The sequence below is a fragment of the Sinohyriopsis cumingii genome, chromosome 18 (assembly GCF_028554795.1).
Source record: "Sinohyriopsis cumingii isolate HCF-2022 chromosome 18, ASM2855479v2, whole genome shotgun sequence".
Lineage (NCBI taxonomy): Eukaryota > Metazoa > Mollusca > Bivalvia > Unionida > Unionidae > Sinohyriopsis > Sinohyriopsis cumingii.
In genome coordinates this window covers 94,106,974-94,179,062 of record NC_142978.1, presented here as the reverse complement: position 1 = coordinate 94,179,062, position 72,089 = coordinate 94,106,974, and the positions used below count along the sequence as shown (strand labels likewise).

The following is a 72,089-nucleotide window of genomic DNA, read 5'->3' as shown; positions in this document are numbered from 1 at the left end:
ATTAAAACATAAACCTTTTTGTGTCCTTCTTGCCAGACATCCACCTAATCTGTGTTTGCATATGTATTCATATCCAGTCATGTTATGATACAATTGAATCTTTTTTGCAAATCATATTTCGTGATAGTAACTAGTCATATTCTCAAACGTTTAGCTTATCTGAGGATACATGTTGCGTCTATTTCATCATTCGTGAATTGGATATACTCTTTCAGAGATATTCGGAAATGTATGATCTGTTTCTATTATGACATATTTGTGTCTGCTGTATTTTGCTTATGTTTGCTTGAGTTTATCATTTGCATTTCTATTACCTCAGCGAATGTTTGCAAAATATTTAAATAGATGAGATCTTTTTTTTTTTTTTATGTGAAAATCCTTTTATTTTCTTTCTTTTCTTTCTGAATATATACTTCCATATAAGTCTATTATAACTGCAAAACAATGTAGACCCAGATCTGCCATCACATAATAAATCAGCAGATCTTGGTAAATGCAGTTTGCTAGGAGTAACCTTAAGAACAATCTTCTGACACCTCATGCAAAAGAAGAGCAGGGTCATACAGTAGGACCAATTTTCATGGATTTGTACAGGATCATTCTTTGTCTTTATTGGCACACTATTTCTTCAAAGAGAACCCAAGGAACCCTCCATGTAGATATTCTAAAAGGCAGTTTTCTGACTGGACATTGAAGGGGGGGATTTACTTTTGATCTGAGATGTTGTTTTTTTTCTTCACTTTAAGATAAATATTTTTTTAAGCTATTTGAGAAGTGTAGTTTATTGCCCTGACAGGATCAGTCACTTAACAACCAATAGATAATTTTTTAAAAATAAATCACCCACAGTTTGCACGAACTTCCATATTTCTATGAGTACTAGCTAATCATAGAATCATCACTGTGTTTAAGACCATGTATTATTTAGGCTTCAAGTAACTGGATTTTTTTTGTTCTATAAAAATATTAAGACTTGCGCACTAGTAGCTGGATACATCCTTCAACCAGACATTGGTAGCAGCATCTCTTACTTGCCCAGGTTATCATCTGGACTGAACCCGAGTGATATGCTAGAATTATTCTTGACTCAAAATTAAATTGTCAAAAAAACCCTGAAAGAACATGTAATTAATCTTGTTGTACATGAATAGAGTGAACAACAGTGGTTCCATAAATTATTAGAAATATAGTGAGCCTGGAAAAAGGGGACCTATTTTTTGTCAGTTTACACTTTTTTTTTTTTTATTAACCCCGTAATAGGTTGACCACTGGGTCGGGGAACCATCCCAAGATCACCTTACAATCAAACATTTCTGGTTATCAGATAATCTAGGGATAATAAATATAATCTACAGAGAAAGTAAAAAAGAAAAACACACACACACACACGCATATACACATGCATATGGCCAAAATCTAGGTGACATGGCTTTTGTGATATTACAGTATTTTGTTCCTGTTTACCTTCAAGTCAGAGACAAGTTAAATGTTCATTGTTGAGGTCCATTTTTGAAGAAATTGGTCCTCTTTTTTATTTACCTTGGCAGTGTAATTTTCAATGTTCTTATGCATTGCAACTATTTGCTTAAAAGCAAAAATAGAAGGATTTTTCATATTGCAAGTATAAATATAATATTTTGCCAAAATAAGCAGAAAATTACCCAAACTGTCCAGTTGTTCACTTCCTAAAAATCATTCGTTTTTGGACAGATGTACAATATTTGGGCAAAAAGGTGCAAAAACTTCATTAAAACGGTACCAAAACTGTGAAGTAATACTGCAGTCATAAAAGAGATGCTCAATACTTTCAGTTTCACTCTTACAGAAAGTACATTTGTTGTCATCAAATATGTTAATTCTTTTAAGAAAATCATTAGTAGCGATTATTCTATGGATTAATTTAAAGTTAAAAGAGATCAACTTGGTATCCTTAGTACAGCATTTTGTCCGGCTATATATATCAGACCACTCCTCACTACTTATATTTTTATTTAATACTTGCATCCAAGTTTCTTGCTTTGCAGTGTGTTGCCTTTTAGCTTCCTGTAAAAGATCTTTGTAAATAAACTTGAGTGAATCTTGTTTTCGCAAGTTCGTTATTTTATCCTCCTGCTTATCAAAATTATTATGTACTAGGTGGTTTTTTATGGCATCTTTCCATGCTTTAGGAATTCTGGATATTAAGGAGAAGTATTTCAAGAAATCATCGCTTCCAGTTTTTTGTTTTATTATCTCAAAAGGTATTAAATTACCGTGAACATCTACTAGATCGTTCATAATTTCAAAACCAGCTTCTGTCCAGGATTTGTATTGATAGATCATTTTAGGGGGGACAAAATTTAAAATACTCATGGATAGATACTCGTTAGGATTTTGTGGTTCTTCTTTCCATTTAGATACTGCCAAAATTACATCTCTCCAAAAACTGTTTTTAATGAACTTACAAAATTCTTCTAATTTCCTTCTCCCTAAATTCCAAATATCCTTTTTATTTCTGAGTATAGTTGTATTGACTAAGCTCTGCCACGTTCCATTTTCCTTTTCCAGCAATCTTTTAACCCATCTTATCTTAATATACCTAATGACTGAAAATATGTGTATCATATTTAGTCCTCCCTCGTTTTCTGGGGAAACTAGTATATCACGTTTTATTCTCTCTACTTTTCCACCCCATACAAATTTAAATAACATGCGATTTAGTTCTGCTTCAACTTTTGCTGATGGGTTAGGAAGTGCTGAAAAAAGATGTATGAATATGGGCAGAGCAAGAGTCTTTACAACAATTACTTTACCAACTATTGATAGATGTCTTTGACTCCAGCTTGCCAGTATTCGTTTTGCCTTTGTTAGTTTCTTCATATAATTGATTTCCACCATCTGTTGTAAATCTGGAGAAAATTCTATGCCAAGGAGTGTAAGTTAGAAGAGGGCCAAATTAGGCCCATTTCGGGACATATTCTTTCATTAGAAAATTTCCTGTTTCCAATCCAAATAGCTTTTGTTTTTGTTATGTTACATTTAAGTCCCGATAATAGAGAAAAACCTTGCAAGATATTCATAGTTGCTTCAAGAGAAAAACTAGATCCATCAAGAAGAATAAAAGCGTCATCGGCATACTGACCCAATTTATATTCACTGGCGTCAAAGATTACTCCCCGTACATCCACGTTTTGCTTTAAAGTTATAGCTAAAATCTCAACTCCAATGATAAACAAATAAGGTGCAAGGGGATCTCCTTGACGACATCCTCTTTCAAGTCTGAAAAAAGATGACATCCTCTTTCAAGTCTGAAAAAAGATGACATATGTCCATTATTTATAACACAACTATTAGAGTCATTACAAAACAGTTTAAACCACTTACAAACGGAATCACCAAATATAAAAGATTGTAGAGCTTCTTCTACAAAGATCCAGTTAATTGAGTCAAAGGCTTTTTCGAAATCTATTAACAATAATAAACCATATCTGTTTTCATTCTCAAGTTGGTCCATGATATCATATAATAGTCTGGTGTTTTCTCCAATGAATCTACCCTTCATATATCCTTTCTGAGTATCGCTGATTATTGATGGAAGAACCTTTTTAATCCTAGCTGCAATTGCTCCCGAAGCAATCTTATAATCAGTATTTAAAAGTGATATAGGTCTCCAGTTTTTAAAATATCTTCTGTCTTTTTCCTCCTTTGGTAGACAGGTGATGACTCCTTGAGTCTGAAAATCTGAAAGTTTTCCGACAGTATATCCGTAATTTATTGATCTACATATAAATCCCCCCAGAGACTTCCAAAAGAATTTATAGAACTCTACAGTGAATCCATCCGAGCCAGGACTTTTTCCATTTTCCATCCGTTTTAGAGACATACCAAATTCATTAATTGTAAGCAGACCCTCGCATGATTCTCTTTCCTCTCGACTAAGTTTAATATTGTGATTAAAAAATCTATTTCGAGTTTCATGAATAGCCTCATCATCAAGCTGAGCAATTCTACTTTTGAACAATTCCATATAAAACTGTTTTTGTGCTTCTAAAATATCTATTTGGTCAGATATATTTGTCCCATCATCTAAAATAATTTCCTTTATTGTCTTATTAACATAGTTTCTTTTTTCAAGATTTAAAAAGTACTTTGTGCTTTTTTTCCCCAAATTCATACCATCTAGCTTTAGATCTTAATATAACACCTTCTATGTATTTTTTCCTAGATTCCTCTAATTCTGCTTTTTTTTTCTCTCTAAATTTTCCAGAATTTCCCCATTTATGTTATTCGACAGTCCCCCCTGAATTTCTATTATTTCCTGCTCAATTTTCTTTAATTTTTCCCGATTCTCTTTTGATTTCCTAATAGAATAACCTATAGTTTCAGATCTTATTTTCATTTTCAAAATTTCAAAGAACATTTGGTCGTTACAGGAAAGAGAAACATGGAGAGAGTCATCTTTATTTCCCCCTACATAATATTCATTTACAGTGTCAGTTATACACTTTTTGATCAAATCAGTATACTCAATGTTCCTCAACAGTTGGTTATTAAATTTCCAATATCCTTTTCCCCTTGGAAACGTTGAAAACGCCACACTCAAAACAATAGCTGAATGATCAGTCTTGTACCCTGGTAAGATACATGCATCTGCTGTATTCATATGAATGTCATCTGATACAAGAAAGTAATCTAGTCTACTTTGTTTCAAGGGAGATTTTTGCCTCCAGGTATACATCTTTAAGTCTTGGTTGGAATTTCGCCAGGGATCAATTAATTCCAATTCGTTTTTCAGGTCTTGAATCGCTGCCCTAGACTGTTGGTGTTTGTCATGTAAAATATTATAAGTATCCAAATCTAAGTCTTGAACAGTATTCCAGTCTCCGCACATTATAATTGATGAGTTCTCAAAACATAAAGTCTCCTCCTTTAACTTTCTAAAAAAGCTAGGATTATCATCATTATAACCATACAAATTCACGAGGGTTATTCTGTTGCCATTAATTGTAATATCTAAAATAATAAATCTCCCTTGACTGTCACATCTTTCTCTATGAATTATAAATTCAAAAGTATTTCTAAAAAATATTGCAACCCCAGCACTCTTATTAGAGCAGTGGCTAAATATACATTTGTATCCCCATTCAGCTGCCCAATATATTTCATCGTTCTTTGTACTATGAGTTTCTTGCAAGCATATTATAGATACATTCTTTTGTTTTACCCAGTGAAAAATATCCCTTCGTTTTAAGACTGAACCTTGCAGGCCTCTAACATTAATAGATATAATTTTTAGTTTATTATCCATGAAAACAGCAGAAATTTTACACATACATATTCTTGTACAGGAATGTATGAAGTAATTATCACCTTGAGTTTATCATATGCATGGCTTTCACACTCACACTCACACAGAATACAAACATCCATAATAAAATCATCCATGGTGTTACAGTAAAGGCTGTAGCTTTGGCTGCATTTGACATTGATACAGTAGATCAGATCTTGCCTAATCAAAACAATTTAACACAATAGAGCTGTAAATACGTAAGATAAATCTAAATAAGAACGTTTGAAACGAATCGAAGTGAGGCCTGAATGGAACCGTTTCAGCAGGTATAGATGTTGTAGCAGCTTAATTGTGTCTACCTTGAATAGATAATAATATGACTTTACCTGTTAGCTTTAATGCAGTTTAGTTCGCATTTAACGCATTTGTTTTGAAACCATTGAATAACCACATAATTAAACAAAACATGAAATAATACAGAGTAAACCAATTTTCGAAAGACGTAATGACATGGATTTGCATAAAAATAGAAATGGTTATGGTATTAAAGTTTAAGACTTTTATTCCGAAAATAACGTTTAGTAAAGAATACAAATATTCTATATATATATATATATATATATATATATATATATATATATATATATATATATATATATATATATATATATATATATATATATAGATAGATAGATAGATAGATAGATAGATAGATAGATCTTCATCCGTTGAAAGCTTACCTCCTGTTCCAAATTTCGTGATTTCGTCACTTGAAATCGACCTTCTTTCATTTTTTGCACGTTATAGACGTCAGCGTTTGGATCAATCTCATGATTTCTCTTCAAGTTTAAGTTTAGAGATTGTGATCCGCGACTAAACGTAAATGTCAGGGTATCAGGAAGGTCGAGGTCACTATGTATCCGTTTGTCTTGTTGTAATTCGGTGGTCACATCTTGAATCCAAACAGTTTCCGAGTTGGGTGATACTGTCAAAACAGAGATAACATAAGGTTTATAAATACAAAGTGGACAAAAAAGCATACCAGATAAATACCAGAGTACATTTCTGTCAGTTACTTCCCGTATAAAACATAAAACAAGACATGTTAAAAACTCGCTCATTTCGGTCAGTTGAGTACACGCATAATATCGTATTATAATTTAATATAAATTATTTTCGATATAATAATATCAATAATTTATGTTTGTGTTCAAGTGTGCAAGTATTTATTCGACAAGATTTGGTTAATATAGAAATAAACTCTTACAACGACGTTGGCTAAAAGCATGAAATATTGTTTCAGTAAAACAACCTACATGTAACAAAGTAAGTCCGACTGAAATATAGCAAACTAAATATAACTATTTTTGACATTAATGGTATCTTTCAACCTACTTATATAGAATAGGGGCTTTTTGAGTCCTAAAATAATTATAAAGCCTTGTGTCATAAAATGTTGAATTTGCTTTGAATATTATATATATGGTCTTTTGTTTTCGTTAATGTACCCTTTTCGTTGGTTTCTATTTTTAAAATGATTTGATCAATATAAAGCAATGTGCTTTTCTTTGAACTTTTTCATTAGCTCAGTTTTAACATAAACCTAGAAGCTAACATACCGTTTTTATCAGATGATGAATCCTGCTTTATCGTATTCATGATCTCCTTTGGGGGCCACGGTTTCACAGATAAAGCATATCGTATTTATCTGGTGATGAATTCCTCCTTTATCGTAGGCATAACCACGTGTAGGGGCTACATTTTCTGAGATATTTTACCATTGTGTTATATTTCTTTATAATTTTGCCAACAGCCTCAATGCTGTTACAAGTTGTCAATAATTGAATTTTTTAAGTAGCTTTCAAGTCTGTAAAAATGAAAAATGCAATAGTTCTGCTGGAGACTAAACAGAATGGTCTAATATAATGCACTCACAATATATATATATATATATATATATATATATATATATATATATATATATATATATATATATATATATATATATATATATATATATATATGTGTGTGTGTGTGTGTGTGTGTGTGTGTGTGTGTGTGTGTGTGTGTGTGTACACTCATTAGTGAATAGTCTTACCTGACCGAACATACACCGTTAGACTGACGACAAAATTAAGTACAGCTTTCTTCATTCTCAACTCAACAATCGACTGCTATCTATAAGTGTGCTGATTGACTGTAACTTTAGAATGAAGGTCATATATAAGCTTCATTTGGCAGACCCCGCAGGTGAGGACTGGTTGTAACAGGTTCTAATTTTTGATTGAGCTTTTTCATAAACAAATTAAACGAAATGGTATTGAGTATTGCTATGACGTAATAATTGTTGCGAAAATCACTTTAGGCCTTGTCTATTAGCAGGTGGTGCCTGCTGGGACCATGTGTGACATAATTTGACATGGAAATGTTTACATTAATGTTAACAAATCCGAAATAATAGAATACTAAATGACATATAAAGGAAGAATAATATGTCAAAATAAGTCCAATGAGCATATAGATATATATATATATATATATATATATATATATATATATATATATATATATATATATATATATATATATATATATATTGTTTTTTTCTACCTCTTGTCCATCTACAAGCCACCTATACAAATATTTTTCCATATATCAACCTATTGATATTACTATCGAGCAACATTCGTCTATCAGACTGACTAACAAAAACAACCTTGAATTTATTTTCAAAGGCAATGTGCTAGAGCCACTAGAAAAGTCTGCTTCAGCGTATGATCTGGATATTAGGGTATATTTCAACGAAATTTTCACTACTCAGTATCGATCGGTAACATTGTTAAATTCTAAATAATGAGTTTCCCCTCAGGCAAAAAAGACTTACGCGACTCTGTTCTTTGCTTTGCTCAAGAACACGAGAAGAAAGTTACAAAATGATGGAAGTGAACGAAATATGAGGGGTTAGGAAGGATAATTATGTATAGCGAAAGGAATAAATAATTTCGTGCATTGATATTTGTAAGTGTTCAGATTATCTAAATAATTCAGGCATGGTAAAACTTTTGGAGATATGTTTTTCAGTTAAACAACATTTTTCAACTTTAACAATGTAGTATATTGTTCGAACTGTCACGATCAATATATTGTTGGTACTGCAAGAGATCTACAATTTCAAATGCAGAGGCATATTTCGAATATCCAACTACAGAGGCACGTAATGCCTCCATTTGCAAAATAACATTGTCAAACTTACAGCGTTGTTGGTCTCATTAGCATTCTCAAGTGTTATTCACTCCGAAAAGTATATTTTGCCAATGTGAGATCTGTCAATAAGCAGTTGTATAACTTGTCAAATTGTAAGCTGTCAATAGTCCGTTGTAGGACATGCCACACTGTACGTTTTCAGTAACCCAGATGTAACATGCAAATGTTTGCTCTGTCAAATGCCTGTTTTATAAAATGAGAACTGGCAAGCTGTCAATAGCCCGTTGTAGGACATGCCACATTGTACGTTTTCAGTAACCCAGATGTAACATGCAAATGTTTGCTCTGTCAAATGCCTGTTTTATAAAATGAGAACTGGTAAGCTGTCAATAGCACGTTGTAAATATAGTTAGACCATATTCTTCAATCACTTTAAACTAAAGACTTGGAGACTGAAATATTAAATCTGCAATAAAGTACTAAAATCACTTTGAAATAAATATTAAGAGCGAATTCTTTGTAACTGATGATGACGCAAGCCGACTTAAATAGCATTAAAATCTACCCAGATAGACTACTTGAGCGTGTCCATAGTTTTGGGTATTTCGTGGGTCAGATAGTAAAGAGAGTATTTATTACATTCTATGACCTTTGCATTGTAAAACAATGCTCACGTTCCTCCGTTGGAAACTATCAGTTTGTTCAGGGGATAGTTTTTTTCTTTATCTTCGATTGGATCCAATACATTTTGACTAAAACCAATTTTTGATCTGGAACTAATCTTCCGATAGTGGCACTGTGACTGTGTGAGCACATGATTTTGCCAGCCCTCGAGTGAATTTTAAATATATATCTATATATCTGTCTTTTTCTCTATCGCTTTCCCCATTATGATATTTGACGAAAACATGTTTGTTCCCTGGACATTATAATATGTATTTTCGTAATATGTATTTTGTCATGGTTTAGAGCCATTGAAACTCGTGCCATAGATTATCTGAAACACCTTGTCAAAATGCAGTGATGGCAACACAGGGCCAGCATCGAACAAGGTAGTTTATGCATTTGTCTTATAACATGAAATAGGATTAATAGGTACGTTGTAACTTCACCATGAAAAACCCCAGTTCTAGGTGCGTGTCATCTTTACCATCCTGCCAATCATTTTTAAAATTTTGAAAACCAATACAACTTTACAAACATTAGAACCATTTTTCATCCTGATAACTGAATTCATTGCTGATATAGATTTTATGATCTTTCTAAATATCAGGAAAGCTCCAAAATTAGTAATTATTTCCATGGACACACATCTCGAAAGTTTCAACAAATAAAACCACACAATGAAAATTTAGTTTTAAAATCGCCACCAATGCATTTTCGAACATCACAAATATTATTGAGTTACTTGCCAAAGAACTGAATGACCTTTACGGCATGGAGAAGGATACGTATTCATAACAAAAACTAGCCAATAAATAATTTAATTCATAAGAATTGTAAGCTGTTGGGTTATCTAATTACTTTAGACATGGTATAAATCCTGGTAAGGTATTTTGACATTTAACAAACATAATTCATATGAAGCACACCATTGAAACTACGTAGTGTATTATTTGGACTGCTACAGTTAGGATATAGTTGACAATGAAATACGTTTTCCCTTTCAAATGCAGGTCGGTGTTCATATGTACCAATGCAGATACAATTAACACATCTATTTCCAAAGATATATAGTCATACTTACAACGTTGTAGGTCTCCCTTGTACCCTTCAGTTTCAGTCACCACGAACAGAATATCATGCCAAAGTGCAAGCTGTAATTAGTCCGTTGTTTAACATGCCAAAGTGTAAGCTCTCAATTGACCGTATAGCATGCTAAATTGTTGACTTATTTGAACATATTCTTCCATACTTGAACATCGACCGTACAAAGATTGACGGTACCGAAATAATAAAGCTGCATTAACTACTAAAATCACTTTAAACCTAATATTAAGAGCGAGTTCTTTGTAACTCGTGATCATCCAAGCAGACTGTCATACCATTAAAATCTACCCAGATTGCCCAGTTGAACGTGTGCATGTTTTCTGGATTGTTTGCATCGGTACTAAAGATATTATTCATTACATTCTATGACGTTTGTATTTGTTAAACAAGGCTAACTTTCCTTGTTGGAAACATTTACATGGTTCAGAATAGACACTAAAAAGTGCTGAGAGCAAAATGATACAACTGGAAGGATTATAATTTACCCGGTGTTGGAAAAATGTATTAAATTTAGAAACTGTGTGAAATCTTTGTCAATACAATATCCGGGTCAACACTCATATATTAAAGTCATTGTCAGATATTCCCCGTGAAATAACCTCTTTGATCATTAAATTTCTATGCATTGATAATGTGTTTACATTAATAGACAGTTAATACAAATTACAGGACATGAACGTTTAGCATATATTGACTTGAATGCTGTCATTTGAGTTCTAAGCGCATATTTGTTAACATTTAGACACATACTGTCTATTACGCAATAGTCAGTGTCTACACTTTGTAGAGTGTACCGAAATCGGAGTAATGCAAGCATTTTCTTAACACTTATAAAATGTGTTATTCTATCTGAAGTGTCGCTCTATTATGCAATAAAGTCGCTTACAATAGAAAGCATAACGCCAAATACAGACTAAAGAATGAAATGTACAAAAGCAATAACAGTGATACTGACTAAACACTGTTATGTATAACAAAAATAACAGTAACACAGACTTAATAATTGTATTTACAATTTTCTTAATAATAAAACACGCATTTCTTAAAACGTCCCCTTTCACTCTCTGCTCTATTCTATTTTTGTGATAACACTTTGGCACATTTAGCTCTCATATCACTAGCCTTCATGGATATTTTATTTGAAAAGAGTAAATAAGTCCTTTGTTGTTCTCCTGAAGTAATCAATATAAATGGACATTAAATCTCTGTCGCAAGCTATCATCAACTTCATCAGGTTTAGTAAACTTGTATCACCTAAGGTAGAAATGAATAGATGGTACAACTAAGTATGTTTTACACTTTATTTTGATTTACTAATTGTTCTCAAAAACCGTATCAGTTTAGTTTTTACCTTAGCTCTCTAATGTTTAATGTATTCACTAATATACTTTTTACATTGGTCACCAGTTGTCTTCTTTTAAACTTTATCATTTGATTAAGCGTAAGATATCTATTATTTACTCACTACAACTTTATTGTGAGGCATTTCATTTTTCTAACAAACACTTAAAAAAATAAAATAATTTATTAAAACTAAATGTAGTGCACCTTTTTTGTGGTGCAAATTAAATGCTCTCTTAACAAGGCAAAATCACAAACGAAAAAAGTCTGAATCAAAATTAAAAAGGTATATTCATTACAAATAATGACCCACCTGAAGCAGAACCTGACAGACAACTTGGAAACATACTAACATCACATAAAAAGCCTTACTTTAGATCATCAAAATACACACCAACGGACGATGAAAAATGTTATTTTAAACAAGCATATTCGTTTATTAGTTGGTAATGCCTCAACTGTAAATTTAGTATCAAATTAAAATAAAAGACTATAATAAACAACAACTAGTTCAGGTTACGTGACAAATTATGTTCCTGCAATATTATGAAGTTTTAGCGGATACATACAAGGCAACAAAAAAGTGCTACGATCGATTACTTGAAGATATTGGAGGATTCCTGCAATTACTCATACCATGCTGTATATTCATGAAATGAGTCATTCTCTATAAACCGTATAAGAGGCAGGTGATTGTCTGACTGTCAAGGCTAAGGTTACAACATTGCATAACCTTTCATTTCCACGGGCCATTGGATGTAGGTCGTCGCTATTTATATTGTACAAACATTCCTCAGTTGAAAGTTACTAACAATGGGAAAGTAGATCACAGTAAACATACTACGATTTATTAATCTCTGTATTGCAGTGATCTGGAAATGGATTTGCGTGAGCGGACGTTATCTCAAATATATATGCCGGTATTTATGTTTGGCTTGTATTCTCATCTAATTAGAGATATATTGCCCTCTCCTTTTCACTACATACTTGCCTCAAGTCATTGAAGGTTGATGGCTGACAGTAACCCTGACATGTACTGGTGTACCCGAGGAAATGTAAGCGGCTCTTATCTATGTCTAACTTTGCAATGGCAAAATAGAAGGAAAACTAGAAACGATATACTGCATTAAGCTTTGTATGTGATATAGTATAATAAATAATGATGTGAGTTATCATTCTCGCGCGCATTCTACATGCTCTTGCATTCAGTAACAACCGCCAACGGTCAACAGCAGTGATGCTACACTGTGAAGGTGACGGGTTGTAAACTAATCTGTATCTGCTTGACAGTTGATAATGTACTAACTAATTGTAATTACAATGCCTGGATTTCCATTAAATTCCTGCCATAAATTTATTAAATTATAGATATATTGAAAACTTTTAATCTAACATTTGAATTGTTGCTTGCAACTAACATGCATTTTCTAATGAAGTCAATATTTTCATTTAAAGAATAACATGAAATTTCAAACTAAGTTATTTTTCATGCAATTATTAAGGAATAAACGAGAAATTGTAATGGTAATATCCCAATTTTTATTCTGATAAACAAATGACCCAAATAAGAATGAGGCGCCTCACCTAATATCCTAATGTAAGAGCAATTTGCCAAAATCTCTGGATCAGGAGGAGGATAATAACAATAAAAAACAACAGGTTCATAATGTTGTATAGTTGCACTCTTATCTGACGGCATATTTTCATTTGTCAGATAGTGAAAGGTCTCTGTGACAGAATGTTTGATCTCAGTAGGTCGTAGTCGATCAAATTCTATTCCACTTTTAGATGAAGTTTGGGAAATATTTAACTATTAGTTGTTATTAACAATCGCCAGATGTGAATGTGGATGGTGATCACTTCTGCAATTGTCGAAAATATTTTCAGTTGGAACATTTTTGTGCAAATGTCAGCATCAGTACTGTGGCCTTTTAAAAGAAATTAAGTTTCTATTGTTACTAGTAGCTGTCATATTAGGATGGAGATTGGCATCATTTGTACCAAACATCATGGCAGGCTGCATTCCGTTGATTTTACACAAATTCTTCTCAGTTTGTATTTTTTAAAAATGTATGTTGTGTAAACATGGCCGATATCTTTAGCAACGAAAGCAATAGTTCAAGGTTGAACGGTAGAATGTGTAGAAACGTGAACGATCCTAATGCCAAAAAATACCTCTTGCACAAATTGGATCAAATTAAGTTTAATGGATTTCATCAAAAGTCAGTTAAAGATTAGTATTGGTGACCTTCATAAATGAAAAAATACATTGTGATGTATATTACACTCATACAATTCTGTAGTCATTGCTGAGAGAAAGGGATTTTGTTGAATTTGCATATTAATTTTATGATCACATTGGAACATATCTACCAGTTTGAAAGACCTTCACGTGATGATACATTGGTTCAAATTTAGCGAAATTAGATTTTTGTTGATGTTTTATTTTGTTTTGTTTCTTCTGAAACCCTAATTGCGTTTTACGTAAGGGCGAATAGTCAGATGGAGGCTTGGGATATTTTCCACAGCTTTCTTCATAATGAACTCAATAATTGGCCGGTATCGATGGATGTTTCATTTGGCTAGATTGTGCAGGTGATGGCACGTTTCTAGCCCGTCTTAAGGTATAATTGAGCCTATTCATACACCAAGGAAACAAAATCGTTTTTAGTAATGCTTTGATATAATAATTGTTGTACAAATTCGTATAAGCCTTGCCTATTACCGGGTGGTGCATAATAGGACAATATGTGACGTAATTTGACATGGACATGTTTACATAAATGCTCACAAGGCCGAAATGGTAGAATCCTAACTGACACAAAGTCGATAAGTACTATGTTAAATATGTCGTAATATGAGAGGATGTTATCTTGATATTAGAGTATATTTCAACAAAACTGACACTGATCAATATCGATCAATAGCATTGTTATATTAATAATGAGGTTACTATGAAGAAAAAATACTTACAAGACTGTTATTTGCTTTTCTTAAGAACACGAAGAGGTTACAAGATGAGGGAACTGGAAAAAAATTGAGGAATTATGAAGAATAATTATGCACAGCAAATACAATGAATATTTTTATTCAATAATATTTTCATGAATAATTGTAAGTTTTGAGAGTGACTAATTAATTCAGATATGGTAGAAAGGATATAACATAATTAGGTACAAAGAAATGACGTGTAAACATATGTGGCTATTAGTAGACGTCAGTTTTAAAGATTAACAGTGTTAGAGCATAAAATCCTTGTCTTGCAACCCTGCTTAACGCTCCAGTGAATACACACTTTCCCAAACATTTCCAGACATACAGTATTTGCTCTATTGGTAAAGATTATTTCAAAATTCAAACCATTATACATTTTTGTTTACGGTATTTTTACATCTGACAAATCAAATGATAAGTCTAGAAACACAGATTGATAAAGGTGAGATGACAATTTGGTAGAATCAAATTAATTGGGTCTTATAAACTACTGCAGCTGGATGGGTAATGTCTTATAGACTTTGTACATATAGCAGTGTACTAGTGTGAGCAACATTAAGTGAATAACAGAAAAATCAATGGAAGCAGCCAATAAAAGCAAAATTAATAGAAATAACTGACTCGTGATTGACGAATTTCCTCTATCCAAATATAAAAATTAAGCTAATCTAAATGATTACGTTAGCCGGGACTATTTACTGTTCTGCGTGAGAGTAATGGGTTAACAAAGAAAGGATATTCAAAGTTAAATGAAAACATTAGTTCAAAATGAAATTCGAATATTTGGTGATCATGTTCAGTTTCGACAGAATCAGAGACTTTTGACACATTACAGTGTTATTATATATGGAAACGTATGGTTATTCAGATGCAAATGATGTGGGACAAAGCTATGTATATCATTATTGTGTATTTAACTTTTGTCTATAATTGTAGATTGCTATGGTTATTTGTAAGCTATAAAAAGGTTGTTTACGTTTATTTGTGTTCTAAACCCAGCTTTTATGTGACTTAAGGAGGTTTTTGACATTAACTTGTTTACACGTTTGGGGTAATTTTCAATTCCAATGGTTCAGTTGTGCCGTGCAGGTCAGGTTGGGATACAATGCGACAGAGATCAAAGAGGCTTGTATTGCCACATAGATTTCTGCGGATGTACATATGGGGGAGGAAATACAGATTATTCAGCCGTTTCCTATCTTAATATAGGTCTCTTGCTTTTCCAGTATAATGAAGGATTTCTTTATTCAAACGATTCATTGAAATTATAATTTACCCATTGATATTTGGACTAAAATAATAATTTGGGATTATTATCAATTCAATAAAAACAATACCATTGTGATTCAACAAACGTTTTAGCATATTCAATGCTTTTTTTAGCTCAGCGCATTCATGATAAGAGTTTATTTGGAACACAAGTCGAATATATTCGGAACCCTCTCTACCTTGGACCTGTGATAAACTTTATAGGATTATTGGTGGCGCTCTACAGTTTCGTATTTTGCATAGAGTAAGATTTTAAAGAAAAAGAATTTCCCCGGCTTTCCTCACTGGTTATACTGGCTATTTAAAAAAGTACTCGTATATCTTAGGTATAATTCAAAGAACCTTTAATTCCTTTTATTTGGTATATAATTGATGGGTGTAATATGGGTTATAGAGTATACAGATTGGCCTTACTCCAGATGTGCACCTTTAAAAAAAGTGCCAGCTCCACTTGGTCATTTTCACTTCCTGAAATTCAGAGGTAAATTGTATACAAAATAGCCGATAACTGTTTTTACATTTTATATATTTGGAATTCATTCATTGCCCTTTCAGAAGCTGGCATTTTCTCGTCTGGCAAAATTAATTTTCCCTATTTTAATAGCTGTTATGGATAGTGTTTTTTAGACAAATACAGGCTAATTATTTAGCACAAGGGAGCATTCATTTTAGTTAACAGTGTGTTTAACTCATGTACAGTTTCCAAAAATACAATATCCAAAGAAATATCATCCACATTACATTACTGTAGCATAGATGTATGCCACCATTCTTTCCATTGCGCATGTTTTAAATGCAAACAGCTTCACCTTACATACGTCACTCTCACAAAAGTACATAATAACTTGTGAGCGCCCCCATTTAGGATTTAATTCACAATAATGAAAGTTTCTCTCACATTTTCATTTTAATACTTCGATAACTAAATTATTTGTAGGATTTTACTAAAATTGTATGCTGTTTTTACTGTTACATAGTTTAAGGCCATAAGTCTTAACAAGTGGAGGCTCATCCGGGATAGGAATTTCTTTAAAATAATTCGTAAATATTACATCGTTTTCTGAAAATTCTATTGACTTTGTTTAGGAATTTTCATTGCGCCTGGTGACGATTTTAAATGCAGACATTTAAGAACGTTTTAGGGGAAGAAACAGTCATTTACAATATGATCTGATGTAATGAACGTTATTTTAAATGCTATCAGGAAGGGTTAGGGTACTTAAAAAAGAACGGTATATTATCATGGAAATAAATCAATTCTGGTTAAGCATATAATCAAATCTATTTGGTCCAGTATTTGGTGGAATGTAATTGTTTCCATAAAAGTTCTCTGGGATTGATTAGCAAGTCTATATCTAGCTCTGATTCGAAATTAAAATAATTGCAGTTTTAAAAAAGAGGATTGACCAATGGTTCCTGTGTCAGTTCTAGATAGGTATGTTGCAAATCGAAAACCAAAACGTGATGAAAATGCAAAGTAGAGAGAAGAAATAGAAATACAACTGCAGAAGGAAGAAAGAGAGAGAAAAAGAAGTAAGGCGAACACAGACGGAGAGAGAAGAGAAGGAAATGCAAATTCGAAAGAGGAAAAAGAAAGAGAAAGACAGAAACAGAAATGGGAGAAATATGAAGATCTTAATATAAATCCAGACATACAAAATGGAAGAAACTTTTGAAATACTGCTCCTACAGCTGATGACTATTCACTAATGTTTGATTGAACATTGTCTTCCTCTCAGTAGTCTAATCCGGCAAAAACATCTGAGTCTTCAACATGCAATTTCGAATCTCAATTTGACACTATTAGGAATCAAGCTTCCGATTAGACTCATCCGAATTCCTTATCTCATAACTTGTGCACTTGTTGTGAAAGAAAGGGTAACTTATCTCTCATTGTTTCAGATCAAGAACTAAGCAGCAGAATACATACAGATATTCCAAATGGTCTTATTTCTGAGAGGATATGGTCAAGGTCAGATTTTGAAAGCATTACTTTTGTTGGGTAAAACACACCCCAGTGTGTACCTTCTTTTTACGAATGTTGTCCCCTGATGTGATGACGTTGCTAGGATTGGGAATGATAAAATGTCCCATATTGCTACAATATTTATGTATGGCCGATGAGTTTCTACTAAGGATCCTTGTTTCTAACATTCCACTTGTTGCCCTAATGTAGTCATTCTCACAATCATTACATTTGATATAATAAACCAGATCGCATGCTTCACATTTTCTGTTTTGTCCTTCACACGCGTAAGTCGATGTCTTAGAGAGAGTTGTATGGTCTGTGATATACGTTGATCAGATGTTGTCTAACTACTATATATAGCTTCGATTATGTGACGAAAATGGTACTATTGGTTAACGACAAAGATCCATATCAGAAATTAAGGAACGATACTACAACATCAGTAAAAAAAAAAAAACGGATTAACCTGCTAAAAGAATGTAAGAAAGACAAAATTATATCTGACACACTATACCATCGTCTCTACCCCACTGCTGAACAATTCCCGAACCTATATGGGTTTTCCTAAAATTCACACGGAGGTTGTCCCACTCCGTCCCATAATATCTAGTATGGTCATTGTGTTGTATCGTTTGCCCAAATATCAAACATCTATCACGGAGACTATAGTGGGCTAAACGGAACACCATATAATTAACAACGTTCACTTTGTCCAAAAGATCACGGATCTTGAGGTCCCAACATATGAAAACTGGTCTCTTATGATGTATCAGCACATTTCGAATTGTGATCAGAACAAACTTAAGAGGCAGGCAATACTCTCAAATCTAAAATTCCATGGAAAGTGAAAATATATTACACCCTACCCTCTCAGACGGAATGTCGGTCGCTGTCACACATTTTCATATTGCTATTGTCATATGTTTTTTAGGCACATCTGCCTTCAGTCATTACACATTCATGCCCATACGGATATCTTAACATGCACTGATATACACAAGCAAATGAAGGTAACTTTTACCTATGTATAGCTTTCCAGTGCAGAAATTGAATAGAAAAAAAAATGGAAACGTTACACGACATTTTGTTTGTACATGTAATATATTTAACGAAAAACACGGTGTGAGTTATCATTCGTGCCCTACACCTTCTGATACTCAGCGAAATACTCAAATAGCAAACAACATTGTTGATATGCTGTGAAGACGATTGGTTGTAAACCTTACATGCTTGACAGTTTCTGATGTATTAAATAATTATCACTAAAAAATATAAATATATCAAACTATTTTCATGTATCATTTGTATGGATGCTTTCAATAAACAAACATTATAATGAAGGTAACACTTTCTTTTTAGGAATAACATGTATGTCAAATAAAGTCATTATTTATGTACATTTGCAAAGGATAATAGCGAGATTCTTAATATTCCATTATTTTATTCCGATAAACAGGAGGCCCAAGTGAAAATATGGTGTCTCACCTAACAGCCAAATGTATAGTGTGTTTGACAAAATCTCTGGATAAGGAGTAAGATTTTCGCCAATGCTTTTCATGCGTATGCAAATGAAACAATTGTTAGAAGGTTTTTCTAGGTTAAATGCTTGTATGCATATATGACAACGTATACACATCATTTCGCAAATATTGAAAGGCCTTTATGACATTAATTTATCTTAGAGCCGATCAGAGTCTATAAAGCGTTGAATCTAACACAAAGTTCTGGAACCCTATAACTAGGGATTATTAGCAAGTATGGTGGTGACTCATCATCATTTCTGTAATTTTGGAAGGTATTTTCAGTTGGAATATTTTGTCAAATTTGGTCACATTTAGTACCGTGGCATATTGGAAGAAATTAACGCATGTTTTTCTATTGTTAGTGGCAAAAGGTTACAATTCGTGGAAGATTAGCATTTATTCAACTTATGTCCAGAAAGCATCGAAAGAAGATTTTGTTTTGTAATTGTGGTATATGTTATGGCAGATTGACATGATCTGCGTATATTTGATCGTACTTCACGATAAACTGCTTTTGTCACATAAGTTACATTTTGAAAAAAGTTTCTGAAACGCCATTTAAAGTCTGATTACTGCATTTTTGTTTTGAACACGTAGCGATATTTCACGGTGGATCGACATTATGTGCAGAAAATTTAAAGACTTTTATGACATAATACTTTTTTGCCAAATCAGGTAAAATTCTGCTCAATGGGCTTCGAGAGAATGTCACTTAACGATTTTTCTTTTTTAGTAGTCATGGCCTTATTAGACGGCCGATTGGAGTTATTTTAAAACAAAATACATCATGTTATTACCATATTACTGTTACATTTAGTGATATTTTATTGAGCCGGTATTGAGAGGTCGCTATTACCTTTTCTATTTTTCTAGAAGACGAAGTGAAAATTTAAAACGAACTTATCAGGTTTGTGAATAAATCCTTAATAGGAATATACTGAGGAATTAAATACGAAAAGTAATGTAGGAAATAAATACCTTACTATATGTCCATGTATGGTTATGTTAAATCTAATTCAGCATTATTAAAGGAAACAAGTAAAATAAATTATAGTTGAGCTTATGTTTGATTCAATGTTTAATGTTTGATATGTTAGTCAATTTAAGGTGATATTCCTAGGACTATTTCAAACATTATTTCTGTAGTTTATAAAGATATACAGTCGCATCCAAGAAACAAGAACAAAACATTCTGACATTTATACATGTAGGGAATAAAACGGCAGTTATGGAGAAAAATGAGTTCATTTGAAAAACAGTTTTCAAAACTTACTTGAAAATCGGCAATATTGTTAGAAATCGAATAATTACAAACAAAAATAAAAAGCGATACCTTCTTAAATATTCTTAGGACATTGAAAATTAAGCAAATAAGTTTTGGTGGTAAGATCTTTGCAGACGGTAACTCTCAAAGCGGTATAATATCATTGCACTATCTCAAGAGTATTCTTACGGGATTTCCTATTTATATTTGAAAGACAAAATGTACCAGTATGGGCAATGATTTTAAGATGTTACTTTCAAAATCTTCACCGCCTTCTGATGTATAATTCTGAAGTTTGAAAAATGGAATATATATATATATATATATATATATATATATATATATATATATATATATATATATATATATATATATATATATATTCGTATTAAGTGTTTGAAATTTGATATGTGACTAGATTCTACTTTTTCATAGAGCTATAAATAGGTGTATACTAGTTTTAAACTCAGCCTGAATCGTGAATATGTTTATAAGTTTGGTGACTATTCTGATTGGACAATTGAGTATTACAACATATGTCAGGTGGGGTGTATATGGACATAAGAAAGGTAATGTCAAATAAGTCATGTGAATGATTTGCGACATTTGGTTGTTACATTGTCGTAGAGATTTATGTAATGAAGAATTTAAAAAGTAGTATTAGTATTGCTATTTCCCAATATTGCTCTTGTTTTAATATTAGTCTGCAGATGTATTATCTGATATGATTTGATTTATTTTGAGAAGAATTATTTGTTTGGATTACTCATTGGAATTACGAAGTGCTCTTTGACTTTGGACTACAACTTTATTTCCCATTATGGACGTCCTGTACAATGACATTGTGATAAATCAAGATTGTCATGTAACTAGTCTTTGATGAGTATCAACGATATATTTGTTGCTCAAAATCAGATATATGCAATCATCAACATTCATGCAACACCGAGTATCGTCAGTCATGTGTCTGATTTGATGATGTATTTGTACGTCTGCATCAAGCAGTTCAAATGTTCAACGTAATATAAATATCGAGGTCAACATGTGTGGTTTTTTTCATTACTGTGATACCTTTGCCTATAGGGTTCCTTTAGTGACCTTTGTTTTCATTTCTCTGATTCCTATCATATTCCTTTATTCATTTTTTATTCTTTCGTTATTCATGTGTTCTTCAAAATCCTTTCTTCATGTATTCTTATATAAAATTTTGAAACCTTTTGGCGGGGTATAATGTAGCTAGTGTCTGATGAGTGTTAGTTGCTGCTCTGAATCAAGTTATATATAAAAAAAAACTTATCTGGACGGGTAGTACTTATCCATCTTTGACGTTTGAGTTTAAGAATAATTCATGTTTACTTATTAAATAGTCGATTCTGATGGCGATGGTGAGGAATGATGGTTAGACTGATAGCAATGGGTTCCACTTATGGACGCATCTTTGCCGGGAAACGGTGTGAACAAACGCATTTATACACTGAAATTGAATTCTACTCATAGTTAAATAGAAATACGTAGACTGACCACTCTAATTATGTCAATACCAACCCGAAACTAGCTTGGGATCATTGGTATTAGCACATGAAAACTTTCAATCACATAATTCGCAGCAAGAAAACACTCTGGGCGTGTTTCTGCAACAATTAAGTCGAGTTGACCGAATACTTTATCCCGGTTGCATTCCCCGATGAATAAGTTACACCAACGTTGACTCGACGAATAAAATCAAACTTTCGAATATTATTCACCAAACATTATTGGGCAAAAACGAGAACGATCATTTCAGGCATTTCGCACGGTTGCACTCAATATGGTTCAATATCGACTTGATGTGGCGTAAATCACGACTATGGTAACTATAGGACAATAATGTCGGAGCCATATCAGTGCAAATATGATTCAATGGTGGCGCTGGCAAAATAGCATCGTCACTGCGTGTATACGTTCATATTCACAATTTCTTGCGGCGGCACAAAGCGGTCCGAAAACCAATTACAAAGCTATAATTGATGAAAACGATGGATATAAAGATTACCATGGCAGCGTTCGACACCGTGCTGGCCCAAAATGGTAAACCACGGGAAACTCCGAGAACGTTTAATAGAAACAGCTATTTCCTTATCATACAAGTGGGACAATTTCCAGTTAGAAATACGAAGTATATAAATATATCCCCCCAAAAATTCAACCAAGCAAACCCTCCACCACAGTCTATCATGGAAATACGAATCGTGCATTTCTCCATTTCTGCATAAGAAGTCCAATAAATGTATTACATCAGCTCAACCACATTATCAGATATGGAATGCACATAAATATTCCCCATTTTAAAATCATATAGATTCACCTTCCAGCCTACAATTGATGGTATTAAAAAGATATAAAGCCCTTAAATAATATATTCATTCAGTAATGCTTGGGTTTGATTATATGGAACTAAAATGTCAAATCTGGACAAAACATTAAGATATGGAAATAATAGTACTGAGTAATTAATTATGCTCATAATTCTTGCTACGATTTAAAGGGTATCCAGACGCATTTATTGCGAATCGCATAGAATATTTTACGAAATAATGAAATGACAAAGAAAGCAAATATATGGTCGAAGAAACCTTAAATAAACTCTAGGAAGGACCAGAGTTTAAATAACCGGAGTTTGATTTATTCATTTCCAGAATATTAAAACGGACATTGCGTGAAAGCCGAATGGATACATGATGCATACTTTGCGCATAATGGTTTCTTATAACCCTGGGATAATGAGAGATAACTTAATCAAATAATATGGGTATGAAACTCAAAATGAACAGTCTTAAAAGTATCACTGGTTCCAGTTGTTTGAAGCATCAAAGTTTTATTTGAGTTAATTTCAAAATAATTTCTACTACTCAAGAACGAATAAATTGAACAATGTTGTAAGCTGCGTTTCGATGGCACGATCGTAGCCTTCTTTGCTCGAAACAAATTCGTAAGCTCTCAAGCAATATTCTTTACATTTTCTAAAAAAATTAATTTTTTTAAAACAATGTTTGTGATCATTAACACACCATCCACTACCCATAATTTCGTCATTGCCACCCATCATTATTGTCGTAGCCGAAACAATAACACATCATAAACCATCTAGCACTGGTCATCATCATGTGAATACCGGCGTATATAATGGGCATGCCGTCGCCCTAAAAACCAATCATTCATATATCACATTCCCTCGTAGATAGAAAGGCCTGTCTTGTTGAGCCAAGGAATATGCATCAAAGAAGAAGACGAAAATGAAGGAGATAACGATGGTGACTATGTACAAGAAAGATGAAATCAATGACAAATCTGACAACAATGATGATGATAGGAACAACAGTGATAATGATCATAATGGATAATAGGAAAAAGCGCAATCAAGATCATAAATGATTATTACTATTAGAGAATACAATTGGCAAATATGCAAGATGATCAATGGCGTTAGGACGAAGTCCTTACAGAGCTTGATTGCGTTGTAAAGTATCAACTTTGCGGCGGAGCATGCCATTAGGAAAACTGTAAATCATATTTCCTCGCGTTAACCTAGGTTTAGGCGCCCGGCCATGTCTTAAATATCGTATCGGACTGAAGTCACATATTTTGCCGACCTTGCGGATCTGTTCGCGGATAGATAGATAGATAGATAGATAGATAGATAGATAGACAGATATATAGGTTGATAGATAGATTAAATGGATAGATAGATAGATAGAGATACAGACAGACAGACAGACAAACAAACAAACAAACAGAGAGGCATACAAAAAGACAGAGAGAGAGAGAGATTAAATGGTAATGATTTAATACATAATACTTGTAACGAGTTTAATGATACGTAGTCTTTAATATTAAATGATTACCCACATTCTTATTATCACGTAGGTTTAAGTTCAGTGAAAATTATTTAAAGAGAAACAAGGAATAATTTGATTTATTCTGACTGAGAAGATAACCCTTTATGTTGTTGTGCGTATAATGTAGTCCTAAAAGAAGTTGAACAAATATATTAATATGTAAAAGTAGAATATTTGTCTTGCAAATAATAAATCTACGAACAAGTGTCCTGTTGAATAACCAAAACATGTTACATATACATTTTATTTTCCACACATACTATTCAATGAATGTGATGTCACATTTGTTTATACAGTACAGGTTAGAGTACAGTAGGCGATCGATGCTTACCGTAAATTCTAACCTTTACTATTAAGAATTACCTAGTTGCGATATTTATGTGAAAGGCTTACTACTGGATGCAGAAATGACCATATTTATTGTAATGTGTTAGTTACATGATGTTTTCATTATTTACATGAATACAAAACCGAATCCGTGTTTTCTTCTTAATCAAGGAAAATATCTCGTTTAATATGGCTTGAAATAAATCTCGGTTTAGCGGCCTCGACTTATCTGTACGCTGTATTAAACTTGTCTTTTCCACCGGCTTGGAACAAAACATTTACATACCACGATAATTTTACATGATTGATTCCGCACAACTCACTCAGATTGGAACTAGACAAGTGCCTCCTTTAACGTCCGCACGTCGATAATTTTCTATGCAATGAAACGAATGTTTATAAATCCCAAACCATTTTCAATTTCGTTTCTATAATAATGCAACAAATTGTATGCTGAATGAAGCGTTTCAAAGCTCATAGATTAATGCCAGTGTTGGTTGTATTCTATTTGCATTGCGTCTTGGCTTTTTTAAATGACTGTATGCCGTGTTTATCTGTATATTGTACTTCAAATCAACCGTGCATAAAATGATTACATTTTGAAATGGACACAATAATTTAATAAGTGATGAACAGGAGGTTCAGAAACAAAATTGTACTATAGATAACATATTTATTAAACACACTCATATAAAAAATATGTTCCAATATGCAAAAATATATTATATTGTACTGAGCTATATATACCTTGGGAAAGAACTGAATAGAATAAACACAGAAACGTTTTAACATATTTTTCAGAATCTAAATTTTAGTGATGAAATGTAAAATATGTTTTAAACAATATATACAAGATTTTGTTATGACCACATATGAATGACTATTGCACTGAATTGTCCATATGGTGTAGTTCCAGACTTTATGCTCTCACTGTCAATTTTCCTTTATTTTGCACTGTTCAGTGACTGTTATTAAGCTCATTTTGAACGTATGTTAATACTATTTTCTTAAAATGCTTGTGGTCAAGTTATATTTGTTTACACACCTAATGATATGCAACTCTTACGTTATCGACTGGATTTTTATTGTGGCTACCAACAGATGCAAGTAATTATTTAAATTGCTTTTGCTAGGAAGGGTGTGGATCACATACTAAAAGTGACTTGATCTTATAATACCTAGAGACAGTATTTTCCTCATGTAGGTTTGCAACAAGTCTCCAAAATGTTTTTTCTCAAAACGCTCCAGAGATATTATTCTCAGCTCTATTACTTGATTCATAATCATTTAAAACATCATCCTTGAGATTTTGTGCTTTCATGTAGAGCTCATCAATTTAGTTCCATATTTTGATATGGGATAATTGTTGTATTAAGTCTGTTATATTCATCGAAAATGCATTGTTCTCGACCAGCTTGATGGTTGATGTGTGTTGATTCAAGGATTGGCAGATCTTTCACGATTGTATCACCGATTACATAAAGACAACGTTATTCTCAGCTTCCTTTTATGTATACTTTATATTGATAAATGTTTATAGGACTCGCTGTATTAATAATATATAAAATTGGGATTCATTCTAAATCTGGGTGGACCTAACATGGAGTAGAGATGGGTTTGGCTGGCCAAGATTGGTGGCTGGCCAGGATTGGTTGATAATTAAAGTAAGCTGTTAGTGAAAACCTTTTTGGAGACCTTATCATAGTTGTAACTGAAAATGAGTAGAGACTGAATTTTAGTCCTTTCACGGACGATTTTTGAAAACTCATAACTCATTGCAAAATTAAAAACCCATATTGAAACACATGTAGATCCTGAAAATTCCGCGGTTCATATGGTTTGCACTACACAGAAGCTGCCATTAAAGATATGTCATTGCTGCCAAATTTAGGTTTGATCATGAGGGTTGACATCTTTAAGGTTATTAAATTTTTAATATCACGTTTTCGATCTGTTTATTTTGAGGGCGGTGTTAATACAGACAGTTCTATAACGTTATGTTCACCTTAGCTTTTCAATCATTAAACTGTACACTTTAACGGATGGTATTGTCACCAACCTTAGTTTCTTGCGTCCAATCTTCAGTTTGGGATCTTATTACAGCCACATCGTGATATTTCTGATTGAGCGTATCAGATTGAATTGCCTTTTCCTAAAAGAGCAACAGCTAGATTTGAGATTTTTTAAAATTCCAACATTACTTTAATTTCTGTGAGAATTCTTTTTATCTGGTTAATTATCCTAACACATATGTGACAATACATATCTTTAATTGAGTTATGCAACAACTGTTATCTTTTAAATTTGAGTATATAACGTGGTAGTCGTCGTTAGAAGGATCAGATTCCAAATGTTATTCATCACATGTGATGTCAAACGAAATGTGAAAGAACGAACATCTATTTGTTCATCGCATACGGCGAAGAATCGTTGTCTAACTGACCTACCAGTAAAACGAATTAAAAATTGATCGGTAATGATTCAGTTACTGCGTTCAACTGTCGATTACTGTGAGGTAACATTATAAAGAGAAACCAACACGAACGACTCAGTTATTGAGGATTAATACAAACGATCTATAATGAATATAAGAGAATATCAGAAAATTCTTGAAAAGAATGAAACACTTACAAATTAATGCAATCCGTGACACAGCCGTTATAAGCGGGTCTTAATGTCATTAAATAAAATAAATGTTTAAACCTTCAAAATAGTTGAAATCTAAACGAAACCTGACCAAATAATTAATTAATGTAGACAAACTAATTGTGTTTGCTTACTCAGTTGGAACATAAACGACTTACAGTTTCAGGTTTTGTTAGGTATTAAATTTAGCTAGTGAATATACTATTTTCTTGTCTCTAGAAGACATCAATTCAGTCGATTTACGCTTGGAAAATGTATACCATAAACACTTTCGAATTAGGGTTACACTCAAAGCCAGTATACTCACCAATACTTAAATAAAATGATATTTATATCTTCATTATCATGGTTTGCACAGACCATGCAATATCTTTATTTATATTTATTCCAATGCTTCCATATCTCCAAGTTTTGATTTTCAGATTATGGGAAGACACTTGCGGTTTTGTGAACGTTGATTGATGTTTAAGGTTATCATTTGAAATAGTCTTTGCTAGAATTTTTTTTAATCTATGTTTAAGAAAAGATAGAAAAGCATATGTGTCTTTTTAAAATAATGAATAAACCTTGGTCAGTTTACAGAAGCTGGACACATGCACACTTCACCAATGGGCTAATGTTGTTTATGCCACATTTACGAGTTGGTACATAGTTTCTTTAAATACTAAACAAAAAAGACATTAGGTGTCGACTGAGTTTACTGTGTGAACATTCCTACATGCACTCCAACAAATTTGAAACACAACTATTTTCAAGATATCGCCGTATAACAACGTAAAATACGTATTGCTTCCTTGATCGTTGCATGCTTTAATGTGTCTCGTTAGTTGATTTCGCTACTCAAGGAATGCTCTTGTCCTTATATGCAGTGAACAAGTATTAGACCAGTTTGTTTTGTTATTGAAATAGCACAATGAAAGTTAATGTTATTTCAACCTTTTATTCAAAATGACTGGCGTCGTTATTGCATGAATGTAATCTGAGTACCATTGCGCAGTAATACAAGCTACATCACTGCTTAGGAAGCTTGGTACATGGGGGCATTCTCATTCAGCACTAAAAAAACGAGTTTGCTAATGAAAGCGAAAACTCATACTGCAAAACATGCACATCAGCAAATGACGCAATGCATCATTTAAAATTGACGTTTCATTTGCAATAGGAGTAAGAACAACTCCTCCACATTCGCTCATTGTGGTTGATCATGGTCGATTTTGATGTCATATATGTAGGTAAATTAGACATATGTATGGTGCTTTTTGATTACTGCCAAAACGTGACCCGGTGGTTTTCGATAATATCCAAAATTACGGATATAAATGGATTTTGAAATCAGTTTTGACACATAACATTCCTAGTTTAAGATACGATAATGTTACTCATAGTGGATGCAAATGCACTATAGACGTAATAGGTTTTTCATTGATACATTGTATCAAACGGACATTTTCTCCCTCTCTCATTCCGACAACAGGAACTGCATATCACAAGCAGACCATTTACTTTTATTTTAGAAAATATTTGTTTAATCTTTTTTCAAATTACATTTTTGGATGTATTTAGTTTTCATTTATTTAATTAGAATTAACAATAGTTTCTAAATTTGTTGCATTTTAGGAGCAATGCCAAACATCATTCTGAGGTAAGTCAATTATCCAATACTGCCGTCAGGTAGAAAGGGCTAATGTCCATGTTGACCTATTGTGGATTTCAGACGCATGACGTAGTCAGCCTTTGGCGATTCGTTCGATATTTGTATTTAGCCTTAGCAAGAGGGAATTCATCTAATGCGACACGGGTTTGCCATATAAGAAAACAAGAATAGTTTTTTTATAGCTACGGTCAATTCCATTGCATATATACACCCGTAGCAACAACGATACGTAAATGAAACTTTTTCTAAAGTGTTTAGTAATGCTTGAATTGTTTGAGTGAAAGAAATGGAAAATACGCTGACTGAAATTGTTGCCAAGTGAAAGGACTGACTTTGCAAAGATCTGAGCAGGTTCCATCTTTCCTAGCTGCACAAGCTAGTTAGCTTATTTTGGCATTAATGTGGAAATAAACACGGCACCAAAGAGCATAACAATTCGTAAATTATTTCGAAAGCACTTTCTGCAACCACTAGCACAAAAAAAGTTTATAATTGGAATTTGTTAAGATTCGATTTTGTCTTGTATCATCTGAACATTCGCGTATCAGATTACACTAACGGGACTGATGTTATGACTGCCATCAAGCTATTCATTCACTTTGTCTTTATTCTTTTGTTTGTAATGTTCTAGGACCCGTGTTCCTGCTGTCAAATATTATGTGCTTTTGAAAACGAGTTCGTTTCTACAATGGTGTTAATAGTAAGATTGAAATCAATTGTTTAAAAAGTTAATTGATTTATTGTAGCCGTTCATAGTATTCCATTTTTAAGTCACTAATTCTGCTTTAAAATATTTTGTTTAATCATAATTATTTTTCATCCAAGTAGTCACTTTTCAATCCTTAATATCTCTACGATCTTTTCAACCATGTCGGCACTGTAAATAAACGGCTGTAGAACATTTCCTGTTTTTAACTGGTACATCTTTTCTTGTGTCCAAAGTGGGTATCAATACATAGTTGACATTTACATAACAAGTTTTAATACATTTCTTTAGTTGCCATTGTTCTTCAGCATTAAACATAATAATTCTCATAGTTGCAAAGACATGTATACGGTCTTGCCACTACAGAAGTGTAGACTATACAAAACCTTCGGAGTACAGTGTTATGCCGATTATCAAAGAAGTGTTTCTTTTTCCAATGAGGTATCTCCAATCATGCCTTACTGGATTTTGAAATTGTGGTGAATGCCTTGATACTGTTGATTTTTTAGAAATTCATGACCAGATAAAGTATGTTAGATTCCAGTTGGCATTCCTTTCATCTTTATATTTAGTTTGAATGTTAAACATCGTTGTGCATTAGAAGCCAGTGGGATGATGCCATGATCATCATTGCACAGGTTATCGAATTCAGAAAAAAAACAATATTATCGCACACTGCACTCTGAGTTTGCTCAGAGAACATTCATGCCAAATCTTAAAGTTTATTTATCAAATATTAGATTATTACTTATTACGTAAAAATTTTAAGCAAATAGTTATCCCATTAAAATAAAGAACATTTAGCACTTTTCTTAACCTTTTGGGAGGTTAAAATGTTTAAAAAATAAAGTGTTCGTTATAATTGCATAAACACTTAACTGCTTTTCTTTCCATTCTTCTGACGATTTTCAAGACATGCTTATAGGAATTTAACCAGTACATGGTTTATTTTGATTTTTAAAGACGTGGCTTGCTTCAACATCATGTATTAAACATTATACATTTTTCTTATGTCCAATTAGTTGTTAGCCTGCTATGGCATAGCTTACATTATAGTTCACGTGTAGAGTTCGTCAAGTGTAATATTTTGTTAGTTGACTGTTTTTTGCTATGGCATAGTGTACACAGATGTTGACGGTTTTCGTTTCTAGGGTGTACTATTTTGTTATTTGCCTCTTTTGCTTCTGATGCATTTTCTTTTTTCCATTTAGGTATTTAAAACACAATGCATGTTTGAACGCCTTTTTATTTTCCATTATTTTCCACTTCTTTCACATCTTAAAAGCTGTTTTTTCTCGCAGACACTCAATGTTCCCAAGACCCTGCATTATGGTAATTATGTATTTCGCTTCTGCCGCCTACAATGGTTACATCTTTCATTAAATTGAATAGTACGTTCAGGATGCTAATGATCGTTCGAAACTTCATTATACCATTTCCATTTAACGAGATCCTAAGTTTTATGGTTCACTCGTTTGTTCTTTATGACCTTTTATTTACTGGTTTTGATAAACTTCGCAAATGTCAACTTGTGTGTCGATTAGAGTCAACGTTTGTTAGTAAAACATATCCACTATGTCCTCCTCCGACACGTCTTCCAAGTCGTAAAACACTGAATCATCCAATTTACCTACGTGAAATTGTATTTTAAACGTTTGTGTTTATCCAGTTTTAATTTGAACGCAAGAAATATATCAGTTGTCAAACAACGAAATTGTTTGTTTCAAAATTGAGCGATGCCGACTGATTTAGAATTTCCATAGATTCTTTATGGTAGTACGTCAAAACACTTTCTTGTTTTATCTTGCTAGAAATATTAAAACATTATGACAAGGAATTTTGACACTTGTTTTAGTACTGGCCAACTGAACTATGAAAGCGAAGTCTTTGTTAATTTACCAATTTTTAAAATGGAATACTAGTTGCATTCTTTAAACTCGTAGATTCGGTCGTTAATAATACCATCCAACAAACCAAACGACTGCTACAGCTACACTTTTGATCCCATCGTCCCTTCCAGTTTACATTTATTATATGATTATAGATAAAAAGGTGGGTAGTAAACATGCACCAGTGTACTAATCGACCTTATTAGCAACCTCATTGTCGACTCTTTATTGTATAATGCCTGTCATAAAAGACGATATATTTGAACATTATGGGAAGCAGAACTCGGGATAGATTTTTAGTGTGACTTAAATTGATATTTTACGAAAAATTAATTGATAGATTAAGCTCATGTCATAACTTTAAAATGTGTACGTGACGTCACAATCCCATATCTGCACAGGAACGTAATCGTTTGTGTTTTGATATAGAAGAAACAAAGTCTACATAAATAATTCTTTCTTCGATGAGTCCTATGATAATGATACCATGCGTCATTGTAACTACTAGGATCACCTGCTGGAACTAAAAATGGTTTATAGTTTAACCTGTCTGTTCCTTCTGGCAGATAGCTCTTTATACCTTAGACACAATAATTGATGCTTTGTCCTTGATTTTGTCGATAAGGTGCGAAGGAAGTACAACGGAGCATGCGCTTTGCGGTTCACGATTCCTTATGATTCAGTTAATCTAACTGGTTTCATGTAGTTCATCTCAATACTGCACTCCGTCCAATTTGGTACTAATTTACAGTGCTTATAGTGGCATGGACGACACATCAGGACTTAAAGTAATTTCATTATAAATGCAATATGACTAGGAATGCAGTCAATAAAACAATTTATTTTTATATGAATTTTTATATCCATATTCATATTTTGTTGTGGCAGTTCTTTTTATAGCCCGGCATTTAAAATATGTTCATTATGGAGAGGTCTATCTTCTGCATAGGTGTTCGTTCTAAACAGGTATTCCTATGGCTGTGGCTAAATATTATCTTGACTCCTGAAAATAAAATAAATTAGTTTTAGTTAATACTGTGATGTTTTTATAATCAAACATAACTCAAGGCTGTCAAGCATAAAATTGCTCAGAGTTCTGTCTTCTTATTTGCAAGGAACCAAGTTTTCTTCAAATGAAAACTAGAGCATTTTCCACAATACTGTATGGTGAAGAGGATTATATTGCTTAATCTGGAAGTCATACTCAGCTTTTGTCTACCAGGCGAATATAACTAGAATTCAGATAGAAATTAAATGACTGGACACTATTAAGAATTTTTCCATCATCCTGTGGGGATATAAATTGCACAGAGTAATTAAATCTGCCTTGCATTCTATTAAACGTGACAACACAAATCAAGTCATGACATATACATAATATATTTGCTTAAAGTGCAAATGATAAAACTCGACTGGTTCTAACATATAGTACATACTATTGAAAAGACTGATTATATATACTGACATAAAATGCTATGACATACGCTTAACCAATTAAATGGTGAGCTGGAATTTATATTCATCATCAGAATTTTCGCAGTTTCTTTTTTTCGGTGGGTCAAGGGAGACGCGAAAATGATCAAATTGTTTCAATATGTATGATGTGTTCCAGGTCTATTATATTTCTACTACTACTTGTTTATTTTACAAACATCCGCGTCTTCGAATGCAATGTTTTAAATTCTATACTCTCACAGGGATAATAATCAGCATTTTACATTTTCAGATTCAAGTGGTCAGTAACAAAAATAGGCTGTCCGAACTCAAGAGAGATGACGTTAACCGAATATTCATAGACACGTTGACATCAAGTGGGAACCAACTACATACGTTTGACAAGGATGCAAATATATTCCATTTCCAGACAAACACATATAAAATTCAATTGTTACAATCTTATGTAAACATCTTTGTTCAGATATCAAAATTGTAATCTCGCAATAAACGTGATGACTTATATTTTTGTAAAAGTTATATTATAAATGCTTTAATATATGTAAGCAGAACCGAGCTTAACAGAGACTCGATTCGATCTCGATATCTATGACTAACGTATTATTCATTCCATTGACTGAGCTTATCTGAACATACCACAGAGAGTGGAAAACGGGAAAACACCGTAAAACATTGTATATTCAAGCTGGTTATTTTAACTTTTATGTTGCTTAGAATAGTATATTTACGTTTATTGAACACCCACCATACATCTATGGAATTTATCTTTAAAATAATAATCGTTTTGTATTATACGCTTATGAGTAAATGAAATGGAGATACTTGCTGTTCCTTGATGGTAAATATAAATATTAAGTCAAGAATGTCCTTACAAAAACGAGCTGCTGTTAAAATATATTATATGAATTTCGCTTTGAATCCATATTATGTATTTGGTAAATGTCTAAAATGCAGAAATAATTGATGCAAAATATCTTCATAAATTTGCTATTCTTGAAACTAAAATTTCTGGTATGAAAAACTTGCCTCTTTGGAACAAATTTCCTTAAAGATCGAGATCGTTCGTTTCGATCTCAAAAACGCCACCCTTTGAAACACACTGTCCGTCAATGCACCACTGCAAAAACATACGCAGAAAGAAAAGAAAAAATGAAGAACTATACACCTATAGCTGTCGGCTTATTGATTTGCGAGACAGTATACGAACCTAAATAATTTCTAACATTGCTGTGCGAATCACTGCACAACATACTGAACAGTTTTCTTATCAAGCCTATGTTGAACATACCGATAATTGCCCATAACGATTTAAAGAAATACTTCTTGTTTCTAAGGTGGCATTTATGCAACAAGATCTTAGAATAATTTGTTCTATCCCACCTTGTATCTCGTCTAAATGCAAATACTCTTTTTAGCAATGTACACTCTGCATATCACTCTTGCCACAGTACTGAAACTACTCTTCTGAAACCAGTTAATGGCTTTCCCTAAGCTTTGTATAGCGACAAGAGTACCATCCTCACCCTCCTTGACTTGTCTGCGTCATTTGACACAATAGACCACGATTTATTTATTCCCCATTTACATTGTTTGTTTGGTATTTTAGAATGCAGACGTATTATGGATAAAGTTAGTGTTTCGCAAAGCTCAACCGCTCTCAATCGTCATAGACTGACATCGGGTTTCTCACAAAATGTACGCTGATGACACTCAGATATAGAAACCTAACTGAAGTCTAGTCTACCGTCCAATGCCTACAGAGCTGCATTTCATCTGTGAAGTCATGAGGTGTTTCCTACGTACACGTATGACGGTCAATATATTAAATACAAGACCGATATGGAATGTATCGTCGTTGTTTCACTTCGACGATGTACAACGTGTTAGCCGATTACCATGACAAGGAAGACACAGGTGCCGCGAGCTGAACTGATATCAAATCTATTTGTTCCACAGTTGAAAACGCAAACAGTATATAATTCTGAACAATGACGCCTATGATTTTGGACCTGCATTCGCAACTGTCACTGCTGGCTTCAAAGGCTAAATTGATCTGCGTTGTTGAATAATTCTGACTATGTCACAAACGCACCTAATATCGCAAATATCATCTTTTCTTGCACCTCCTGGTATCCGTATATTTCGCTCACTTGCAAATTGTTTCAGTTGCTGTACCGTTGCTTTTATAATTAGAAATCGGTGGTGGTAAATTAGCCTTCGTTGATGGAGTACGCTTACCTAGAGTAACTATTGATCTCAGTAATTCAAGTACGTCAGCTTTTTGCATACGGTTTGGTATTAGCATTCCATACTGCCGTGCGATCTACTTTAGCTGATATACGGTCGGCACGCATATATAAGGAAAAGCATTTTCTGGCTGAGAAGTACGTCAATAACTTTTCCTAAGTTGTCTACTCTACCAAGATGAGAAACTGTAATCAATTCAATGCTCGTTATTATCTCATTAATTCGGTTTCGGGTGTTTGTGCAAATCACAGGTATTTGTGTAGTCACATGCGTTACTGCTGATCTATGTTTATGCAAGCGATAATATTCGCGAACAAATCCGCGTGATCCATAAAGTTGTTTTCGGCTTTTAGTCCTATGGATCATTGAAGACAGGGCTGAACACCATAAGATGTGATATACAGTAATCAGTATAGCATATTCTGACACAAAATTCAGGATTTTTAAGGCACACAACTTTGCATTCATGACTATCAAATGCCATTGAACTTGTATATCTGCAACATTTATCTAATTGTCTGTAAACACAGTTGATATTTGCTGTAATTGCTGTCGTTATAAGCCTTCACCAGTTGTGATACGAAGTTATAAATGGGACCTTGTCTTTGTCAGAGTCCTCAAAACGAAATTTCTTTGTGACTATAGACAAAATATCTTTCAGAATGGAGATTCAGTATTAGACAACAGTAACAATGTATACGTGGAAACTAAATTTTCACCATAGCTAAGTTCAAAGATATATAAGATCTAACATTTGACATGGACTTGTCTGCGCTTGACACGTCTAGGTTGTTTCATCAATTTGAAATCATCTTGAAAATTGAGGGAAAACTTAAGCGCGCGGACAGAACTTATTATCTAGCCAGCACCACAGTTGGAGTTCTTAACAACAGCATTATATCGTTGCGTAGCTGAAGGACGCTATGATTCCAGACATGGTCCGTCTGTCTGTCGAGTCATTGTACAACACAATTGTATTATTAACAGATGAACTACGATGGACCCCCAGTCTTATCAATTTGAACAAATAATTGAAGCGAAGCAACAGCTGGGAGATAAAATCACATAGAGAATAGCGCAACTTGTAAAATACCCGTGCTAGCAAATTAATCTGGATACGGCCAAATTCACTAGTACGTATCTATTCAGAACATCTTGCAGTGTCACAAAGCAGTCTCAACACGAATAATAAACTAAATTCGGTGATAAAATTATTAGAGGGGCCGAATTTGATACATTTCTGACAGAAATAAAAGAGCATCGCCAACTCCGAGCACAGATACAGAGCCACGCGGTTGTGTATTTACAGAAACTAAGAGCCGAGGAAAATAAAAACAAAAACAATGTGTCCTACGCACTTTACCTCTCTAGCAGCTTCCTTGGGCAACTTTATCTTCGCGGATTATTATTGCTAATAGTTCCAGGGTTGCACAGTATTTGCACACGTGATAGGTGATAGAGGGTGTGAAGCTGATAAAACCAAAACAGATGAAACAGCTATTTGCTACTACTACTTTTATCTGGTTCGTCTCATCATCGTCTACAGAAACATCAAAAGCTCAAAATACAGCTTCTTGGAGTATCCTTAGATTATGGATAACTGGTCATACCACCGCACACCGCTATGTAGCATCCACTAGCTACCCGTTCGATTCAGAATCAAACACAAAATGTGTTCACTATGCGTCATATAGTTGTCTGGCTCCAGTCCAATACATTTATCTGACTCATGCAATCCCTCTATACTCTTCCGCTCCTCTTGTAACACTTGTTTTCTCATTGTTTCTACAGTTAAAACGAAGCCATACGGACAAAGTTATTTTGTGTACCAGGGCCCAGATACGTGGAACTAATTTCTTATGCAACAGTGACAAAATGACTCAACTCAACTACTTCGACTATAAGAACAGAATTCAAGTTTTGATTATCGTGACTTCCTTAATTATTGTCAGCATGTCTTTTTAAATTCATGGTTTTTGTTTTACAAATATTTTTGTCATAAATTTGTAATCTCTTGTCTAATATCGCAAAGCGCTTAAAGCTTCTAAAGATAAAAAGTTGTACTAAGTCCAAGTTAGTAGTAGTAGTAGTAGCAGTAGTAGTAGTAGTAGTAGCATAATACTGCACAACGTTCTGATTGGTTTTCCTATTAAATGTAATAACAACTTATTAAAACTAATAACAAACTGTACTGCTCGTAATGTATCCTTAACGTTAGAAAATAAAATTTGAATAGTGAACTTGCTTCATCATCGAAAGACTGCCATATATTTGCACAAAGAGAGAGAGAAGAGAGAGATTACCTTATTATGTCCACATCTGGTTCCTCTAGCCGCTATGAAACGTTGTCGCAAACATTTACCAGTTCTGGGATTCTTACACTCCATGAAGAGACAAATATCTTCAGACACAACCTAAAAAGGACGCCTAGATATTAATACAAGGCTGTGTTGATGACTTAGACTCTAACGAACCTGGTTTGATTCACGACGGATAAAAGGTTTAGGCCGAGTCCTTTTCATGTCACGTTTTCTTTCTCCAAAGGCATCATAACTGGGTGTGTGTGTGTTTCGGATATGTGAAATCGTTTCAGATATACATATGTGGCATGTGCAAACTAAAGCATCCCATGCTAATTTGGTAACTTATATTTTAATTTCCATGGATCTTGAATAAAATCTAGTGCAATAATTGAAAATCTAATTTGATCAAAACATGTAATTAAACCTGCATACATTAGACAAATGTATTTTATATCTGATGTATCGAATAAAACTACTCGAGATGGCTTGTCCAGATCCGACTGTTTTCTTTGGATCAGACTTTCTAATTTGTTAAACTTCTTTGCTAATGGGATGCAAACATTCACCAGTTTATGTCCTTCAGACACAAACAGCAGCAAAAACAACTGGGTAGCTTATAAGCTTAAAATAAAAATATAAAATTAAAAGAAATATGATATTTTAATGAACAACTAACAGCTGCTAACATCTGAATTGGCATATGGTCTGTGGCATAAACGTACAAATGAGAATTCATTACTAAGCCGATGTGTGGGTGTGTCTCCTACGAACTGATGCCTATACCATCGACATTGTATAATGATGTATGTATGGTCGAGAAGCTATACCGGTCGGAGCTTACAGGGAAGGCGATTGGTGCAGTTTACCCTCAGACCTGTGTTCGAAGCTCAATAGAATTCGAATTAAAATTTCTAACCTATACGATAACGTTCAAGTTTGATAAAATAGCAATATAATAATAGAATACATCAAACAGGGACTCTTGAGAGAACAAGGAATGTAAACAAATAAAACCTACAATAAAGGTAGTTGAAAAGTCGCCGTGGCTTATACAACAGTATACCCTTTCGTGAAGTTGTGAACCGGCCCACGAACAGACACAGGCACACACACACACACACACACACACACACACACATACGTTCAAGCTTACAAGCACAATGTACATACCCCACAGAAATCAGATTTGGGTCCCTTAAATAGCTGACATTGATGACTAGGGGTATACACCTCTCCCGGCAGTCTCATCACATTCTTCGTCCATTCCTCATCGTCATAGATACCACCGATATTGGACAAACACGTTCTGAAATACGAACAGTACCTGCTTACAGTGACAGATGGATATAAATATGTCCTCTCACTCATTTTCTTACTTATCTACGTTTATATCTGCCTAACTACCTATATATCTAAATATCAAGATGCCTACCTACACACATACGCATGCGCACAAAGATAACGACCGAAGTAGATGGATATGTTAGATAAAATGATAACAGACGGACGTCACTGGCAATACATACCTTCGATGACGCCATTGAATTTTTGTTCAGTATTTCGACATAACATGCTAAGAACTGAGGTTCAAGCACAAGTCTTATTCTAAAATCGGCTGCATACTATTGTGCTCCTTATAAGCGACTACTGGTCATGTTAGTAATTCGTATTTAAAAAAAAAAAAACTGAAATAAATGCAAGTTTAAATGTGTATATGTCTCAATTATACATTGAACATACTTGTGCCGTAGTGTCTTCTTGAACGCTTCCACAGAGCAATTAGAGAAAAACCAGGGGTTTCTTGAAAATGGCTTGTATTTCTCAAATAGTGGCATTCTTGGAGACATAATATACAGATCCTCAGCTGGACACGCAATACCGCTCATCTCACCATCGTGGTCTGCACCAAGACTACAAATAGCAAGCAGAAAAGGCGCATAAATATACATGGGACACAGCGTATATTTCATAGTCAGATGTTATATTGGTCTCTTAGTCTAGGGCGATGAGTCTCAGGCAACTTACGAAACTAAATTTATTTTCCATTAGCGTCGTAAAAAATACATTGGATTTTATTCATGAAACTATGTGAGGTCGTACCTAAATAACAATTTACAATCAAATCAATTGCAGAATTTGACATCTGCTACAATATTTTTATTAAAATAATCAAAATGATAAGCATTCCACTGATACTAGTATCACAAATTGATTATTGCTTTTCTTCCAAAGAATTGTTATGTATTTCACAAAGTTCATAAGGTAATTTCTAATTATAACACCTGGAAGTTAATGTTTTAAGATCATTAGCCGGTAATATTAGTTAGATTCTATGGCATCATCATGGTTTGTTATCCTGTACCTCATATATTTAGTAAGACGTGTCGGATTCTCCATTCCATTATTGAAAATATTTGTATTTTAAGAATGCTTTCAATTTTCTTTTTAAACAGTACTTGTTCCATTAAACTAGACTGCTACCATATATCACTTCAAGTCCTCTTTCAGAAAACAAAACTGGAATCCAGTCTAAACAGTCTGCTAGGTGGGAATCTTCACTTAGTTCCTACCGGCCGGTTCAGTGTCTATCAAAGTGTCAGTCCAAAGTCTTGGTTGATCATTTTGTTGCGTGTACTATAAAGCAGATACAGTTTTTAAAACTATTTAACTACAATATATCTCAACCAATTTTCCGTCAACATTTCACAGCTATTCTGTCAATTAACGTTAAATTTTCTCAAGCAATGAAAACAAAGATGACAAGATGAATATAGCTACCCTAAGAGTATGTTGATGATTTCCTTCAAGTCTGGAAGGACAGTTGATTCGGTATCTTATGCTAATTGTATAGTAAGTAGTGTCCACAACCGTGATCTCGTTCCCGAGATATAGGAGGCAAGTAAACCCACAAGAAATCACCTACCATGTATATGCAGCCACTAATAGTTGCACGTGAGCGAATAGGGATCCACCACTGGGTACAAGAAATGTAAAGAATATGAACTCTAAGGGTCAACTAGGGCGGGGCCCCGAGTGGCCAAGTGGTCTAAAGCTCTCGCCTTGGAGTTTTGGATATGCCTATGCTGGTAAGTGAGAAAACTTGCAAGTAGCTTCCCATGAGTTGGTGGTTCTAACCGGGGTTTTCTCGTGTTCTACTTTCTTCATACTTGCCGCCATGTATAGCCTATCGTTTTCTAAAAAATGACGTTAACCCCTAAACAACAACAACTAGGGAGCAAGGAGTTAACTTACTTGTGCCCAAGTTCGTGTGCTGCTGTGCTTACAGTCTGAAAATAATCGCCTATCTGAATAATCGATGTTCTTTTTCCAAGGTCACACACCTTTCCTATGAAGGAACGGCCTAAACGGAGAAAGGAAAAAGTCTAGATTAAACAAATAAATTGGTATCGGATGATATTGCTTTGAGGTGTATGGGCAACTTATACTGACTCAGATAATACACTAATGCATGATTGACTTATATAAACAAGAGTGAATATAACTAAAGCGACTAAACCCAATGCCAATAAATATATTAGCTGGCAAGAGCCTGTGTGACTATAGAGTTAGATTCAATGATTCTGCCCGACGCGATTTATAAAAGCACAAATCAACAAATGGAGTTTAGAAGCCACGAAGTCACAAACCAATTGGCTACTTCATGACGGGTAAATGGAAGATTGTACCAACGACCCCTCTGTATTAGGTCTCACTGGATAGTTTCGTATTTTGACACCCCCCTAATTTTTAAGGTAGAAGGCATGAACCTAATTATCACAAGCCTAGCATTTATAAATTCACACATAAGCTAAATCTATAATGTGGTTCAGATTTACTTTGAGTTAGGCTTGGAAATAGGTTGGCTTGTTGGTGACTGCCTGTCACAGTTAGATTTGCATTGGAGATCAAATGCGTAACTTGGGCTGCAAATGAGCTGTCGACTTGGCTTACGTATTTATGTGTGTCTGCTACAGAGGTAAATATCTAAAAATCTAGATGGTTGAGGGATGATGAAAAGTATGCTAATTTGTTATAGTACTAGTGAACTTTATTCATGCATAAGGCACATACTGATTCTTTTAGCTGCCTTGTCACAGAAAAATATTCAAAATAGCTATTTCTTGTCAAAAATGAATGTAACATTTAGGGGTTGGTGGCAGTGTTGGTTCAGTATAAAAACCACCAGTTGCATCAGGAATTAACCTGATTACTGCAGTCAAAATCTCACATGTATGCTTTCTACAAAAATCATTAGTTTGTTTTTATTTGTATCTTCAGTGTAAAATTATTCTCATTTTTCTGTAATTGGTCATCGTCGGATGAAAATTCACCAGATAAACTGTCCAGTGAGACCTTACGAATCCAGTGCTGTAGCAAATGAGCTACCATGGCACAGTACTTTTAAAGAGACTTATTCTTTTCATGACCATTGCATATATCTATACATATTTATATATACAAGAAGCAGCTAGGGATGCATATATATATATATATATATATATATATATATATATATATATATATATATATATATATATATATATATATATATATATATATATATATATATATATATATATATATATATATATATATATATATATATATAAGATGTAACTTCCAGCTGGGGTATTAATCAATGTAAATACCAAGAAGTTTTCCGTATGTAACACTAGCCACGTACACGTCCTTAAGAGCTGGAGGCAATTCCATGTTGGTTAATAGACGTTGACTTGTTCCGTGTGTAATATATACATAATATTAACAAGCATTCTGTTTTGTTGACACCAAACTGTTGACTTATTAAGATCGACTTGAAGTTTATGTTTAGTGGTGTAAGAAACAGCCAGCAAAACTATTAGTATTGGAGTGCACTGGATATATACCCTAACCACTGGCAAACTGTGTCCGTAATAAGAGTTTTGTGGAAAACCACTTAAAACATGACTTGAACTGAAAGTATATTTACCCATACAAACCACCTGGGATTGTTAATGAGACATGATCTGAACAACGTAAATGGGTTTGAAGAAAATTTATAGGCTGACAAAACGACGAAGGCTGCGCCAGGAAGTTCGCCCGATTCGATCTCAACTAGCCACTGGTATATAAGTATCATCACGGTAATTTGACATAAAACAAAACGTTTTTGTCACGAACCTTACTGGAATAAATAGGCCAGTAAGTGAATGAAAATAAATAACAAAAATAGATTAAAATCCATTCAGTGGTTTTGAAAATATTGTGAATTAAATTCAAATATTTTCTTCGATCGTTTAGGCTTGGAAATACGCCATAATGGACGTAGTTATTATCTATCTCGCACTAGCTCTATAGTGGTCTATAAATCGACGGCTACCATAAAGTTCTTTTTGAAATTTTTAGATAGGTTGCACAGAACAACCGTGTTAAAATACAAACTAAATAATTATAAAAAAACATAGTGCAACACTAGTAAAGAAAGCAATAAATAATGAATTGAAATTCCGGCTATCATGATTAGTGCAACTTTCTGACAGGATGACAGAATCGTGCAGTCCACTCCGATACATATGTTACATCTGTACAGTGTACTCCATACGATGTCAGATCTATGTAGTCTACTGCGAGACTGATGTTAGATTTGTGCTGTCTAATCCGGTAGGTGTGTCACATTTGGTAACACTACTGCGTTACGGATGTCCTACCCGTGCGGTCCACTACGATACCGATGTCATATCTGTACAGTCCAATACGATACGTATGTAAGATTTGTACAGTCCATTCCGAGAACCTAATGATTTTCAACAATAATATAATTATTAATCTTTACGCCAAACATATGTTAAGATATATTGAAATGGTGCTTGGTGTTTAAACAAAATATATATATAAATACAATCCTAAACTTTGTAATAATGATCAAAACTTCCAGTCACTGTCAAACAACTGTGACATTCTCGTACAACCGAAATTTGCTAAACAGATACATACAAATAATGCTGTCAAAGAGATGGACAACTTCCACTGTAACAGGTACGGACACAATTACTGTCTTAGGTGCGAACAATTACTAGTTTGACAGATACGGACAATTACTACTGCTACAGGTACGGACAAATGCTACTGTCACAGACATGGACAATTATTATCGTCTCAGCTAGGGACAATTAGTACTGTTACAGGTATGGACAATTACTACTATCAGTGACACATACGAACAATTACTACTTATTACGAAATGCGTTTCTTATCTGCATGATACGGCCTCTAAAATTGATGATCATTTTATGCGTGTGTTTCTTTAAAGTGTTAAGTAGCATAGGCGAAATTGAATTTCTTAATTAAAGTGGCAGAGTGGTTAGAGCGTCCGTCTCTGTTGCAGGAAGTCGCGGGTTCAGAGCCCGGCCGAGTCATATTAAAGACTTATTAAAATGGCACTAACAGCTGCCTCACTAGGCGCTCAGCATTAAGAGGTTAGTGTTAGGACTTGTCGGCCTGGTTTCAGGATAATGTGACTGGGTGGGACATCATGCTACATGAATGTGGCATGATGTCCCAATGCTAGACATCACTATAAACTGTCACACTGCAGATATTGTAGCGATATGACTGAAAAATGACTGAAAACTTGCTAAAGCTATGCTGAAAATCAAAATCACACACACACTGAATCAATTAAGGTATTACTGTGCAAACTTCTACAAACATTTTCAGATGAAAACCCTCAAATATACTAATAACTCTTATTTCTTACTAGTCTTTTGCTGAGAAGGACAGTTGTAAACGAACATATATTTCAAAGCATGACCGATAAAGTCAATAGAGGTTTGTATAATAGGACAAAGTCCTATTCTTCTTTAAGATCAAGAAAACTGAAGGCATCATAATCCTTGTCCAGATTTGCGACTAATTAATACGATAAAGACTTAAAGGTGCCTTTGATTTGAATGGATACTGACTCCAAATAAACAAAAATGCCTCTGGTACGCATTATAATTCTTACAAATATGTACGGCAAATGTTTTTGGCACGTAATTTCTTATCAGACAGACAGATAGACAAACCAAGACAGACAGACAGATAGACAGATAGAGTGCACTTACCTATTTCAGAGTTATTATAAAGCTCATCCTTAAACAAGTCATGTCTAAAAGTGAAAATAAAAATATTCGTTATGTACTTATACAACATGCAGTTTTTACAAACTGGCAACAATATTTAATCTTCCTTCACGGCCAAGACTATGACATTCACATCGGGTACCAAAGCAACTTGTCAGAGAAGCATGATAAAATATTGACCAGAAAAAGTCATCTAATCACGTGTTTGAAATGTATTCACGGATAATTGGGTCATATTCAGTGTAATGATATATCCAGTTTAAATATACTTACCCCGTAAAGAGCATTGCGTGATCGTATGGTGCAAAAAATTCCGAGTATTCCACATCCCATAGACGTAGATCATCGAGATATTCGGTGATTTCAATATATGTTTTTCCCGCATCTCTCAATACTACAGACACGTTGTGTGGAAAGTCATGTTCCCGCTGTGAGCAAGATATGAAACAAATGAAATGCGAACTATTAACTACAGGAAGTCAATTTCCCTTTATAAGCGAAATGGAAACAATTGCAAAACGATGCAGTAATTATTTCAGTGCAGTTCCTAACTTGGAATCTAAATAAACACGACAGTAGCGACACAGATGAAGGAAAAAGATCATACATCTGTTGTAATGTGTTTTCCATGAGCAGGGGGAGCTATAGAACGGTACGCATTCTCCCAGCATCATTATTAAAGGGTAGACCCACACGCATAAATAAAACAAGAATGAACAGAGGTATAAATTGGGGAAATACAAGACAGAGGGACTGACAACTGATCGCATAAACTTTTTATATATATAGATATATTAAAACCTATCATCGTGTTGCTTGACAAGGAAAACAAATTCAGAATTGTACACTTTGTCTCTGTCTCCCTCTGTATTTACATTTAATATATGTAGATGGGATGTTTTAGTGCGACAAAAAAAATGTTATAAATTGCTGTGCTATGGTTAAAAGCTATGCCTTGTCCTATCCTATACGGCAGGGGTGCACAATCCCCGGCCCGCGAACGTGTTCAGTCCCGCCATCAGGGCAAATTAACACAACATATAAATCTCGCCCGTGAACAGTAATTATATTAAAGATATTAGTGTTTTCGGCTCTAGAGTGATCTTAGAAAATGCAATCCTGTTGTACGGTAATAAACTGACGTGCTATGCTCAAAGGCAATGCCTTGTCCTATCCAATACAGTATCAAATTGAAATAAATACCAAACTGGGTTAATCTAATGCGTTTCAATGTCAAGCAATGTACTAAAGGCTTTTATGTTATATTTGTCTAAAAACTAAAAAAATATAACGCACTTTGAAGTTTTCGCCTCTGAATCCAACATATATGAAGTCTTTATCTCAAAATCCAAGACATATGAAATTTTCACTCGTAAATCCAACACATAAGAAGTCTTTACCTCAAAATCCGAAACATATGAAATTTTCACCTCTAAATCGAACACATATGAAGTCTTTACCTCAAAATCCAACACATATGAAATTTTCACCTCTAAATCGAACACATATGAAGTCTTTATCTCAAAATCCAACTCATATGAAGTCTTTATCTCAAAATCCAACAGATATGAAATTTTCACTTCTAAATCCAACAGATATGAAGCTGTTTTGATCTTAAAAATGTTGCCTAGTTCGTGCTATCAGAAATCAGAGGTATTCCTGACGGAAAATTTATCTTCGCCAGTTAGAAATTATTATATTCTGAATAAGGGAAAATGTTTATTATCTAGGATGGCCACGTTTTATGCTGTTAACGTTGTATTCAGAACTTCATATGGATATTAAAATATAGGTTGCTGCGGATAAGTTTTATCACCATCCCTTTGATACTTAAAGATAAAAGCAATACTGATTAATGTTAATGATATGCAAATGTTTTGTTCAATATTCTTTAATTAAAGCAAAACTAGTTGGCAACTTTTTTATTCATGTATCCTACAGACCTACAGCTGGATTATCTAAAGCAGGGGTCTCCAAACTTTTCAGCCCGAGGGCCGCATTAACTATCAAACAGCAGTTCGGGGGCCGACTACACACTCGAGGTCCAAATAAAAAAGAATCAAAACATGGATGTTGTTTTTAATTATTTATTTAATATTATTTTATTCAGTTATTATTTAATAACACATTGTTACACTACACATGAACACCTGTATTAGTGGGAATGGTGAAATTGTTTCTTGGATGCCAAAATAGCAGACATTTCTGGCTTTAGATTTGATGTCCCTAACATCAACAGTGACCTGAGATTATCATCGGACAAGTTTGTTCTCAAATTGTTCTTCACGTATTTCATTCTTGAAAATGTTTGTTCACACAGGTATGTTGTTCCAAAGATTGAAAGGTACCTTGACGCAAAAGTTTTGACATTAGGAAAGTCTTCCTTGGGCAAAAACTGGTAAAAACCCACCAGTCCTTCTTTGAACTTGTCCCTAAGGAGGTCATTTGCTTGCAACTCAATGACCTCCAGCTGCAGTTCATTTGGGCAACTGGCCACATCTGCTTCAAATGGGTTTTGAAACAGTCTCACTTCTTCTGCCTTTGAATCCAAGTCAGAAAACCGCTGCTGAAACTGCAGCTGGAGGTCTTTGATGATCTCGCATGCAGATGACGTGGGGAACTCAGCTGTTGCTTCAGCCATGAAGACCTTGCACTGCTGAAAGTGCGTCAAGTTGTTGGCCTGTACTTGTTCCAAAAACAAGACAAGTTTGGATCTGAAGGCCTTTAGGTGGGTGTATAGATCGGAAACTAGATTTTCCTCTCCTTGTAGTTTTAGGTTCAGAAAATTAAATGACTAGTTATGTCTGCAGCAAAGGCCAATTTCCATACCCACTCTTCATCAGACAGTAATGGCTGTGGCTTGCCTTTACTTTCCAGGAAGTCACCTATTTCCTTTCTTAACTTAAATACTCTGCTCAGAACTTTCTCACAACTTAGCCATCTTACTGCTGTGTAATATGGTAAATCTTGCGATTCTGTGTCTGTATCTTTCAACATGTCTCTGAACTGTCTGTGGTTGAGCCCATGTGACCTTATTAAATTCACCATCTTCACCACAGGATTCAGTACACTGCTAATGTCCACATATTTAGCACACAAAGCTTGCTGGTGAATAATACAGTGCAGGAACATTGGTTGTAGAATGTTTTTCTCATTACACATCTGCTTCACTTGTCCAACCAAGCCTTTCTTTATGCCACTCATGTTCTTTCCTCCATCAACAGTCAGGCAACTGAGGTTAGTCCAGTCCAAGTTATAATCAGCAAATGTTTTTTTTCAACTCATTGAATATATCCTCTCCGGTAACAGTGCCATACATGCTATGTAGGGAAGCCAGCTCTTGTGTTATGTTCATGTCTTCATCTACACCTCTAATGAACACAAGCAGTTGAGAGGTGGAACAGCTGTCCAGCGATTCATCCATTGCAATTGAAAAATGGCGAAACTTTCTTGTATTTTTCGCTATTTGAGTCACAATGTTTTCACCCATGTCTGCAACACGGCGGGCAATGGTATTTGCACCCAAAGCTACACTTTCAAATTGTTTTGACTTTTCTGGGCAAAGTTCCTCAGCCACCTCCAACAAACATTCCTTTACTACTTCACCATCTGTAAACGGTTTGCCTCTTTTAGCCAGGACGTAGGCAACTTTATAACTGGCCTTAGTTAAGGATTCATTTTCATTTGAGGATTTACTGAACAATGTCCTCTAAGATGTGAGTTGATTTTGTAATTTAGAAAATTTTTCGGCACGGACTTTACCCTCCAACTGTGCATATTTCTCCTGATGTTTGCTTTGATGATGACGGCGCAGGTTGTATTCTTTCATCACAGCCACGGTTTCGTTGCAAATCACACACAATGCTTTCTCGCCGGATTTGATGAAGAAGTATTTCAAACTCCATTCTTCTTGAAATTGCCGACACTCATCGTCTATTTTTCTTTTCCTCTTCTCGGCCATCGCTGGGCACTAAAATAAAGTGAATTCAACATGAATAAATAGTGAAACTGAAAGTATCTTGCACACAATATCGCTCAAATAACCTGATTATGCGAACTAATTTCGTCGCAATTATAGCTGCAAATGACCCGAAACAATTTTTAAAAATTCTTATGATTTCTTAAGTTAAACTTACCTGAATATAGTGTGCAAATATATCCACTTATGGTAGAGAGATTGTTGCTTTTAATGTTTCCTCTTCAGAATATTCGCAATCAGATGCTAACTGACACCAACACCTCCTCATCGCAGCAGTCAACCGCAACTGGCAAACTGTGATCAAAATAATCAAGTCTTGAACAAGCAGCAAACCATTTAAAAACTCCGCCACTAGATGGCTTTATATCATCTCATTGACTGTGAACGGAAGTAGAAAAACTAAGCAGCGAATAAGGTTTTGCAATGTAGTGATCGGTTGGAAAACATAACGCACTACTGCGCGCCTCTATTTTAATTCGGTAAAAACATAACGTCCACGTAAGCGGCGGCTGATCTTGGCAGGATACACGTACATTTCCGTAATTTTTTTCCGTACACAAAAAGGTCTCCACGGGCCGGATGTGAGGGCCTCGCGGGCCGCATCCGGCCCGGGGGCCGTAGTTTGGAGACCCCTGATCTAAAGGATTGTTTATATCAATATAACAAGTTGTACAGACCCTTTTCCTAGCTAAACACGCCATCATTAGCATCAAAGTCCACTCCCCAGATACAATAAAAATAGCACGTTACAGTAATCCCGAATTTGCTTTCTGTCACAAGTACTCAAAATCATACAGGAATCCTGTTTTCATACCCTACCTCAAGTTCTCAAAAGCATACAGGAATCCCGTTCTCGCACTCTATCGCAAATACTCAACGGCATACAGCAATCCCGTTTTCACATTATATCGCAAGTATTGAATGGCATACAGGAGTCCGTTTTCACACTCTACCATAATCACACAAAAGCATACAGGAATCCCGTTTTCTCACTCATTCACATGCACCCAAAGGCATGCTGATAAAAACGAATGAATGCATATAATTACTTACCTTGTACACGAAAAATTCAAGAAGGGTGACAGTGATTGATATACTATCATCTTCCATTCCTTTGTAGAGGAGGCTTACCTATGAAAAAATGAAGATATATTCATATACGAAGATTATAATGCATGCTTATTATATTTATGTGCGTTCCTTTACGATCAGAAAGAATAATAAAGCAAACTTACTTATCAACCTTTCCAAACAAAGGGTTATCAAATATAAATGATGATGCTACCTTTCTAAACCGGACACAGTTATTATCATTACTTTCGCTGCTTTTGTATATCAAAACTACTCTTAGTTTTATAATTGCCCTTTGGGTATATTCATTTTCGTCTTACAGATTTACAGAGAAGGGCGGTTACAGAGGGTACCTATTTGCAGACAATTCCTGGTTACTGAAGAGAAATTCAGACATGAGACTGGGTTGCGGAGGTGCTTTTTATTTACAAAAGATACCGGGTTACATAGGAGACAAGGTGATAGAAGAGCCTTTAACAGAGATTTGGAGGGGAGAATTCATGGAAGTTTTCTTTCTAATTGCATCAATAAACTTATAGAAATGCTTATTCTTGAAGAATTAAGTAGGTGAGATGCATCCATGTAACTTGATGTTAATAATGAATTCCTCTATAAGAAGAGAGTTGTAGGTCCTATTGGAATTTGTATAGCCCCAGTCATAAACCATCAATTTGATTAAAAAAAGTAGCATGCAAATAAAAGAAAATTAATGTGTTCTATAGCTAAGTATTCATTACTTACATAATCAATAATGTGTGAGAAATATTCTCTTATATTTTGTTTCACTTGAACCTCTTTTCATCTTCATCAGTGATTTGTACCAGCCACGTATCAACAAACTCACAAAAATGCTTTCTTTTTCTTCAGAATATAATCAGGGAGATGCTTCCAAGTAGGTTAATAATAATCCTTAATTATGCCATGACGAGAGTTTTGTTGGTCCTACTGCATCATGTATCATTCCATTCATATATCATCTGTTTGATTCACAATTGCAGTATGCAAATTAAAGCAAATTAAAGGAATATAAGTGTTCAACAGTTAAGTATTTATTACTTACACCATTAATAATGTGTGAAAAATATTCTCTTATATTTTGTTTCACTTGAACCTCTTTTTCATCTTCATCCGAGATTTGTACCAGCGATGAATGCCTGCAAGTAGGGATGAAATATATATTTTTTCTGTATCTGTATTTGAATGAGTGAGCCCACGTGTATGTTTCTGTGTGTTAACACAAGATACTTAAACTGTCCCGATATGAAAGAACTAAAATAAGGATCTTACTTGACCAAATTGGATGCACTTTGGCTGTGTTTTGTTTTTTAATGTCGTGACATTTGCTTAGTGATTTAAATCCGCAGAAATATTCGATTTTAATTATCTACATGGATTCAAACTTGATCATATCTTCCAATAGTATGCGAATTAACATGAAAAGACACTTGAAGTTTCCAAAGCCTGAAATGAGCCGAGGTTTGATACACTAGAAATATGTTATCATACGGAATATAAAGAGATTCGAACACGGGACTCTCATTACTAATCGGAATCCATAGTCGGGCCAACCACTCTATAAAGTCATTTACGTCAGATGTTACCAGATGGTGGACGGAAGCTGCTTTCTTGCAGATACTGTGGTCTGTGATTCAGAAAATCAATGTGATACTCTGATAACGGATCAGACGTCAGTCAGCTGTATGTGATATTTCAGGTCATAATAATGATACAAACATTTCTACATTCTTTATTCTGCAGCATTAGCAGCAATCTTTCTCTCTCTCTCTCTCTCAGTCGTGCATAAAGGAAAAAATACGAGTAAATTGTTGCATAGAGACAACAATGTGGGCTTGATGAAACCCTTGAAACTGACCTGTAACCAAATAAGCAACAAGAACTTTGGTCGTAATAGCCTTATGTTTACAGTTTATTTTCTTTTTTTAAAACCGATAATAAGCTTCTACAAGCCGACTTTTTATCAAAATTATAGTGTTCGTAGTCTCCCTTTCTGTCTCACGATGTTGATGGTCAGACATCAGACTAATTTTTCAACTTAAACACGTATGAATTAACCCAAATGCTTTTATGGTAACTCTACCCAAACTACAACATCTCTCTCTCTCTTTCTCTCTCTCTCGTTGGTTTGTCTATCATCATATCAGTATTACCAGTGCGTCTAACACTCATTTGGATGGTATGTCATCATATGAGTTTTACCACATCATCTCTCTCTTTCTTCCTCGACCATCGTAACAAGATACGGTTAAAATACGGCTACAAATGACTATCAAACAACGATGTTTCTGGATCTATAAATGATATTAACATTAAAGTAAAATAGACCAAAGAAAAGGAGAGAGAGAGAGAGATGTCGGATAAAAACAAGTTTTTGATTAATAGCAATTATATTTAAAGCATAATAATGACTTATTTCAACTAAGTAAATTTAAATGTTTGAATTACTCTTGCTGGTTTTTCATTCTGCTTAGTCTATAATTTCCACACGTTTCATGGTGTGTTCGTTGTGCTCTACGTTCTTCATTTAAGCCATCTTTTATGTTTGAACCATAAATATGTCTCATATTTTTTTAATCAATACGAGTGTAAAATGGGAAATCAAAAAAGAAAACATGCAACTTATCTATCTGCAAAGACGACTGTGTTAAGTATGTCTTTATCAAGTATATTATTGGTGTAATATACTTTTATAAAATTCATTTAGTCAATACGATTGTTAAAACCGGAAAAGCCGTTAATGACTTGATGACAGAAAATGTATTTCGCTATCTTAAATGATTTGTTGGAAGAAATTGCGTTGTTAGGTACTGTGTTTATAGTGTGAATTATGCTTTATATAAGCAATAGAACACGGAAAAACTCTCATTCTTAAGAGTTTATATGAGTCTTGTAAGAGATACATTGATAATCGTTTTTTATTCTTTTAAATTGACAACCGTTCCTTGTGATTGCAGTACTCGGAATATTTATTTTAAAAGACAATACCATATAATGATATATTGTGAACTTATCAAAAGACTACCATATACTAAAAGGTTGTAGATTACCAGGAAACATTAAAAGACGTTTTGGGACTTAACATTTTGGATTTACCTTGAACTCGAGCAAAGACATTCGGATTTTAAAACAGTGAGTCATCTGCGGTGTTTGCACATAAGCAATTTAGAGTTTATATGAGGAGTATTTCTGAGCGTATGCTGATTACCTTGAAACTGATAAAACATGTTTAGGAATTGAAGGAATTCATCCAATACTGTAAGTAATTGTTCACATTATTTTAGGGAAATAAATTTTATAACTTAAAACATTGGGACATGTTGTATTTGGTCTTTCTTGTTAAGTAGTTTAATCCCAAGAACATAATAAGCAATTCAGGCTTTTGCGGGATTGAAATTTCGTTTACGTAATTCAGGGATATAAATTTCTTTAATATTTCAGAGATTCTTATTACTTTTAGAAATTTGAATTTCACGTTGAGTTTGAAATTTTTGAATCTTTGGTATTTTTTTTCACGTTTGGGAAATTTGTAAGGATATTAAAAAGCTTGTACAATAACATCCAAAGTGGATTATTGAAGATCCTACACATGAGGGGTTAGAAACCTTAACCAGGACGAGTTACTTGAGTTTGCCGTGCATTATGAAATTGCTGAAGCAAGAGCTTCTTTCATTAAACAGAAGGTCCAAAATCATTAATTGGTAGAAAAGGGTGTCCTTGATAAAAGTTGTTCGGATTTGAAATAAAAGTTGAAGGTTTCGAAATTGTAGAAAGAAACTACAAAGACTGATCTTGAGTTTGCAAGGGAGAAAGAACGATTGTTTGATAGATGGTGTCATGCGAAAATGTTTGACAAACACTATGATAAACTCAGAGAACTCAAACTGATTAATGGGTTCAGTAATTTTTTTAGCAGTGACGTCAAATCTTACCCCGATAATAAAGGACTTGAACCGTTAGAAAAGACAACTAACACAGCTAACGAATATTCTTTGATTTACAAAGTATAATTTGTGAATAAATCTTCCTCCCCACGGGGTTTTATTAAAACACCATTTCAGACTTGTGCGACCATTTACAAGTTTCAAACTGGTATAAGAGCTAAGAATCACATTTATCAAAAGACAGATCTGAAATCCTTATCTCTTTCTACTTGCAATTATTGCTAGACGAAAGCCACTTATATCTGATTGCTGGATTTAGGCCACAATGTAACGACAGAGGTGTTCCAAATATTCTTGTTTCTAAGAAGTCAAGGTCACTGTCATACATTGGAAAAGATACAGTTGTTGGGTCCTAGTAAACACCTGTCTGATTTTATTATGGAGAATTATAAACCATCCATGCTGAATGGTTCAGAATCACTTGTTGGTTATTTTGCCAAATCTACATGTATTAAAATATTGAGAAACACGGGAGCTTCTGAACCTTTTATTGTTAAATATTTTGCCTTTTTCTAAATAGACTTCTAGTGAAATTCTTTGAAGTCACTAATTACAGTGGATATCTGTTAATGTTCCTCTTCAGTGTGCTAATTTTACACTATACTTATTTTCGGGACCAGCAATTAAAAGAGATATAACTTCACTTTCTACTCCGGGAGTTCATTTGTTACAAGGTAATGAACTTGCTGGAGATGAAAGTAGTTATAGGAGATGTTTGAGTGTCATCGTGAAATCCTGTGTTGAAATCGTTCAACGTTTAGAATGTTATAACATAAACTTAACATGGTTAAATTCAGGGTACTGGACACGGGGAAAAAATGGGAAAACTTTTGCAAGTGGCTGTCCTCAATCGAGCTGGACTGAGTAAGTGTTCGAGTTTACCTAAATACACACTACTCCAGAAGGGTCATATTTGTTGACACCTTCATCTCTGAGTTATACTTTTAGCAAAGCTCTGAGCAGCCTGTCGAAAAGTCTTGACTCCTCCATCTTGACTGCTTGAGAACAAAATAGATACTATGACAATATAGCACTATTCCTATACATAGAGACCCATGCGTGTAAAGTGTAGTCGAAAGAAATTTGCAATCAGGATTAAACGATCGATACCATTTCAAGAAGACAAAAGTGTTGGCTCAAATACATGGCAGCGATTTCGAAGAAGAGTAACGCTGAAACATTTCCTTCCGTGTCTGATGCCAGACCAAGATATGTTTCCACCAGCGAAAATAGGCCAGAGAGAGACAGAAAGAGAGCATCATTAAGGCAGATAGATGTATATATAAAGTGAGAGAGCGTATGTAGTATGTGTGTGTTAATGGTCACTGTAAACATTTTACGCCGATTTTTTTTATATTTTTAAGTCGTACAGCCGATAACGTACATTTGTTACGATTTTCTGAAATAATAATACGTTGACTCAGAGGGAAATGCAGTGTGCATTTAGTCATGCACAAGGGTGACATTTAGATAGATAGACAGACAGACAGATAGATAGATAGATAGATAGATAGAGAGATAGATAGATAGATAGATAGATAGATACTCACAAGTCCCATATCCCCGAATCTACCAGTATGCCCATTTCCACATAGTAAATCTTCTTTAGGTTGCGAACATCATCTGTGAATAGGATTTCAAACAAGAAAGCATATTCATTGGCGTTGTTATAGCTGTTAGTAACAATAAATAATTGAAATATGTATTTTATTTGGATGTTTAATATAGAACACATTGATGTAACTGTTCAAAATAGTTTCCGTGTATAATGTTTTTAGTTTTCAATACTAAAGATTATTTTTGTAGTAATGTAATAATAATCCAGCATTAAATTGATATAACATAAATTAACAGAATGGAATAGTGATAGATTTACCAATATTATTTGGGTTTATCTAGACATCCTCTGATAGTTTTACCATCCTTACATGCAGTTGTTGCTGTTGTCATTGTTGCAGTATAACTACTCTCACCTTTTGTGCTTCCATCATGTAAACCTGCTACATTTCGGGATGACAACTTAGCCTCTTGGCGAAGAAAATGACTTTGTTTGTCTTGTCCACGCCTTAACCTTTGAACTGGTTCTATAAATTCTTTCTCTACCTTTCTTCTATTAACGTTTGCTTCGTCTGCAAGAGGAGACAATCGTTATCAGATACAAATATCTAATGTTACATGAGTCTGGTTTTCCTGTATTTCGGAGTTGTTTTATATCCTCAAATAAAACGAAATTCAAATATGGACATAAACGGAGGTTCCTCGTGAGAAGACTAATTTGTTCTTAGTTTATTTTGAACTTGTTGATCACTTAAACCAGGAGATGATAATGCCATTGAACTGTAGTTCGGACAACAAATACAATAATCTTCATCTAATTTTAATTATATCACGTAAACGTTATCGTACAATCGTTATCCAAGAGTCATCTGTATACGTCTTTCTTCATCCGCTTTATTGCCGTAATTGTGTTCAGCAAGGAATTTTACCAGCAAGGTTTTTCAATAAAGATACACAAGGCTGCTGCTGAACATTGTATGTTTAAGATAAAACAGTCTAATTTCAAACCTTCTTTTTCAACTGGAAGTTTTCTTTGTACTTGTCCTTGATCCTGCAGAACATACTTTGTTCCAAGAAGATTAGGACTTTCCAGGAAGTTTCTCAACGCAACGTCAGTCTCCGCTGGTCGAAGATCATAATTACTTCCTTCTATTCGTATGTTTCCGTTCTGGGTCAAAGTTTATATATATATATATATATATATATATATATATATATATATATATATATATATATATATATATATATATATATATATATATGTGCGTGTATATATATATATATATATATATATATATATATATATATATATATATATGTATGTATATATATATAAATACAATATAATATAATATAATATAATATAATATAATATAATATAATATAATATAATAGATAGATAGATATTCCACAAATCAACTGATTTCAATCAGATTTGGTTTCCCCTGTTTATATTTATTTCTTTTTTCTTTATCTTGTCATTTCAAACATCAATGTTGCTGGTACCCAAGGAATATGAACATGTTTATTTCGTTACGTCTGAAAAAATTGGCATACTACTAACAAGTTTAATAATCTTTATATAAAAAGATAGTCAAGGACATAAATGAGGAATGACGATTCCTGATTCACGCAGGAACATAGCGAAGAAATCGTACCAATTGGCTTCTTGTGGCCTTTAATAAATAGTCCCTAGCAGCAATCGCAATCACTAGAAGGGTGAATTCATAAGACATATATTACGGTGTCCTCTAAAGTCTGGGATCTCTCCCTTATCAAAATAGTAACGCAGTTTACGGAGACTCTAGCTTTATCTTCCTATATAGCGCTATTTCGGAAATTTTCTCACAATTATAGGCTATTCGCTTATAAATCCCCAATTAATATGGCAAGGCGTTATAAGTAATTGAACCAATATTTTCCATTTGCTTTAGTACTTTACATCGTTTGCGTGATTCTTGTCAACCGAATATATCTGGTGGAGAAAGAACCCTGGAAAACCCCGGGAAGAACTACTGAACCACGAGACGTTACTAGCAAGCTTTCTCACCTACCTACGTTAGCCGTGCCTAAGACTCAAACACACGCAGACAAAGGTGAGATGGCAGTGATCTGGAACGGTGAGCGCTTTAGACTACTTGACCAAGCGGGGCCCCAACTCTAATTGATGAGCTTTTAGTTGCTAATCTAATTTCTTGATTGTGCATTGACTAGTGGAATGATTACATGCCAGTATATAATGTTTGCCTTACAAACAGAAAATTCAATAAATAACGCCTCGTCGTGTGACCAGCATTTGAAACAATTATTACACAATACATTTTAAAACTATTTAGGTCATTAAAATGTTAAAATGTTTGAGCAAGTAACAACAATTAATTTGTAGGACTGCATTTATTATTTGAGGACATAATTGGGCATTATACAAACAATGACAGCAAAATCGCACTGATAAATAAATTTCTTTGATATCTTTCTGCACTAGCATATTCCCGATCTTGCTGTAATGATGTTAAAATAATTTTATTATAGGATTATATGGAGTTTTTATAGTACTTTTGTATTTATTACATCTTCATAACTAAATAATGTTACACTGTGGAAGCTTGATACGATCCTGGTGAGTTTTCAAAACATAACGACCATGTCAGATTTCCTGTTCTAATAAATAGTGACAGGATACCTAATTTGTTAAATATATTCATATCTCTTTCATGACTAAATAATTAACATACTTATTTCTTGAAACTGGAATCGTGTTCTTACGCGTGATGTCGTTTCAGAACCGCAATCTCGTGTGTGGGGTTATTGAAATTCAATTAATCCTTATCCATAGAAGCATCCTTACTTCTAAACATGTTAATTCCAGTCCTGGATATCAGTCTTAAAGCACATATAGGAAAACAAAGTAAGGAAAATCGCTAACTCTACAATCCACCATAAATGTGTTTTGTGATGTATAAATTATGGTGCAAAGTTCAGTCATTGTAAGCCGCAAATACCCTTCTCCGGTATCTAGTGCATTCAAGTAACCGTAGATGATGTGAAAACAATATGCATGTAAGGTATGATTGGATGTATTGTGGATGTATGTGCTTTTTAATGCTTGTGCGAATAAATATATTACATTTTATTTCTCCTCACTTAGCTATATTTTTTTTAAGTGCTAGGCTTAAACAAGCCATCTTTTATAATAACGTTGACCATATTTGAAAAAGAAAACATCAAAGCGGAAAACTACCGCAAACAGATGGTATATAGTCGTTATAATGACAAAGTCGCCTAACAATAGAATGCACAAGAAAGTCGACACTGTAACGGAATTGTGCTCATTTAACAACAATGCATTATGATATGACATTGATGAATTACATTATGTAGACAAACATCACTGAGCGTGTTTAGTGTCGTAGCTAGATATAATCCCAACACGGTTTCATCAAGTTACATGCACATTCTGAACACCAAATAAGTGTTACTATGCAAGTTCGGTAGCGCATAAAGATTTAAAGATTATCATTAAGAACCATCTCAATGTCTCAGGTCGACAAATCAGTAATTTATATTCCGTAAAACGTGACCTCCAAGGGTTCACAATAATTCATACCTATAATAATTACACTGAACAATAATCACATTTCTAACGTTCCAGAGACTTGAGAAGACTCTATTAAGCGTTAAAATGAAATGTTGGGAAAGCATAGGCTAAATTCATCATAGAATAAAAGTCACACGCTCGTGGTTTTGTGTTACAAAGAAACAATAAGAAACAATTGAGAAACAACCAAACAATAGAAGAAAACAATGATAGTGTTTACATTTGGAACATCAGAATGAGTTCACTGCTAACATCACTAGATCCGTTCTACTCTACCACCACCAGTATTCACTACAGTAAATGAATTAAAGAAATTGTTGATATTTTTATTAAATTTTTTAATGAGCTTTCAGCAATGCTTATCGAGGAAAAATGAATGTTTAGTGTCTTTTGTCATCTTAGTACTTTTAGGCCCGCTTTCACAATGCATAAGTATTAATATGCCTATATTGCAAGTTAATATAAATCTTAATATACTGAGCAGGAATGTTAGATGAATTATATCCTCTGCTCTTAGCTTTAGTGCAATGCTGGATAAATATAGTGTTGACGTAGCTTGCTTGCATGACTGAACATAAACTATTACAGCATATACTTTCATTTTACGATTCTATTCGTTCTGATTATAAATGCACTGCTAAGGCCGATATTTTTTCTGATAGCACGTTAATAAAATGTGGTAAAGGAGGAGTCGCAATCTTCAGAAAAACTTCTCTCATGAGATATATTAATTTCAGATGACGTTAGACGTTAATAGTGACAGAGTTGTTGGCATATTATTCAAATTTCCATATATGCAAAATGTATGTATTTTTTGTGTATATATGCCGACTCTATTGTATGGCACAGATTGTTACAAAGTGAAAACTGAGTTGATTCGAAATCTGTATGATCAGTACTCAAAGCGGGGTGACGTGTATTTTACTGATGATTCCATTGCAGTAGATAAACCAGACACTTTCGGATGTTACAAAGATAGCGTATTTCATGAGTTCATGCGATATAACTATCTCGTAAGTGCTGGACATTTAAAAATATGCACTGGTTCCCGTTATACATTCACCCCAGCAAGAACGATGATTGGTCATTTTGTACTATCGGATCAATGCATAGGTAGATTACGGAGTGTGCACATTGTTTCAGATCACGAAGAGCACGTGATATCAGACCACATCGCTATCCTTCCTTCAGACAGTCTATGAAGAGAAATAACAGCTTGGAATACATTAGACGCTGATATCTTGAAACATTATCGAACTGAGCTGGACCATCGCCTGAAAATCTTTGATATAGATACTATTTCGGAAAATGTTGATAGATTGTACGGGCACAAATGAACTCAAAGAAGCACATAAACTTCAAAGACAAGCTCGATATATTTGGATAAATGATTGAAGGTCGAGGGGTAGTCAATATAATTCTTACAGAGAATATAAAGATAAGACAAGAGACTTTAGAAACGTTCAAAAACTGGCTGTGGAAAAATTATTTGGGGGAGGTATATGAAGAAATTGAAAAAGCACATGAATGCGATGTAAGACACTTTTGGAAAATGATCAATGTTAAGAGAGGGAACAATGTAAATTTTGTCAGGAATTATCAACTGATGGAGTTTGTGTCCGTGATGATGATTCCATCACAAATGGCTTTGCCAGATACTATGAGGACATTCATGCGCCACATTTTGGCCATAGTTTTGACGGAAAAGTTTATGAATTTATAGAGAGAGAATTAAATCGGGGTCATTGGGGTCTACAGGACGGAGTAGGCCATATCCAGGCCTTACAGACCAGTATCAGTGTAAACGAAGTAAGAAAAATCATTAAAAGTCTAAAGAAATCAAAAGTATCGGGCCATGATCAAATTTGCAATGAACACTTGATCTATGGCAGCGACTACCTCATTGAGTGTATGACAATTTATTTACTCAGATGATTGATCAATTTTACATACCTGTAGATTACAAAAAAGGGTTAGTAATACCACTGTATAAATGTAACAGAAAATCAAAGAACTCCCTCGAAAGTTACAGGCCTGTTACTTTACTGCCTGTTATCTACAAAAAATTTGAGAAAAATATTCATGAACGGTTGGTAACTTGGCTCAAAGATATTAATTATAATATACCCAGTTCACAACAACATGGTTACCAAAAAGGTTTATTCTGCACAACAGCGTGTTTTTGCTGTTGCAGTCAGTACAATATAATGCAAACATGGGTTCACGGGATTTTGCTGAAACAAAAAGGCATTTGATACCGTGTGGCACAAAGGACTACTTTTAAAATTATTCATGTTGGGAATTACGGGTAAATCCCTTTTGATATTTTTTTTGCATGTATACAAATTTACAGAGTAAAGTTCTTGTCAATGGGAAATTTTCTCAATTGGTTCTCAATTGGCCAAGGAGTGAGACAACGAGGTGTTTTGTCAACCTTGATGTACACAATATTTATAAATGACTTGCTGCTACAGATAGAGAATAGTGGATTTGGAGCAAAGATTGGATCCTAAGCTATGGGAAATCCATCCCTAGCTGATGAAATTTCACTTTGGGTATATATCCTAGCAATCTACAAAAGCTGTTAGATATAGCATACGCCTACAGTAATAAGTGGCGATTCGAGCTTAGTGTCACAAAGTCATACATTTACATTTTGGTCCTCAATACAAGACTTATGTCAGTATGAAATGGCATCTTGGCCCGTCATGTTTGCTGGTTACTGATTCGGCAACACACCTGCGTCATCGGATTAACTCAAAGCTGACGTCGCTTGACGCAATACTCGATGCATACAAGAAAGGAACAAATCTTTTCACGGTCTGTTTGGTATTGCAATTAAACCGAATGGCTTAAATACTTTGGTTGCTGCAAATGTAATCAAAAAGGTAATTTTTCGCACAGTGTTTTACGGAAGTGAATTATGGTGTAAAATTTCAAAAAGCGACCTCTCTTCATTGGGTAAAAATCTGAGGTATTTCGCCAAACATTTACAAAGCTTCCCAACACATACAAGATCAGATATCGCCCGGCGAATGGTAGGATGGACATCATCGCAGTCCGAAATTGATAGAAGAAGATTGATGTTTTTACACATATTATGTTTGATGCCTAATAACGTATATACTAAACGTGTGTTTAACGTTGGGTTATTTCACTTCGTTTTGAGGGGATGCATGTCAAGCTACGGGTTAATTTCAAATTTATATTATACGTTAAAGACGTTTGACATGCTCGGGTATCTAACTAATTATTTGCATCATTCCGAAATTCCAGGTTAACAAAATTGGAAAGAAATTGTAAGGTCAAAAATTGCTGGTCTTGGAAATAGCCTCTGGAGAGTTCGGATGTCTAATCAAGCAGATTTTAATAGATTCTATTCTATGCACGAATACTTACGACCTGCCGAAATGTGTCGGTTGGCTAAAACCAGACAGCGCACTACGGTATTTACATTTGTAGCTAAACTATGGGCTGCTGTTCTTCAAACACAGCTAGATATGTGCATTAGATGTGGGAATGTTTATACAGACTTGATACTTCATTATTGTGTTATTTGTCCTTATATGTCGACTTTCAGAAAATCTTTCTGGGGTTTCCTTACTGATAAATTTCCACTGAGCCTGCACGTTACGTTATTTAATGCAGAATATGAGCAGCATCTACAATATCTTTTAGGCAAAAGGTTACCAGCAGGTGTAATCGACAAAGAAATCTCCACGCTATTAGCCCTGTATGCAGCATACTTTATCATGCAGTGTGCAGTTATCTTAATCAAATTTGGTACTTAAACTTGTAACTTATGCAGTTGACCAAAACTTTATTGATTGCTATACTGTGAGAATTTGTATTCTAATATTATTATTTTTTGGTACATATTTATTTATCTTTTAAATGTTTGTTTTTTATTTTTTTATTTTACTTATTTATTGATTGTATTCATATGATTTATTCTTATATCATGTAATCGTTTATGGAAGGAAATAAAGACGATGATGAAGTTTCCATAAACAATAATCCCAATAAAAAAGGCCAACTTCAGACTAAACATCACTATTTAAAATCTTTGTCAAGAAAACATTTCTCTAAACTTAGCGTCTCTTGATAGAATGACAATAAGTTTTGGACGATATGTAGTCCTGGTTTAATCATTACCATTCTTGTACAACGGCCCTCCCGAAATAACTAACACTAGGTTAGACGAAACAAAGAAACAAAATAGAAAGATTAGGTTATGTTGATGTCAACATAAAGAAGTGATCGGAGATCACTTATACCATCTCCCAAAGTTAAAAGCATGTAATAAATGCTTGATCACCAAGTTGTTTGAATAAGTTCTTACATTTTGCAAAGAACGCAGTATGTAGGCATAGGCAGCAATACATCTTCATAAGCCTTGTGTTCTACAAGGGTCTGTATTGGGACCATTGATTTTATTAAAAATCTATTAAAATTATATTACGCTGACTACTAAGAAACCAGTACAGACCATTTCAGAATGTCACAATTGAAAATGTTTATAATCATGCTGACAACCGTTTCTTTCCATGTGGAATATACAGTTTAAAACTTTACGTAAATTACTTTATTTTAATAATGCAATTCCTGAATAAATAGGAAACTCCCCTCCTGCTGTCAGAATTGTAATTAATAAAAAATAGTTTATTGTCTTAATGAGCGGGGAAATTGTTACAAATGAGACCAAAATATAAATGTCTCCATAAAACTTTTCGTTCACATCCTAAAACTCTATAAATAATTAAGTTAAATCGAAACTGACAAAACAAAAATATTCTAGCAAAACATCTCCATATGTATCTATAGTGTTGGAGGGTTATCTCCATAACATGTTTAACAATATATAAACTATTTATACAGGTCTCTTTCTATCAGCTTTAACCTTGTGCTACGAAGACGTAAACTACCAATGTCTATGTAAAGCGTTAAATTTGCAAGGGCTCTTGCTTGGAAAAACTTATGTTTTAATGTCAGAAAATAAAGTCCTCTCAAGGTTCCTGAAACTACAAATTGCTATTCTTTTAGCAAGGGTTAAACAGTCTATATATTGGACAGACATGCATTCAGGAGGGGGGGGGGTTCTAGATGTAAAATCGCTGCTTACTAGTTACGTTATCTGCATAAATGAATCATTAGTAGAAGTGATAGTAGTAGTAGTATAATTGTAAGTATTATCCATATAACTGTAAGTATTATAAATATAATTAAAAGCATAGTTAATATTAGTAGAAGTTAGATGCTGTAAACAATAAACAATCGCGGAGTGCCCAAAATAAATGATGAAAGCACATTCAAAGATTTTTAGAGACTTAGGTGGCAATTTTACAAACATTTTTAACAACCAATTAGGCTATGTGAAAGTAAGTCTGGAAGATGTGACAGGCTTTCTAACTCATTTTCTATAATCAGTGTTAAATACACTAAGTGATCATGCATATAAATCATCGAATCAACGTGTAATTGAGGTACATAAAACAATAGGTATAATGGAATTTGTAAATGTATGCAAAGTTCAAAATGATCTTAAATATCTGCAAATATGCATACAATATTGGAATGGTAAATGGAGGCATGGATAAAACTTCATCATTCTGATTGTTCTTACTACGATAGAGAACAGATACATTTGCTTATTGATTAAAATAACTTCAAGCGAAGCTGCTGAAGTTTATTGCTGCGCTACCTAATATTGCACAGAATGCTTTAATTTCCTTCAAGAACAGTTACAGATATGGAAGGTATCATTGCGTTGGAAAAAAAGATTTGTCAACATTACATATCATATAACTGACAGAACATATTTGCATATCTAAAATGCTTGACTAATCTCAGTACATAGGAAAATTATTGGACCGTAAAATACTATATTCGACAAGAGACAATCCGACTGAGGAAAAAAATGCATTTTAAAATGTTGTTGTAAAATTTTACATCATTTGAAGCTATTACAATTTCTTGATCTCTGCGAAACTATATATATATATATATATATATATATATATATATATATATATATATATATATATATATATATATATATATATATATATATATATATATATAATATGTTTTGCCTGCACAGAATCCGCGTCTTAAATCATAATCTGCGCTCAATAAATGCCTTAGAAGAAAAGGTCATAAATATTTGGCGAAACATTGAATGAATGCATCTTTACCCTTCATTATTTTGGTCTTCAAAATCTTTTCATGGGTGTAGCATTAAAACGTTTAAATATGTGTATTGTGTTTGGGTTTGCTATTCTTTTCTTCCCAGATCTAAGCAAGATTCGCTGTATTTCAAAAAATCTAAAGTTCTTCTTATCCGTATTTCTGCTATTTAATCACACCTCTACAGTGGTTTCCAAGAATGAATTGAGTTTAATAAGTTATTTTCAATAAAAGAAACTTTACAGCAGTGGTGTCCAAGGTAGAATTGTGTTTGATACGTTATTTTTTTTTAATAGAAAAAATTAATACCATTGTGTCCAAAGTTGAGTTTTGTTCGACACGTTACTTATTTGAATAGAATAAATTGTATGCAAAGGTGCCTAAAGTTGATTTTTTTATACGTCAATTATTTGTATAGAAGAAACTGCATGCAGTTGCGATCAACGTTGATTGGTCATTTTATACATTATTTATTTGATCAGTTGTTTAAAAATACATTTCTGTCCAAAGCTAAATTGTGTTTGACACGTTACTTATTTGAATAGAAGAATGTGAATGCAGTGCTGCCCGAAAGTTGGTTTGTTTGATACGTTACTTATTTGTATAGAATAAATTGCAAGCAGTTGCGACCAACGTTGATTGGTGTTTTATACGTCATTTATTCGAATAGAAAAGATTGTATGAAGTTGTGTCCTAAGCTGAGTTATGTTTAATGCATTATTGATTTGAATAGAAGAAATTTTATACAATGACGTCAAAGGTTAAGTTATGTTTAATACGTTATTTATTTTAAATAGAAGAAATTATATGCAGTGGGGGCTATGATGGGTTATGTATCTGAATAGACTTAATTGTTCTGCAGACGATCCAATGCAACACATTTCAGAATGTACATTATACCATTATTATTTCTTTTCTTCAAAAGCTTTTGAAATTTATAGGTACCTTCTGGTGTTTTGGATATAAGTAACATTTCTGCGCAAAGCAATTTTCATGCCTAAATTCAATTCAGTTATATAAAATAATGTTTTGCATTCATCGTTGCATTGCGTTTGTATTTTTGCAGGTTAACAATGATTACAAGCATCTGGTCATCCACCTACCCTACATAAAGTCCTTTGTGGAGAAATATTTTTCCAACATGTTTTTTGTTAGAGCACTGAGATTTTTATGTGAATCAGCTTTAATTAAGAATGTGGTTTTTTCATTTAATTCCCTTTATTTGTTTTCACCTTTTATTCATATTAGTGTACGAAACTGATATTTGAGAAATGTTTAAAAGCTATTAAATACTTTCTTATTCGGGAATTTTTTAAAAAATAGGAAATATCAAGAGAATACATCAAGCTGTGCAAATGTATTTTGGTATCATGTAGAAACCACCTGGGAATCCACAGCAAGAATTTTATTTACATTCGTTTGCAATGATTCTTCAATGCCGACAAGATACAAATTATTTTAAATTTATGTTCAATTTTGCCATTCATGGACTTGAACCTAAAACAGCTTGACAATTTTTTAGTCCCCATATGCTAGCTTGAATTTATCGTAGTACACCATACGTTCTTGTCCTTCGTTTAGCAATGCACTACAAATTTTAGCAGCATCCAAGCATTTATATGTATCCACTTAAAATACGTAAGCTATATCTTAATTGTACCTTGTTGTTTGAACAATCCTGCTTTCAGAGTTACTAAAACATGTCGAAAATGTCTTACCAATTATCATGTTTAAGATTAACCTCTTAAAATATATTTGAATTACCTCTCTTATACAACACCAATTGATCAGAATATAGAATTTCGCCACCGCGTACGTTGTCACAACATTATATATTTAAGTTGCGCTCTAGTCATTGGACAATCAAGAAATTGGCATGTGACTAAATAGTATTTTACTTTAGAAATATAACTGGTTCCGAAAGTAAACGGTATTTGCGTTTTATAAACATACAAACACCTTTTACATTAGGCAAGGGAGGAAGTAAAATACATTTTCAAACCCTCCAAGAGACAGGAGATGGCCATCAAGCCGTCATAGCAAACTGACAAATTACCGCTCACAAAAGAAGAACCACGAATTTAATATCTATATATTATCGCAGGAAAAAAGTGGACAATCAACTGATGATTTCCACACCATATTCTAAGCCAGCTTTCAGCAATGTGCCAATTATTCATTGATGCAGATAAAGAAATAAAATCATAGGTAACTCAAGGATGTCTGTCATGCACAAAACGTTGTGAACTTCGTAAAAAAATGGATATAACGCATCTTCGTACAGTTGCCCGTGACAGAAAAGCAATTTAAGAATGTCAATGCCATATCAACGAGAAGGACATCGAGTCGTAGCAAATGCATGACACGTTTCATGGAGAGAGCAAATATCAGCAACAAACAACAATAGAGAAACCAAACATACAGAATTTGTGTTGGCAAATATCCACACAAAGCTATGCAGTATCCTGCCAAAGGACACTATGTAATATCTGCAATAAGAAAAACCATTTTGTAAACGTCTGTAGATCAAGTCTCAAAGCAGAAACCAGTCAAGTAAAAAGCCAGTAAGATACAGGTAATAGGTCGGAAAGCTCAAATAAATATTACTCTGGCCTGCGAACTCGAGATAAAGTCAATACTCGTAAACCAGACTAGCCTCATACAACGGTAAAAAGGATAGAACGAAAATAAATGTGCAGATTGACACATGATCAGGCTTTAATGTCATGAATGAACATACATTTGCAAAGTGTAATCATAAGCGTAAACTGCAGAAAACAGGTACCAATTTATTGGCCTATGGATAAGAGACCAAACTACATATAGTTAGCAAGTATCAAGCCAAGATCGAGACTAAAAATAAGATAACTACATATCCATTCTATGTAACCAAAGGAACCTTTGGAAATTTCCTGAGCTATGATACAAGCATGTAGTTACAAATAATTCCTAAAATATGTACAACAGTGAGGAGCCCTTCTGAAAGACTGCAAAACGTTCATGAAATCACAATATGTCTTGATATGTGTTTGCCTGATGTAGCGGTGATGTACGAGAGATACAGCACAACAGCAATAGACGATTTTATAATAGATCTCAATGGTGCAACCGTGTTCTCCATGCGTCAGCTAAATTCGGGCCACCATCAACTGGACTTGGAAGAAATATCAAAGAATATTTCAACATTCTCGACTCATTTAGGAGTACTGAGATAAAAACGCCTCATTTTCGGAATATCATCTGCAATGCAGATATTTCAAAACACATTGTAAAACACTGGATAGACTGGATACCAGGCCAAAATATTAGTAGCGATAACATTCTAGTATTTGGTCACACTCAGGAAGAATATGTAAAAAATCTAAAATCTACATGCATTCGCATAAAGGCAAAGGGTTTAACACTTACGGAATAAAAATGTTAGTTCAAGAAATATACAACTGAGCTGTTTGGATAAATTTTCAGCAAAGATTGAATTTTTCAATTATTTAGGATCCGAAGAAAGTGAAAGCAATTAAAAGTGTCAGCTTTACAGCAAACCTATTGAAAGTATGTAGGTTTCTTGGCATGACAAACTACATTGGACGATTTATCCCAAATTATTCACCAACCATTAAGCCTCTTGAGCCTTAACCAAGCAAAGTAAACTATGGAAATGTACAGAAAAACACAAGAAAGCATTTGATAAACTCAAACAAAATTTAGAAAGTGACGCACCATTAGAGTATTTCGATTCTAATAAGGAAACAATTAATTATGGATGCAAGTGATGTCGTTCTAAGAGCGATATTAATTCAGAATGAAAAGGTTCATGCTCAGGCCAGTAGATCACTTTCAGATGGGGAACAGGGGTACTCACAGATGGAATATTAAAAACTAGCAATAGTCTTGAGTTGTGAGCATCTCCAACTGTACCTATTTGGTCATATGTTTACGCTAAGTCATTTATACTATTTTTGCCATGGAATAAACATTATCTGAAGAAATAGGTGTTTACGTCTCTCCTTAAATGACTCAAACATCACACTGGAATCGAACTCACGGATAGCAATACATTAAACATCACAAATAAGACTGCTCTGCTTGATCGAAAGTAAAACTAAACAAACTGAAGCAAACTAAAAGCTACTCTATTCTGAGAAGAATCATGCATTAAATTTCTCCCTTTCAACGAGGCGGTCAATTGTTAAACTTCATGCCACCTGTTGAGAACATAACGAAGTAATTTATGTTTAATGATATTGTTGATCTTTTTGTTGCTATCATTTTTCCATATATCATCGTCGCATAATGTTAACTTTCTAGTACTGACATTATCAGCCATTGCCTCCCTATACCAATAACGACAAATCCAGAACAGAGCAACTTCGAAGCTCAGAGCTTTCATAGTAAACAGTGCCTAATACACCTCAGATCATGTCAGCATTGATTATATGCTCATTGCTTCTCCATTAGCCTCACACTTGCACAGCTTTTCTATATGGTACTTATTCATTTTCGCGAAACGAGTGTCTAAAAATGGTCTTGTGTGTTAGAAATTACTTTTGATTATAAACAAAACATGTACGCAAATGTAGCAGAAGCAAGTGCGTTTGATTTATTAGATTTGTTTGTGTATCAACTAAACAATCTGTATAATCCATTGGAAAGTAGAAATGATGCAATTCATAATGTGTATAAGTTCATCGATGCACAAAAGAAACTTTCAACCAGGCAAACTACTGAATATAATATCTGCAATGTCCATAACAAATGTGCGACACTCAGTATTTAAAATATCTTTCTGATCATTTAAATAGTTATGTAGAATAAGTATTCGTAATGATTCTAAACCGGGATTGTTTGGACTATGATCCGTGCTCTCAAGGGCCCATAAAGAATGATAGAAAGGCATGTTCAAGCTATAGCCTCTCCCATTTCTCTCGGAAATATCCCTTTTTTACAAGTTAGTCCAAACGCTAAATTGGAAATAATGCAGTTGACAACGGCGCATTTTTTGTTGGGAAAAGAACCTCGGAGCCAGTAAGTCAAGTCGATGAGGAAATGTTATTTCCTCAGGCGAAATGGATTGTCACTCCGCAGCTGCCTAGCATTATCCTCCCACCACCTTTTGAGATACTGTTTGGATTTATAGCTTTATAGCAGAGATACAAGCCATGCAGGTCATCAAGTAGCTGAAATCCCTCCAATACAAATACGCTATAACTCTCAATCACAAGAACTGTGCGGCTGTTTAAGCAAAGGGTAAAGATTACCAATATGAAATATCACTAGCATGTCGCTATTGAAACTCATACAAAACTAGAGCCTCGCATGTTCACAAAAAACAGGCTACCACTCATTACAAAACCAGGAAGCCTTACGCCAGAGATTCTCGCCAATAATGTGTTTTTTCACCCCTTGTCCAATTTATTGCTCTTCCCACAGTACCAATAACATAAGTTTTTTTCATTTAAAATTTCTCCCAAAGCAACCAACGATTTACGACTCTCTATGGTAAAAGAAAACAGTAAAACAATACCGAACATTAAAATTCAAAATCATTTATAATTCAGCCAGATACGTCTTTCCCTTATCCTTGTTCCGCTCAACGACGGATCATTCAAAATCTTCGAAACTGGGAACAAAAGCATGAAGCGGTTGCACAAAGTCTCAAGTGTCTTTTTTTTAAGAAGTCCTCCCTAAGAACTAGCGGTTACGTTCTAACATTTCTAACTTCATCAACCGATGTCATGTTCTTAGAACATCCTTTGTAACTTGACACAGTTTAGTTCTCAGTCAGGCTTACTTTTAATGATTTATCGATTGTATATAAGAAGTTAACCCAACTTGGCGATGCAACTAGTACCTCTTTCTTGTCAGTAAACGAATTAACTTATCAATCAATAAAAGCACCACTCAAACGGCAGCTTGGGGTGTGTGACGGTTACGGCCACCAGACTCCTCTCAATGTTTGTTTTTTCAGTTACTTAATTCCCGAAAAATATGAATGTGCCAGCGCATCATAGTTCTCGAACAAGCCTGACTCTGTGCATAATGGTTTGGATGATGGTATGCACTCGTCAAGAATGTGACACGCGTTTGGACTAGAGATCATTACCATATGTGTGTTTCGGTTCCACTGTAAATCAATCATTTTCATTGATTTCACCAAATCAAGCAGAAAGACTGAGACTGTAAAAGGGCTCATCAAGTGGCTCTTTGTTTTGCATGATCTCCATCTACAGTACTGATAATCTTATAATCTCAAAGTGTTATATATAGAGGAACGCGAACATCACTACAAACATAATTACTCAAAATGTATCCAATGCAAATAACCCTTTTTGTACAAAATATAGTTACAAGTTAATTTAGCTGCATTGTGCCATCCAGCATCACTTTTATAAATTGAACATGTTTTGTATTTGAGATATTTGATGGCGATGACAAACCTAATGTCCGACATTGAGTGATTTCCATCACGAGCTTGTTTGTTTGAGTAAACGCTCTGCTACCTATAGTGGTTTATATAAATATACAAGTTTTAATCCGAGGATGCTAAAATAGAAACTAGATCATTCTTGACAAATAGAAGTTAATTCTGAACAACGTTTTACCAGTCCGTTATCATATGCAGAGTTCTGGAATATGCTGCCAGAATTATTTTTTTTTATCAGCTATCACGTGGGTCCACAAAAACTCACAGGTTGTTGTTGCTGTGTTTTGCTTGAGCTCAATGGTTACCTGCTGGCACTTTACGGTGGTTTTTCATTTTCTTCTCTTTGTAGATTTACATTTTTTTCTGTTTGTAATATTACGATGATGAGTCCACAAACATTAGATTAAGCGCTTTAGGCCAACCTTTAGGCTCTGAATATAGCAAACGTTTACAGAGCAGCAACAGAAGTTTTGTATTCTCTTATTAATGACCTAATGACTATGTGGATGA

General features: G+C 34.1%; 1 protein-coding gene across 1 annotated transcript; it reads right to left on the bottom strand.

Moving 5' to 3' along the window:
* Window positions 1-34,180: 34,180 nt before the first annotated feature.
* On the bottom strand, window positions 34,181-50,966 carry LOC149777524 (metalloprotease mig-17-like). Its single transcript, XM_089940734.1, has 9 exons — window positions 50,919-50,966; window positions 49,841-49,918; window positions 45,082-45,236; window positions 44,791-44,834; window positions 40,958-41,066; window positions 39,446-39,616; window positions 38,876-39,011; window positions 37,706-37,816; window positions 34,181-34,272 (listed from the first exon to the last, which is right to left on the bottom strand). The coding sequence occupies exons 2-9, from the start codon at window positions 49,895-49,897 to the stop codon at window positions 34,201-34,203; spliced, it is 855 nt and encodes a 284-aa protein (XP_089796860.1). The 5' UTR covers window positions 49,898-49,918; window positions 50,919-50,966; the 3' UTR covers window positions 34,181-34,200.
* Window positions 50,967-72,089: the final 21,123 nt, after the last annotated feature.

Excerpts from the sequence above, each read along its gene's own strand:
- LOC149777524 (XM_089940734.1), bottom strand. The coding sequence starts at position 49,897 with ATGGAAGATGATAGTATATCAATCACTGTCACCCTTCTTGAATTTTTC. Across the intron at positions 45,237-49,840 it reads TTGAATTTTTCGTGTACAAG|CGGGAACATGACTTTCCACA; the intron begins GTAAGTAATTAT and ends TCTTGCTCACAG. Across the intron at positions 39,012-39,445 it reads AAGAAGACACTACGGCACAA|AACGTGTTTGTCCAATATCG; the intron begins GTATGTTCAATG and ends TTCGTATTTCAG.